At 43.8% G+C, this 60,948-nt stretch overlaps 3 protein-coding genes across 6 annotated transcripts; 1 reads left to right on the top strand and 2 right to left on the bottom strand.

Annotated features, from left to right (window-relative positions):
* Positions 1–267: 267 nt before the first annotated feature.
* si:dkey-94l16.4 (transcription factor 20) lies at positions 268–8,169 on the bottom strand. The gene is made up of 6 exons (XM_012814657.3): positions 7,351–8,169; positions 3,410–6,088; positions 3,024–3,117; positions 2,168–2,217; positions 1,755–1,828; positions 268–1,411 (listed from the first exon to the last, which is right to left on the bottom strand). Exons 2-5 carry the CDS (start codon positions 6,080–6,082, stop codon positions 1,784–1,786), a joined length of 2,862 nt encoding a protein of 953 aa, XP_012670111.2. The 5' UTR covers positions 6,083–6,088; positions 7,351–8,169; the 3' UTR covers positions 268–1,411; positions 1,755–1,783.
* A 1,087-nt stretch (positions 8,170–9,256) lies between these two features.
* Positions 9,257–50,358, bottom strand: LOC105888873 (myosin phosphatase Rho interacting protein). Of its 4 annotated transcripts, XM_031561324.2 has the most exons (25): positions 49,391–50,358; positions 43,658–43,735; positions 43,193–43,258; positions 37,280–37,431; positions 36,788–36,872; positions 35,590–35,758; positions 34,744–35,215; positions 32,061–32,190; positions 29,418–29,516; positions 27,347–27,403; positions 26,580–26,648; positions 26,361–26,450; positions 25,699–25,808; positions 24,659–25,235; positions 24,055–24,192; positions 18,917–21,568; positions 15,596–15,743; positions 15,012–15,129; positions 14,137–14,296; positions 13,476–13,583; positions 13,301–13,387; positions 12,948–13,110; positions 12,431–12,516; positions 11,772–11,840; positions 9,257–10,276 (listed from the first exon to the last, which is right to left on the bottom strand). In XM_031561324.2, exons 1-24 carry the CDS (start codon positions 49,511–49,513, stop codon positions 11,808–11,810), a joined length of 5,970 nt encoding a protein of 1,989 aa, XP_031417184.1. In that variant the 5' UTR covers positions 49,514–50,358; the 3' UTR covers positions 9,257–10,276; positions 11,772–11,807. The 4 variants fall into 4 exon arrangements, with proteins under 4 accessions (XP_031417184.1, XP_031417183.1, XP_031417185.1 ...); XM_031561323.2 differs by lacking the exon at positions 11,772–11,840; XM_031561325.2 differs by lacking the exon at positions 11,772–11,840 and having other exon boundaries at positions 21,509–21,568; positions 49,391–50,345.
* Positions 50,359–51,030: 672 nt separating this feature from the next.
* dhrs7cb (dehydrogenase/reductase (SDR family) member 7Cb) lies at positions 51,031–57,165 on the top strand. Its single transcript, XM_012814679.3, has 7 exons — positions 51,031–51,177; positions 52,175–52,367; positions 53,116–53,228; positions 54,228–54,438; positions 54,852–54,944; positions 55,390–55,575; positions 56,296–57,165. Exons 2-7 carry the CDS (start codon positions 52,214–52,216, stop codon positions 56,505–56,507), a joined length of 969 nt encoding a protein of 322 aa, XP_012670133.2. The 5' UTR covers positions 51,031–51,177; positions 52,175–52,213; the 3' UTR covers positions 56,508–57,165.
* The last annotated feature ends 3,783 nt before the right edge of the window (positions 57,166–60,948 follow it).

Raw genomic sequence — 60,948 nt, 5'->3', positions numbered from 1 at the left:
GATCAGCACAATATGTCCTGTGCTTCTAACATGAAGTGTGTTTTTGAGCTTTTACTCTTGTTTGTTCTACAGATTTGTAAAAGCCAAAAGGGTACACATCCAACTACTCAACTAATCTGAAGTGGATGATATGCAGTAAACTATAACTTGATATACGTTTCAGTCAGGAGCATCTCCGTTGTCCTTCAATGCTACAATGCAGTGATACATTCTTTATCTTTAAGTAGATCTATTTGATATAGAATTGTAGTGCTCTTTCAGAATTAAGTTTGGGGCATTTGTTTTATGGGGACAGTAATTCTTTTCTAATTAATTTTCCGAAAATTAAACAAAAAACAAACATGACAAAAACACATGGATAAATTAAGTGCCAAAGTGCACTCTGAAATTCTCATTTTTGAAGAGAATATCCAGAGAGGATACATTCAATGAATGACTTTAAAACACAGGCACCGTTCCCTCATGGATCACTACAAACCAAGAGAGAGAGATTATGAGTGCAGTCTTTTATGATAGTCAAGATCACTCTTAGAGCTACTTAGAGCTATACGCAGATGACAGCTGGCTCGGTGATGGATTTGGCGCTAATCCAGAGAATAAGCGCCAAATCCATTCGAGAGTCTTCTGCTATCTGGGGGTCTCCGTTCTGACTGAGAACAAAGAAAATTCATTTCTTTTCAATTTCTTTTTTTATGTAGATCAAAAATGTCCATGTCAGTAAGACCGTAAATGGTAATGAGATAAAACATCTGTGATTAAACAGATGTCAAGAGGGAGGATATTGAACTTAAAGTGATCCGACAACCCTGTCTATGCCCTACGGTTAACTCCCCCTTCATACTTCTTTGGGCCAACACTTGCCTCGTTTTTGGGGAGCAGGAATCATGCCTCATCTATTAAATTAACACACAATGTATCCAACCACATTGTTTCAAAAATGACTGCAATATAATTCTTAGATTGAAACAAAATATAAATAAGACTAGTCATTCTGTACAAAAGAGAATTACAATAATAATATTATCCACTTAGGATAATTGAACTAACTGCTGAGAATTTCTTCTCAAACATATATATATATATATTTATATATATTAAAAACATTATTCTGTGCCATTTCATTTCATTCCTCTTTCCTGCTTTGGGCCCCTTAGTTTGTATTGATCCACTCCACTTTTATCCAGACCTGTAAGCGCTACGGACGCCCTGGCGTTCATGCAAGCCTTGAAACTCCTTGTTGGAGCACACTGATGTGAGGATTGCCTTCACTAGCGACATGTTGTGTTAAGGTTAGAGGGTGATTGCATTCCATAGAGGCCTTTTCTGTCAATCAGGAGACGCGTTTGCCGGTTTCACTGAGCTCGGTAGACCCACTGGACCACCAAGGTGGAGTGGCAGAGATGTCAGTCATCTGAAACAAATGTATAGGACAGATTTCATGGTCAAATCTAAACAATCTCAGAGTTGTGGCAGTAATTATTACACAAAAGTGCTCTTAACTGGTTCTGTGAGAATACTCCTGGCATTTTCTTTGAATCTGAACTTTAATAGTGTTGATACAGATAAAGAATAACTGACAAAATGGTTCCGTTCCTCTTCCCTCCCTAATACTGCTCCTCTCTCTACCCCTTTATCCTCTCTTCTTCACCACTCTCTTTTTATCTCTCCATCTCCCCATTTACCACTGTAAAATCTGTTCACTGGTGGTTAACTGGTCACCGACGCAAAAAAAGAAAGGAGAAAAAACAACCAACCTTGTACAAATGCTGCTTCCTGGTTGTCGTCATCTGGCACTATTTTTATTTGTAGAGCCTTTGATTGATTTATTCTGATGAAAAAAATGAGAACACGCTGGATCAGGAACCATTACATAAATGAAACGATCACTATATCCAACCAAAACCTGCATCAAGGTTCTAGAGTTGGTCTTTGACCGTAGGGGACAGAGAACAGAGCTTTGAAAGGGATGTGTTTAACAGAGGGCAACTAGCTAGTGTCAGCAGTGTCGTGTTCTTCACACAATAATATGTTAGTGAATGGAATTTGCCTAACAGATCATGTGAACATGACATATGAAAGAAATGAAATATGAAAATGAAATTGGATGTTAACTTTGATATTGCACAATTAATTATATGTTTGCATGGCCTACTGAAAAACCGAATACCTTATGCTTGGTGCATTTCATCGAGAAGTTATCTTCATTGAGTACACAGTCTGCAAGCACAAACAAGAAGAAACCACTCATGTAACAGTCTTCAGCAGTTTAAGTAACAGCAGTTTAAGTTCTCATATCACAGTCTGTAAGTATGGTGGGGTTGTGGTAAACTATCATGGGGATTAGTGACATTCCACAGACCATACATATGCTTTGGTTGACAAAGCCACTCCTATGTGATTTTTACACCGATGTTAGGGTTCATTTGGTTATGTAGGATTCTGTTTTCATAAACCGTTAAAAAAAAAAAAAAAAAAAAAAAAAAAGTCACGTCAGGTCAGGACAGAACAAATTGGAATTGGCTCCCAGATATGCAGCATGACCAAATCTTTTTACATGGCTTAGAGGCAAAATTAAAATAAGTGCAACTCCAAGGAGCCAACTGACACTAATTACCCTAGATTTTAACAGCGCATTGCGGGTCCAGAAAATAGTTTTTACAGAGCTATTTGAAGTTAATTTGCATGTGAAAGTCTATCTTTTATATATTGGGATGGATGGCTTCACAAACCCTCTTATTCTACAACAGCAGAACCTTGCTTGTTTTAATTGAACATTCAATGAACATTCCTGTTTCCTCAAGCTAGAACATGTTTTGTCTGCAAAAGAAAAGGGGAGTAGGCAACAGGTCTGTTGTGCAAACAGGCATATATCCATCTGTCTGCAAGAAGCATGCCCCGATTTTAAAGCAATAGTTCAGCGCTTTAACCCTCACCATACTAAAATCACTCAGGCTACAGTCCCACCATACCAAAGATTCCAATCAAACTTGCCAAATAGATACTTGGTTAAGCCAGACACTCACCAGACTGTACAGCACAAATGTAGTGATATTTGTTGGGGCATTCTTTGAAAAAGCATCCCAATGTGGCACCCACTTTGTGGCACGTGGAACACATCTGTAAGACAGAAAATGAGGAAAAAAAATGCCTTCTTTTCAGACTACTTCTCAAAATGTAGACCAATATACCTTGCCTTTTCTCAAATAACTTTGTGTACACCTTTTTCACTTCTCTCCTTTTACCCACCTCAGCAAAAATGTGTAAATGTTCCTCTTTTTAATCAAGGGACTCACTGAAGGGCACTTATGTGGATTATGTAGAAGTAGGAGGGAGTCCAAATGTAGCACGCAAAGTATCCTATGAATACAGATTATGTACTACACCACGCACACCCTGTCTAGTCTCTTACCGTTTCTTGGGCCATCTTGACTGCTTTCTCCAACCCATATAGCTTCCCCTTCACCAGGAAGACACCTGCCGACCATATGCCGCAGTCCTCGTGCAGCCAGTACTCGTTCGACTCCAGCGGCACCACGGGGGGGCTGTACCAGTTATCGTCGCCGCCGTCCATCCTGGACCTCTTGGCTGCCGGGCTGTGTGACAGCTCGCTGTCGCTGGTCCACCTTGGGTAGGCCCCCACAGTCGTCTCTGGGGGCCTCCTCTGACGGGCTCTTCGAGCCCAGCTGCCGGGGGTAGCAGTGGCACACTTCCTTCCCTTTGTGCTGAAAGAGGAGTCAGAATCGCTCTGGTTCTCCTCCTCGCCTTTCAGGCCTGGGATGCTAGCAGAGGGCTTAGTCTCTGGTTTGGAGCCGTCCGCATAGTAGGGCCCGTGGAGGTCACCCAGGTCCGGCGCGTTTGCCGAGCGGCCACACAGGCAGCAGACCAGAGCAGCCCGCTGTGTGCCCTCCGTAGGCACGCGACTGTACTGCAAGAACGGCGTGAACGGGACGACACCAGGCATGAACCCTGAGGAGGGCTGATGCGGTCCTTTCCTAGACGCTGATTTGACCTCTTCTGAGTAGTTGACGACTGTACACGTGGCGTACTCCTTGTCCTCCATGTGCACGAAAGGAGAGAAGCTCTCCCCCCGCGAATCCCTTTTCTCCTCCTTGTAGTTGAGATACCTCAGCTTGATCTCGGGCTCTTTGGGAGAGAACATGGTGGACTGGCCTACATTGAGTTTCTTGCGTTTCTTTTTAGGCGCGTGGGCTTTCTTGGTGGGGGGCGAGCTTTTGCTCTGCGTGCTGGCCGGACATTTGCGCTTCACGTGACTTTTTTTCTTGTGCGATTTGGATGGGGGCGACTGACTCGGCCCACAACGATCGTTGGAGGATTTACAGTTCGAAGCGCTTGGCCCTTTTCCCGATTTCTTGGTTGGGGTGGGTGATGTGTTGTTTGTCGTTTCATCAGATGTGCCCTCCTGAAGATATTTGGAAAGACTCTGTGTATGTTCTGAATCTGAGGTAGATCCTTCTTTAAAACAGCTGCTACTATCTACATCCTTCTCCTTTTGGACTGGTGCCTGCAAAGAAGCGCTAGTCTCGGAAGTCCTGGTCTCTTGCTCAGAAGTGCATACGTTCTCACGTGGCTCTTGGTCATCACTACCAGTTAAAACCTGGCCATCACTACCAGTTAAAACCTGTCCATCAACCCGGACATCTTTCCTCTCAGACACCTCCACTTTCGAGCGGTGGGATTTCTTAGTCGAACGAGTGCTACTGGCTTTGGCTCTGGATGGGATGATGTTCTGAACAATGGCTTCTAACCTTATTCCCCTGCCAGAACGTGGGGGAAGTATTTTCCTCTCTGGTGTTCCATCCTTTGTCGGTGTGCTGCCATTTAACTGGCGACTGGCGGTCAACTCTGGCTTGTCCATCATACCTAGCGCTTTATCCTGGGACAGGTCCGGACACTGCTCTATCAGTACATGGCATGTGTGTAGATCATTAGCTGCCAGCGGTTGGCAGCTCAATTCTGATATGTTTTCAGTGTTTGAATTACCCGGTAAACATTCCGTCTCACCAGCACAAGCTGATTCGGCAGGTGGAAGACTACAAAAACCCACTTCAGTGTCTTTTCTAACCAAGCCTTCAGGACAATTCTCCCCGCTTGGAGAACTTGCGGTCTGTGGCAGTACGAAAACATCCTCCATCTCGTTCTGTGGGGTAGCAGGGGGCGACACCGGGTCCTCTAGAGGGCTGATATATTCCCTATTGAGCGAGCTACAGACGTTTATAGAAGTCCCTGTGTCGTGCATAAGCGGCTGCTCAGTCCTGGAGATCAAAAAGAGCACTTTAGAGTCCCTCTCTGTCTGCACTTCACCCGGGTTTGTGAAGAGATCGCCTGAGGCGTTCTCGCCACACGCTCCAGTGTCCCACAAGGCACAGTCTCCATTCTGCAAACAGCCGTTCTCTTCCTGCGAGAGCTTGCAAACAATGGGGCTGCCTTGCTGGAGGGGCGTCAGGATTTCCACTGCTGCGTCCCCGGCGTCTTGAATGCCATTGAGGTCTACGGCGTGCTTGAGGAAACAAACCCCAGTGGCGACATTCTGCACCACCTGAGCGGGCAGGACGAATTCAAACGACTCGTGCGGTGTCACCCCGACGGGTGCAGACACCGTCTGAAGACAGTGGGGATCCATCTCCAAGCAGAGCTGCGCCCCGTCCGCCTCAGACACCAATGGGAGGGCCTCATAGCCCGACGCATGCTGGGAAAGTTTCTTGCTGAGGGACGACATGTCGTAGAGCGGGCAATGTGGCGTGAGGGCGCTGTTGGAGGAAAAGACGTGAGACCGGCTTACGTACGAGAGGGTGACGGTGGTGTTGGAGAAGGCATTGTCGGGTTGGATCTGATCGCCAGGCACCGGAGAGTGGTCACAGGTATTCTCGGGGAAAGTCACCGCTTCGCTAGTCCCAGCTCCCACATACCAACCCGGTGACTGTACATGTAGACTCTCCACTGCATTGGCTTTTAGCAGGCAATCTTCACCCTTTCTGCTCAGATCAAAGACAATGGGCAGGGTGCAGGAGGAAGAGAGGTCTTGAGGTTGCAATCCATCCCCACTGTTGTCTGGTTGGTCCATTATCACCTACAAAACAGAATGAAGTTGGGTTACAGTTCAGCAAATGAATAAAATACTAAAAAATAAAAAAACACAGGTGGACAAAATTCTTTGCAGCAATTTTCATAACCCTCTACAACACTATATAAAGCTGAGAACCATCATTAGCTAAAATGTATTAGATAGGTGGGAGGACGCAAACGTTGCAAGGCTTATAAAAGGTAATGGACCAAATTAACCTATGCCTAGTGATTTACACTTGCCGCTCCAGTTTATCTAGTTTATTTAAAGGATTGCGACACAGAATAAGTTAAGTCATCAGTGCCCGCCATGAGTAACACCGTGATCTACAGAAAAGCAGGTACATAAAAGTTGAATAAGCTACTAAAGTTACCTTACCTTCGTTCAGACACTTAATGTTAAACTGATAATGACGTGGACACAACTTATCTACTGGGACACATTGAAAGTTTGGCCGCGTACAGTTAGGCTACAGAACTGTCACTGCAAAATAAGTTTACTAGCTAGCTAGCATTAGTCAAAAGTGGCTAGCTACCACCATCCCACCAAGTTAACCACGTTAACGCTAACTTGTTAAGTAAGCCGAGTGGTGGACTGGCCATTACCTATTTGAAAGTATGACAGCTGAAGTTTGCCTTATTTTCATACCTTGCATGCAATAACTAACGACATCACCTGTGACTAGCTAGCGAATAGCTAACCCTCGTTAGCATACATCTGTTGAGATATGCAACGTTAACATTAGGATAGCTCCGAACAGTTACCGCTAACATTCACAGACATGAATACAACCAGTAAATAATAAACACTTATTTATGTTTCTTGTTCGGCACTTATTGTCTTTTACTCTAGATAGGGCTCATTAATGACTTAATTAATTATAGTACTGTAAACAAATATTAGCTAGCATCGCGAGCTTACGTGTTTTCCTCTTGACAAGTAACAACTAGACCGTCTGCACCAGCTAACATTAGCTGGCTAACTTGGACAGTACAGTGAGCTATCCTGCTAACTAACTTAGACAGCTACAGTTGGTCTTAAAAGCAAAGACTTCAAATTGCTATGACAGGCCAATTTCGAACTGATGCGTCATTGTCATAACAATGTGTGTGGGGAAGCTTTAGCTACATGTTTCAGGAGGATGACATCAGCAATCATAATTTTGGCTGCTGAGGTTTCATGTCTTTATTCCTGGCTAGGCCCTGCGTAGGTTAAACAAAAGACAGCAATGCGTTGCCAAAGATGGCTAGCGTTAGCTAGTAACTTACCAAAATTGAATCTAGAATGGCGATCACTTAGTTGTTTTTATAACACCAGTCCGACCACGCCGTATGGGACCCCATCTTACGCCCAGCCAAACACATAGGGGGGCTGAAAACTATGTCCTGAACTTTGCGTAAGGAAACAGATGAAAGGTCTCCACACTTTTTCTGGTATCCGAACGTGCTGCACTTCAAGAACGGCTCTGTCAGCTGGTAGCATCACTGAGGCATTATGGGAAATGTCAGAATGTCTTTTGTGTGTGTGTGTCCATGTTCGTCCACTTTATACTTTCATAAAGGAAGATTTTCTAACATTGTAGCAAAGAAGGAGGTTGAAGTGGAAGGAAAATGCTCGGCTGTATTATTCAGTTGTGTCACATTGTAGGAGTTGCTTTTTACAAAACTTTTCTTTTAGATGTTTCCTTGTATTGCTCCCATGTCAGGACAGAACCATAAGGTGTGGTAGCAGGTAAGCAATTAATACCACTATTAATAACACACTCGTATAGCTCTGAACATTAATTGGTGAATAGAGGTATTCATACCTTGTCAACCATGCACAAAATGAGTAAGTAACTTTTCTTGGGGAAAAAAAAGAAAATATGTTACTTACTCTCACTTTTGACATTATTTTGATTAGTGGTAGGCTACTACACACACACACACACAGGACTAATGCAAATTCTGCTAAAAGCGCACCATATCATTACTTCTACAGGTAATATTCTGCCCAGGCTATTCTGAGGTCTCAAGAGCATTGTTGGCAGTGCATTCACAATACCTCCTGTGGATTATATCATGTACACCAGGCACTAGGGGTGGGAATCTCTTGGCACCTCACGATTCGATTCGATTCCGATTCAGAGGTCAACGATTCGATTCTAAACCGATTCTCGATTCTAAACCGATTATCGATTCTAAACCGATAAAACGATTATCGATGCATCTCGATTTTTAAAACATTTGAGTTTGCTACTCAGAGTCTCAAATCACTTCCTACTTTGTGTTTGATAATTAAAGAAAATCAACAGATCTATTTTTTTATTAGAGAAAAAGTGTGTCCTTGTCACAATTATGACTTTCTATGAACAATGCAATAATCGATGCAGCTTGCATTTCTTGAATGTGTAAAAAAAATAATAAAAATAAATAAAAAATAAAAAAATATTATTATTTTTTATTTATTTAAAAAAAAAAATCGATTATGAACTTTTCTGAATCGAGACAGAATCGTTCTAGAGAGAATCGAGAGAAATCGAAAAATCGATTTTTTCCCCCACCCCTACCAGGCACAGTATTCTCTTTCTTTCTCGGTCACTCACACACACACCGGTTACAGCTAACATATTGGATGTTTCAAGTGTGGCACATTGAACACTTTAGTTGTATAGCACCATGTTGGTGGGATATGCTTCTCATTTGTCATAACTGCGCCGCTCTACATGAAAAGGTGCTTGAGGGCATGTATGCTAGGAAGCGAATGGAACTTAACGGGTGCAAGTGCAACTGATAAATACATTTGTGGTTTATAACAGTCACTTCAAAATGGGACCAAGGAGCTATAATATTGAGTGATTTTTTTCCTCCCATTTATTGAGCTGGACTGACTGTTGACACACATAGACTTTTGACAGGCATATAGAGGTATTTTGACTTACCCTTACTGACCACAGGTAAAGGTATAGCCTAGCCACCAATGTTTGCAGAAGTCTGAGCTGCTGTGACTGACAGGATGATCATGTCCTGGTTGGCTGGCTCTTACATCTTCCCATTATCCAGTCAAGAGGCAAAAAGAAGTCTTACTATATTACTATAATGGGTTAATAAATGTAGCATTGATAATATATTTGCACATATTCTTTCCAGCTCATATACAAATGCCCTGCCTTGCAAAACACAGAGAATCAAAAAGCAGGGTGCAAAAATATTTATTGCTAATAAACCTGTTGTCAGTTGGTGAATATTTGCTGTATATTTACAATAACAGAGAAATGGAAATGTGAGACAAAACTCTTTTTGACAATTAAATAAATATAAAGGGGTCTGCCACTGAACAACACTGCAAACATAATCAACTTTGATGGAGGAAACAGAAAAATAACTCCCACTCAGAGTAGACCAACATGATTATGGAGATAAAAATGATATACATATATTGCATATACATATATCTATCCCCAACCTAAACCTTCCAGGTGTATTGAGTTGATAACATCAATGGTTCCTTTCAAGTGGTCAGATAGCTCACAAAGATTAATATGGAATATTATGCTACTAAGCAGGTTTCAACTTTTCTCTTAACGATACAGCCATTCTCCCTCCTCCTCAAGAGCAACACAGCATAGCCAGCTCTGTGCGTTATAAGGGGTTTTGAGTCTTCGAAATGTGCATACTCACAGCACCTAGGATATAGTGCGTACATAGACCTGGCAACATTCTAATGTTGGTTCCACATACACATCATTTATCGTGTGGTGTGTTGTTGATCATCCAGTACACATTTATGTATTCCTTTGACTATTCACACATAACTAAGAGGTTAAAACAGTAGCTTACACAAACATATTTAGTGTATGTGATAGATGCTTAAAAAATAATAAACAGTATTTACATTAAGACATGGCAATGGAGATAAAAAATGTCACAGTAACAGAAGTGCATGAAATGCATACTCTATAGACATAAAATTCAAACGTCATACCACGTTATAATATAGGACTCATTGTGACCAGTGTGTTTCTAAATGGTTAATTACTGGGCTAAAATATAGTGTGTGGGGAAGTGGGTGGGTAGGAGTGATGGGGTGTGTCGGGGAGGCAGCCTCTTATCATGCAGCATAGGAAGGGTCAATGCTTCAATGTCAGAACTCCTTGGTGTCCTTGTTATCAAACAAGTGGAGTCTCTGCTCAGCAGTCAGTCCCTCCTTCAGACTCTGGTAGAGAGAGAGAGAGAGAGAGAGAGAGAGAGAGAGAGAGAGAGAGAGAGAAAGAAAGAAAGAAAGAAAGAAAGAAAGAAAGAGAGAGAGAGGGGGGGGGGGGGGGGCACGAGAGAGAAGAGAAATGAATGACCGTCAACATTTGTTTATGATTCAGGTGAGCGTGCAAGACGGCAATAAAGAAATCCTGATGAGGTGTTGCCTGAATGTGAAATATGCTGAAGCAGGCAATGGAGGTACATGGAGGCTCTGGATCAGACTCAGATGGTGCTTCTTTCAAATGTCCTTTCTACTAATGGAACTGCACTAACATGAATCATACCCTAAAGAATAATGATTATAATATCTTACATGGTAGTATACAACCATATTGAAATAATATATTTATGCCTGGCAACCACAGTACATTAACAGCTATATTTTTGTATGTATTTTATATTCACAAAAGCAGTTGTAGCTCAAACTACTAAGTTATTAACTTGTATTATTAACCACTAGCTAGTACCACCAGGGGGAGCTCTAGGGAAGATACTCTGGACAACATTGCACTGTTTAAAAGGGGAAAATATTGTGTAGAAATAAAATATTGACCCCTATTTCATTTCAGAAAGTGAACCAAGTTTTATACATTTAAATGAATGTAATCTAAAGTCTATTTTATCTGTTATGTTGATGTAGGCCAAATCAGCTACTATATTACCTAGTCTACTTACAGAAGGCCTCCATTGCAGCACATTTGGCTATCCTGTAGTTGCTAGCAAGTGTGGTAGTGGTGTCAGAGCACGTTAGTGGTTTAAAATATTTACATTCACCCCTATAAACATCTACAAATCCAAACTGACCTGTGACAACCTGCATAGTACCTTAAAGTTTCTATGAAATATAAACCACAGTTTTATTTCCAGTGTGAAATGTTCACCCATGCAATTTGTACCTCTAACTGCAGCACCAGACATGTGAAACATGATACCAAATCAAAAATACTCAAAAACAAATGTGAATGCATTTCTCGTGTCTTATTCAGAATTCCATCTCAAATTCCAAGTCATCAAATAATAATAAAAAAAACAACAACATTCTCTTGGTTAAAAAAATCTGCAAAACATTAGTGAGGGTTGAATAATCAGTCAGTTCAAAGGATTAAACATATGGACTAGAGTGAGTGCAGCCATCTTCTGTTCATCCAGACAAAGAAAGTTTAAGAGGAGGTGTACAGGACACTCGTTTGGTTTGGCAAGGCAAACTGAAAAAGAACATCATGTCTGTCATCATGCCTGCAGGCCAAGCAGTGTAGTATAATGGAATTGTGGAACAATGAGTTAATGCCCATGACTAATCCTTTGAAGTGTACAATGGGATGCATTAAAAATAACTGTCTAGGAACTCCCCACCCCACCCCTCCCAAATCCCACTTCCTCCCCAGGTGGAAGAGAGAGCAGGGTAGTGCATTGGGTGGTGGGTAATAACGTCGGTCTGTTCCTGAGGGATTTACCTAAAGGAGGAAGTCAATAGGGTCCTCAGGCAGCCCTTAGCTGTCCCAGGGCATGTCACGAGTCACAGACTGAGGACAGAGGGAGTGGGAGGAGAGATGGAGAAATAATGCAAACACGCCCATACATACACACACACACACACACACACACACACACAAAACACCCCACAAGGTGCATTACACAGGGGGAGAAAGTGGGGGCATAAATAGCTTAGAGTGCAATACATTACCAAGCTCCTACAAAAAATTGTATATAGAGTTATGTGGCATTGGACCCTGTTTTTTTTTGTTAAACTGGCATTGGATTCTGAATACATGTCTATCATCAAGCCTCTAAAAACAGAAGTGAACTTTGGCTGAACTAAATTTGTAAGAAAAAATGAATAACTTCACACTGAGGGAAGAGAAGGTGAGGCTTGTTGTTGTTGTTATAATTACAGTGTATCCCTCTACTCTCAAATACCCCAAATAACAAAGGAACCATACCACTGTTCACCTCAGGGTGGCAGTGTTGTCCAACTGAAACACCACCCCTCTATTCAATGTTTCACCTCCCACAAGATTATACAAAAACAAACAGTCAAACAAGTCTAATCAACTGACTGCTAAGATCAGGACAGTGTGACATTAGGTGTGGTGTTGACCTAGTGTTAACTCACCTTTGACCTCAAAGTGCGCTCAGAGCGTTTGGCTGCTGCCGCTGCCATTTTGAGGATGTCAGGATTGCTTTTGGACTTCATGATATCTGAAAAACAAAAACAAAAAACGCACAATTTGTTTCAGTAGAACATGAAACACACATCTTCTGTTACACACAATCACAACACATCTCCATCCTGGAGTTAAGCCAGAATTAAAACGGATTAAGAGAGACTCCCAGCTACAATACCAAAGCTCAGCTATGAGTGAGAGTTACAAGGCTGGGTAGAAGCTAGTTCGCTCCCTTACTGCAGAGTCTTAAAGACTGTAAATGCCTCACTGCATCGATGACTGAAGATGATGATGTGACCATTTAAAACCGTACATGACTGAGCAAAACCTTCCCATGTGAAATAAGAAACTGGAACAAGATATCAGGATGACGGTTCAAGGTCCGCTTTAGTCAACAGTCAGCCTTCTACGTATCCCTTTCATATGAAAATAGGAAGACTGGCGGAGGTCAGACAGTGGTCGTACCGTAGCCGCTGCGTTCCATTTCCTCTGGCGTGGGCTCACCCAGGGCCTCGTGGGCCAGCTGCAGCTGGTCCCGCAGTCGGCCCAGGTCCCGCTCCGCCTTGGCCCTCACGATGCTCAGCTCCGTGTAGATGTCTTTGTACTTGTCCCCAGCGTATTTCTTGTCCTAAAAAACAAGCAAACATCTGTCTCTTTAGTGTTTATCCAAAAACACAATGATTAGTTGTGCTCATGATACATGGACTCTTGTACTAGACACACAAGTCCAACACTAAACTCACCCCCGTTGTGGAAAAATACATCAAAAAATATATTAACCCTTCTTGTCGAATCTTTAATCTGGCTCATCTACTTACTCTTTGGGCAGCCTGGAGCTCATCTTTCAGAGAATTAATTTCCTGCTTCAGGTACTGAACCTCTGACTCCTTGACCCTCAACATGACCTGTGGTTTCAAAGCATATGAATTAGAGGTCGAGGACAGAAAAAAAATGAACATCTTGAGCGTCTCACAGACAGCAAACTCCACTTACCTCTAGCTCATACAACTCCTTCCCCTGAATTACTGTGCATGTATCGCCATCCTCACTAGTCATAGACCGCATTTTTGTGATCTCGGCAGCAAGACGATTGTTCAGTTCCTTGAGGAAGGGGGAAAGTAAAAACGTATGGTCAGACTACAATCCTGTGAAGTTAATATCAATATACTGTGTATATAAGGGGAACAATTAGGGCACTGTTGTGCTTTATTAGGCATATCAGGTACACATTAGTGTGACTTTCCACTCAGCATCTTTTCCAGGAAATTAGAACACCACTTCATTCCCTCTTGACCTGCTGTCCCCAATTTGGGATCATAAGTCCCGGTGGGTAAGACTTAAATCTACTGAAACGAATTCTGCTGACAGTCTACATGAATGCAAATGGCCTGATCGACCCTGTTTCTGTGTGCTGTGCTGTGCTGTGCTGTGCTGTGCTGTGCTGTGCTGTGCTGTGCTGTGCTGTGCTGTGCTGTGCTGTGCTGTGCTGTGCTGTGCTGTGCTGTGCTGTGCTGTGCTGTGCTGTGCTGTGCTGTGCTGTGCTGTGCTGTGCTGTGCTGTGCTGTGCTGTGCTGTGCTGTGCTGTGCTGTGCTGTGCTGTGCTGTGCTGTGCTGTGCTGCACGTGTACGTGTGTGGCGTGGGGGCACCAGGCACCTGGTTGTGCGCGTTGAGCTCCTGGTTCTCCCTCTGGCACTGCCGGAGGGCCTGTCGCTCCGCCTCCAAGGCCTGGGCCAGGTGGGCGTTCTCCAGGCACTTCTGCGAGTACTGCTCGGACAGCACCTCGATCTCCCTCGTGAAGGAACACAGCTCCTCCCTGACAACAAGAGAAGCAGGTTTAGTTAAGAGAAGGCCTCGGCACCAAACATGGTACACACACACACCCAGAAGACGAGAGAACAGAACAGACCCTTCTCATTCAGGAGGATTTTGTGTACTGACGTAGCTTCCAATCTACAGGGAAGGGCTGTGTCTAGACAGAGCAGCGGCCAAGATGGTGTTTTTTTTCATCCAAGGGCAGATTACCAGCACGTAGGCAAAACAAAAGCCAGCCTAAATAGTTGGTAATTCAAGGTTTGGCAAGGTCACCGGTATCTTAGCTCTTTTGTCGCCGCGGGGACAGTTTGGCAGCCAGAGTGTGGTCACACAACTCAGCTTTGCTCCAAGTTGGTCTTAAGTCTCCCATTCAGTGTTTTCAGTATGTGGGGAAAAAGTCCATTGCTCAACATCGCAAACAGGCTCATTAAAAAGAATGATCCCAGTTATTACACCGGGAGAGAGCCACACCAATGGGGTCATGCAGGGACATCTATAGTCACTTACTGAAGCGGTGCTAAGGTTGTTTGAGGCCGTGTAGACATTTATGGAAGTGGGGGAAGATGAAGGCTGTGGATTTTTGTCATTGTTATTACGTCACACTGAGAAACGTGCGTTAGTGAAGCGGAGACTGTTGTTCTTTACTCTCTACTGGGTCTGCTCTCGTGTGCTGCTGTGTCTAAATGTGACCCTGGGTCGCCGATGGCTTTGCTTACTCGTGCAGCCTGCGGATCTCATCGATGTCAGCGTTTTCATCGTTGCTGTTGGCTTTGCGGGCCTTATCCAGCTCTCGCTCCAGCTCATTTCGGTGTGCATTCTTCATAGCTTCAATTGCTGTGAAAAAAAATGAGAAGGAGCCGAAAAAGGGGGTAAATGTACTGTCTCAGGACATTTTCCAATAAAAAGCATTTGAGACTAATGATTTTAGGCATCACATCTTTATACAAGGGGGTACATTTACTGTCTCATGACATTTTCCAATAAAAAGCATATGAGACTAATGATTTTAGGCATCACATCTTTATACATTCAAATTAATTAATCAAAAGCAGCAGACTCAAGCTTAGACAGCTGAATTAGTAACGGTTTCATCAGCCACTTGCTCAACTTTTCCTCCGTGCTAAAATCTGACCAGTGTTCCTCTCTAATTCTCCATATTGCCACCGTGCCAACATGAAAGGGGGCAATTTCGCTGACAAATTCCATTCAGACTCAATGGTGGGTTTGGCAGCAAAGACTGGCACAGTGTAAATTCCAGCCCAAAGCTGGGTTAGGGAGGGACGGCAGGCAGGCAACTGACCAGCGATGGTGGCCGCCGTCTCCTCGTCCAAGAGCCTCTCCTTCTCGTCATGCAGCTTCTCCAGTTCCCGCTGGTGCTTCTTCTGCAGTTCATCGATCACCTTCTGGTGCGACTCCTCCATGGCGGAAAAGCCCCGCTCACACGTAGCCTGTAAGGATGAAGGAGGAGGGAGGCATTGGGGAGGGGGGGTCGGGGGTGAGGGAATCAGTGTTAAGTCACAAAGCCACAGACATGTGTTCACCCTGGTTTCGGTCATTTTGACACAGACCACGAACACACACACACACACTCACACAAACAAACACACACACATATACATACGGACACGGTTAGCATTGTGTACGAGTTGCCTCCACACAAAGCTAACAAAGTTGGGAGACACACTGAACATGAAAGGGAAGACACACATAGGCGGTCGGAGATGCATCAGTGCTTGTCATCTGGTATTCAAACGCCGCTGTTGAATACCAGATTTATTTTTTTCCTCTAATGTTCCTGTGTTTTTTTTCATTTTTTTTTATCTGCAAATCTAATCTGCAGGCTGGAAATAAAGAGCTTAGCCCTACCAAACACAAAAGAGGCTTAATCTTCAAAACTAGACGATAACTGACGACAAAGACACCCATCGTAAGGCTTGGTTAGGGTGTGTGTGTGTGTGTGTGTGTACTCTCCATCAAAACCACTTTGGAAAGAGCCACTGGTCGACACTAGCACAATTACAGTGCATGTTTCCACACGAGGGGGTTTGAATGGCCTGCTGGCTACAGCCGACCCCGGTCCACTTCCTCCCTTCTATTCAACGGTGCTAATCTCTCCGGGCGGTCAGCGGTGCCGGCCTTTTCGCTCTCGGCCCGCTTTAGGTGCAGCACTGAAAAAGCTACTCTCAGAGAGCTGGCGGTAGGGTAGGGAGGGAGGGGTACGTTTTCGGCAGTGTGAAGCAGTTTGAAGCACTTCTCAGCACACCCAAAACACACTGCAAGCCAGCTCACGCTGTGGCCACGAGGTTACATCCTGTCCCCTGTGTGCACATCCACAGCCGCACCTGCACACTGCGGAAAATCCCATTTCCTCTTCATGGGGGGGGGGGGGGGGGCAAGGCCACTGATGTGATGCCCATCACATACTACATGCTAACTTCTATTTATCATCTAGTGTTTTCTATAAGGGTGCCTGGCACAAGGACAATGTGTATGTTCAGTTTATAGTGCGAAAGACAATCAGCCGACGTCAGAGCCCTTTGACTTCTCACTCTGGACTTTGTTTTGGGGACATTCCACAGCAAACTCACTTTGCCCAATTTGAATGAAGTAAAAAGGCTTTATGTCTGGTTTGGGTGTGGTTCCAGTCACACAAAAGTCCACAAAAGAGTGAAATTACTCGAAATATCCAGGGAGTGACAATAAACTACTTTCCATGTGGCCAGCTACTGAAACAGGAAAAAATAGCGATAACAAAGGGTGGTAACAATAGACAAGGAACGCGCTCCTATTCCATCAAAATTGGGCTCTGAAAGTAGCATACAGGACCACAGCAGTATTTCAAAGAATCACATCCTGTTTTGGTCCATCCAAGAAACTTTGGAAAGAACAACAATAGTGTGTCACACACACTGCAATCATCTAAACTACGACGACAATAAATCTACTCGCCTCACTCAAGGTTAGATTATGTCAGAGACTTAGTTTTTAAATGGCACAATATATGTATACTTTCAGGCAGCCGAGTAATCTAATAGAGTGTAACCACCATAAATGCATTATTGCATGTCTAATATTAAATTCACTATGTGCAGTACGTACAATATGAACCATCTAAATGTCCTTACAGATATTACAACTCATTCTTGTGTATCTACCTTTCCTGACAATGATAAAATGTATAAAACTGTATCCAGTAACATATAAAAAAACATGCACGAGAAATAACTAACTAGCTTGACTTAAAGGCTACATTAACAAAAGGCACCATTTCGCCATTTTTGCATTGTTCAACTTGAACAGTTCCAATGTGACCAAAGTTACCTAATGCAACAAGCATTTTGCAAAGCATTAAAATAAGCAGCTTTGTTTGACGCCGGAGCTGATAATTGACTGTTACTCAGTTAGTCAAAGGGGAAAGGTTATGCTGTGTTTGCACAGTAGAGATCAATGCACTGACACCAAAGTCATCCAGATAAACCGAGTACACTTGCAACCACAGGTCTGCAAGAACATGAGATCCTACAGGAAGACTGTACAGTTTACAAACATATTTCATCTTACGCCAAGTTAAGTCACGCTAAATCAGTGGTTCCCAAAGTGCGGGGCAGGCCCCCCAGAGGGTGGCGGAGTTACAGCAAGGGGGTATGGGCTGAGGGTGTAAAAAACGGAACAAGGAACCTAAACAACCAACTACAGGTCAAATTTTGTATGACAACAGCATAGTAGCCTATAACTTACCTACTTGGTGGTGAGTTTATAGCCTATTCTGCACTTTAATAATAGGGCCTAACCTTTAGCCAATATGTTAGAGGAGATAGCTAGCCAAATTAGTAATACAATGGACATTGTACTGATTGATTACCCAGTGATACGTTTAAACAAGAGCTTTGAACAAATACACATTTTAAATGTTTAACTGATATATGTAAGTATAACTAATCGATTAAATGCAATTGAAAATGTTTAACTGTTCAAATGTTTAAGGCCAAAAACAATGTTTAAGAACATTGTACAACAGCTGTAATGTGTGTCTAAATCCTTCACCATAGTGGTGGTGGTGAGTGGGGCAATTGTTTTTCATTGTCAAAGGGGGGCCTGCCATGAAAAGTTTGGGAACCACTGAGCTAAATGATGGGTTGTGTGCATACGTTTGGAAATATAGTTACAGCCCTTTGGTGGCCTTTTCAAAAGGTTCAGCTGAGTGACTTTGAAAATCATTGCATATCACTGCAAAGGCTCAGAGTTTAGCCATGAGGTGTTAAAAGTTGAGGAACGCATTTCTACAGATCATCCCCTATGAATAATGACCAATATCTTAGAACATTTTAAGCTATGGACAAGGATTCCCTTCTTTATATTTTAGCAAGTCTACAATTTCTGTTATCAAAATGGGTTCCTCAGTTGTACATAAAAAAAAAAAAGAATAAAAAAGAAAAACAATGCTCACATGCACATTTGAGGTTAACGAACATGCAGTACCGAAATTAAATTAATTCAGGGAAATGCAGAAAGGAAATGTTAGTAGGGAAAAGCAGTGGGATGGGGGTCGACTGGAGGATTGCCACAAGGAGATACAAGGCGTCACGGACGGAGGACAGTAGAGGACAAGGAACACCTTGACCTTCAGGTTTTCCAGGTCTTTCTCGAATTTCAGGCGCAGTGACGCCTCCACATCGCGGTCGCGGGCTTTCATCCCCTCGGTCATGATCGCCACCTGGGCGACCAACTCTTGGATACGCTCCTTAAGTGAGCCGGATTGGTCCTGGCCTTCTTTGAAGCCCACAGCACTCTTTAGATCCTCCATCTCTTGCTTGAACTGCTCCACCAGGGAGCTTCGCTCCTGCTCATGCTTTCTCTTCAAGTTCTCCATGCAGATGGTCAAGGAGTCGATCTCCTTCACGTTCTCCTCAGACCTAAGCCGGAGAGTTTCTCCCATCTTGGCCATGTCCTGCCTCAGCTTGCACATCTCCTGTTCATTGGTGTCCTTCAGCTGACGGAGTTCTCTCTTATGCTTGGCCTCCATGTCCTGCAGCTGGATTGCCTTATCCATGGAGTCAATGGGCTCCCCTTCAATCTGTATGTGTGTGACTGGGCTCATGTCTTTGCTTGAGGGGCTCTGAAGAACCGCCAACTGGTTTTGCAAGTCATCCAACTTGGATGACAGATCCTTGTTCTGCCCTCTTAGTTTGACACAATTTACACAGTCACCTTTGATGAGATCTGATGACTGTAATTCTTGAAACACTCTCTCCTGATAGCATTTCTGCTTGCATTCCAAATAAGAGCAATGTGCTTCCAAAACTGCCTCTTGGACATATTGCGACCACTGCCGTTTTGGACATGTATAATTGGATAACATTGCAAGCAAGGTCTGGAGGTGTTCATTCGGAGACGTCTTCAAAGTCGAAACTATTTGGTTCATACACAGCAGTTTCTCTTGTAAATTATAAATGAGATCATTGATGATCAACGTGCAAGTCTTTGTGTCTGTAAGGTCTTTAATTACTTGCCTTGTATCCACAATGTCTGCATCCACATTTTCAGTTTGGATTTGCATGTCCACATTTCTTTTGGTATTCAGTCCGTTCATAACCAGCAACACCATTTTCTCTAGTAGCATCTGCTCTGTCACAGCTCTTGCTTTCCTACATTCATGCTCACCCTCTTCATTCACTTGACTAATGTCCGCACCACTTAAAAGTCTACTATAAAACTCTCCCTCCTGCAGCAACCTCTTACCTGTCTGACTATCTTCCACGTGCTCATCTAAAGGACAAAGGCCACACATTACTCTCAATGTGCTCCTAAAATCACCCTCCATTTTCTCCACATCTACCTCTCCCAACATCTCAACTAATACACCAATGGCTTCTGACTTCATTTTGAATTCCTCAATCACTTTCTCAACTCCTGACTTTTCCACAGTAAGCCCTTCACTTCCCTGCTCCATGCTATTGCACACATCCCCTTCCTTGTCAATCAAACCTAACATCACCTCTACACCAGTCATTTCTACATTCGCTTCTAGAACTCCATCAACTACTTTCTGTTTGCTACTAAGTAATCTTTCAATTTCTCGATTCTTCCGTTGAAGTTCCAGGTTCTGAGCTTGAAGTTCTTGGCAGGCTTTTTCAGCGACAGAAAGCCTCTGCTCTCTCTCGGTGAGTTTTGCCTGAGCAACCTCCAGCTGAAGTTTGAGCTCCTCCTTCTCCAGCTGTAAATCGCCACCGTGACTTTCCCGGTCGCCCATCTGAAATCCCAAACCTCTTAGGGTGGCTTCCTTCAACTGAAGCCGCTTTTCAGTATCTTTCAGATTGTTCCCCAGTGCTTCTAATTTAACAAGTGCGTCCTGTAGTTTCTGAGACTTAAGATTCAGCTCCCTCTCATAAAAGGCACGGTCAACCGAACGGTCTACACTTCCTACTTGCTTGATCTTGGTTTTATTTAAGGCATCAGGTTGCTCCTGCCTACCGTGTGTCCTCAACTCCGTCTTTAACCTGTCAATTTCCCGGTCTGCCTCTCTCAACTGGTTGACTATCTCTTGATACCGCTGATTAAGCGCCTCATTCTCTGTTGTTAGCAACTCAACCCTCTGGGAAAGACCTCTGTTTGTGCTTTCTGTTAAGTCCTCAATTTGACACGCCGGCCCACAGGGGCTCTTTAAACTTTCCAACTTCTGTCGCTGAACCCTTCCGAGGATATCCTCCATGGTGATCAGTCGTGCCTCGTAGTTGCGGATGCTGTCACCAGCCTTAGCCAAGCTCATCCTCATGGTCTCATTCTCTACTTCTTGCTGCTGCTTTAGGTTTTCCAAAAGGTTTTGACAACTATTTACGTCTCCAGACATACCCAGTTCATTTCTTTCCTGTCTATCCAAGGCGCTCTCATTACTAAATCTGCTATGAGTGAGTAGCAGGGACACTAAGCCCTTTAGAGTTAGAGGCTTGCCTGATATTAATTTCTCTAGCTCCTCAATCATGCCCTCACTATCCTGAACCGTGAAGCTGACTGTTTTATTAAGAATGGGTTCAGTGGGGTGGCTCTCCAAGGTGTCAGGCTTTTGGTGCTCAGGGGTGCAAGGCTCCTTGACGGACAGGTGTGAGAGTGAAAGGCCAAGCTGTGCTTGCATGTTGCGTTTTTTCAGTTCTTGCAGTTGCAGGAGCTCTTTGGTTTCCTGATACTTCCGCGTTAATGTCTGAGCTTGAGAACTAACCAGTTCAGGCCTCTTCGTCTGGGGCTCAAGTTCGCCCTCAAGACCCAATGGGGAATCCAGCTTAGGAAAGGGGACCAGACAGTTGGTTAACATTCAGCAGGGGTGAAAAAAGGCTAAATTACTCTACAGACTACTATTGCCATTTCATTTTCATTTCCCACTATTTTCTTTCTAGATTAAGGGCAAATTAACATGAATTAACTGTGATACATTGTCCAACCTAAAATGGTATGAATACCACACAGGTTAAAAAGAGAGAATGAATGCATCCAGATTCTTGGATTAAATGATGCAAAATTAGAGCACTAGAGAAGGGAAACTTAATGGCCGAGGTTAGTAAATCACATCAGAGCATGCAAATAAATGGTTAAGAGTTATTTCATGGTGTAAGTAATGCAAAAATTAGTGCTAGCTAAGTTCATTTTTAGATGGTAGGCATACCGCATCATACGCATGGTGGTCTGATCTCCCCATGGCTTTTGAAGAAAAAGCAATTTTATATGTCCAGTATTCACTGTCTGCAGTAGGTCAATATTTTCTTAAAAATGATTCCCACTCAGGAGGTTCAAGGGAGCAAACAGTATCTTTAAAAAAATATTCCCTTGTAATCTACACAAAATGCTGCCTTGCATTTGTAGAAAACAACATTCGATATAATCATTGTGAAATGTGCTCGTGTACAATATGGTACAGTGTCAGAGGCAACTTCAGTATCAGGTCATTGCCAGATTCACCATGCCCTGGCATAGTATCGCAGAATTCAGCGTACAGACCTCACAATACAACCAAACTGTCTTTTTTACCCTCTTATTTGTGAATGCTACTGTGCTCAGTTTTAAACTGTGATGCAGTCCAACTTGCCCAAAAGACAATAAATGCATAGAAACATTTAAGCCAAAAGGCGATGATATGGCATCCAAAATAAACACACACACACACACACACACACACACACACACACACACACACAAACTCAACACAAAGTGTTCTCTCACACATACATACAAAGATACAGAAATCGACAAACACCAGTGACAAACTGGACGTCATCCACATGTTCAGTATGGTATGCTTCCCCAGGTTAAAAGAAGAATGGATGTAGAGGTTAAACTTGAATGAAATGACATGCATGCAAACAACGGTACAGCACACCTATATATCATTTCAACATCTGGATTTCAATTAGTTTCTGATCATTTTGGGCGCACTGCACAGCTTCCTTGAGATATACACAATACCCTTGATACCAGTCTTGCTATAGCCTATTTCATTACTAAGAAAAGGCTTGCAAATGAAACACATATTACACATTACTGCAGATGTCGTATCATCAAGCGTCTTTGGTTACTTAGAAAAGCGCTATATAAGTCTAAGGTATTATTATTATGTAACTTGATGTTATCTGGAAGCCACTAACCAGATCTAACTGATACTTAGAAGGGAACACTAATACACACGGTCCCAAGAAGAAAATACAGAACATAAAGAAAAATCCACCCGTATGGATTCTATCACTGGAAATGGCAACTTCTTTTCATTACAGAATGATAATTTTCCAGGTCCAAGAAACATAACCTCTGACCTCTTCTGTGGCAACCGGGACTGTAACTTCAGGAAACTATAGTAGGGGCTTTTTGTAAACAAACATTCCCAATGCATGTAACAGCCAGTGGGTGAGGCTGAGCTCATGCAAATACCAAGCACCATGACTGCTCAGATAAACAATCCTAACAGCAGTCTCCAAAGCCCTGGAATGCACACAGCCATTTTCACACTCATGTACATAGGCACATAAAGACACAATGTTAATGAAGTAAGCCATTACATAAAATATCTTCTGCCAACCCTCAGTCGATAGCCTTACGTGCACTGGTATTAATAACAATACTTCAACTGTAGAAAATTCTCTCTATTGCTTTTTTTTTTTTAAACATTAGCAACACAACAGTTAGATGAGATACTATGTTTCTAACTGTAATATACTTTTCCCAACGACTCATCAAGGGTTTGAGTATACCACAAGGTTACTGTGCACTCGCCTCTGTTCAAACCGCTTCTACACAACAATCTGCAACTAATAAATGCACCGGGGTCGAGTGTTAATTGAATGTAAATCGTATGCATTTTAGAGCTTGCAATGAAGTCATGACACAGGTTCCAATTTCTAAAACATGGCAAGAGTTGAGGAAATGAGCAGAAGCCAAAAAAAGGGGAGAGAACAAGAATCGCAATCTTTTCTTTCGACATGCAAACGCACTCATGCAAGGTGCTGTTTCACAGCTTAGATGATGAGATGTCAGCTGGTTGTTGTTTGGAATGGTTTTCTGTTTCATGTTACCTTATTCAAAAACATGCAAAGACTATTAGACAGAATCCAGCACTAGCATACATAAATACATACATACATACATACGTATATATATACACACACACACACACACACACACACACACACACACACACACACACACATATATACAGAAAGCAACACTACTTTCTAGCATGAGACTACAATGATGGGCTAATGCTGCAGTCTGCATGCTCACCTGCGAGATGTATCCGATGCGGATGTGTTGCTCTCGCTCCAGTGCAGTGCGCAGCTGCTCCTCCAGCTCGTGCTTGTTCTGGTTGGACTCGGCTAGCTGCTGGTGACATGTCTCCAGCTGCTGCTTCAGGTCTTCTACCTGAAGGGGGAAACAAGGACCCACAACCAGGTGTCAGAACCACTGACCAACGAATCCCTACATCTGCAGTATCATTGCACTGAATTTACCACTGAAGGACCCAACTGGACCTAACTGAGGTGCTGTCAAGAGTATCCATGCAAAACTATTCCTGAAAATGCCACTAATATCCTTTACAAAAACATTACCCATGACTTCAGAACAACTCAGAATCTTTAAATATCGTGTCACTTTCATATAATGAATATGCATAGCTGATATGATATACCGGTGAATACATTTTCTAATTAAACTAAAGCTGTCCATGCATCTAATTCATTTGACCTATCTGTCCATCCTTGGGGTTAGATTCATTCAGCAGCTGATGTGATATAAAGTCACTTTCTCCAAGATCAAAATGTTTTTCCCCACTGAAACTCAACCAATCCGTTCTTCTATCCATATTCCATTTCATCCAAGCGCTCACCCCTTTCTTGTAGCTCTCCAGCAGCTTCTCCAGCTCGGCCGTCTCCCTCGTCTGCAGCGCCGTAGCCAGCGGCACCCTCTTCTCTTCGCGGAGAGGCGTCTTCTCCACCTGCTGCCAGTGTTGCTCGATCTCGTCCTCCACCTTCTTCTGCCTCTCCGGGGACGGAGGCTGCGGCTGATTCGGCTGATTCGGCGGAGACCCCTCCCTCCCCGGCTGGCCCTCGGCGCTCTCAAAGTCCATCCCGCCGGGGGAGTCCTGTGGCGAGCCGCCGCTCGCCACCGAGCCGTAGCGGCGGCGGCGCTCTTCCCGCCGGCGGCCGCGCTCCGAGTCGCTGAGCTCGGCCTGCAGGGCCTCGGCCTCGTTGGCCCGCTGCTGCGCCAGCGCCTGGGCGATGGGCCGGAACTCGGCCCAGTCGAAGGTCTTGGAGCGGCCCTCGCGCCGCCGCTCCCGCGCCCGGCTCTTCTTGGGGCCCGGCTCGCGCTCCACCGACGACGCCTCGGAGGACAGCGAGTCCTGGGTGACGTCAGGCCTGGCCAGGCCCTCCAGGGGTGCGCCGGAGTTGTGGTCGTCAGTGAGGCTGAAAACCGTACACACATAGCCATTGCCATCATTGACTAAAAGGAGTAGTGTAAGTAAGGTAAAGTATGTGTTTTGAGACAAACAATTGCTTCTTTGAGGTTTACACTTTCACTTAACAAGTGTGGCAAACTTATGGAAAGAATTAGCTTTGGTTGAAAATGCATTCATAAAACATGGGTTTAAATAACATTCTTAGCCATGTTGGCATCACCCTAGCAAACATGTCTTGGCTGACCAACTAAATCTGAGGGTATTCTATTCTGTCCAAGTCTTCTCTTCAACATTTACTCAAGAAAATGGTAGAATTACTGTAAGAGGACAGAACAAGTAATGGTCGAATGGGTGGAAAAGCTGAAGATGAATCTGCAGTGTAACCAGTGCCAAGAGGAGAGTTCGCCTGAAGATGAAGCTGCAGTGTAATCAGTGTATGGTAAACCGTGCCAAGAGGAGAGTGCGCTGACCTGGCCACATCCGGTGCGGTAGAGGGCCGCACGTTCCTCATCACTGCCTGGATCCAGTTGCGCCGAATTCCCGCAGTCATGGCCGACAGGGTGTGCGCTCCCTCCTGCGTCTGAAAAAACAACCACCAGCCACGGTTCATTTCCACCGATATTTTCACACAGGAAAGATGAGAGGAGCAAACAAAATAACTGCCTGAAATCAATTACACGTTACACAATGAATGGTGCCGACATTCTTCACTTTTGCATGTACCCGATTGCCAAATACTGAAGACTGTTGTCTGCATGTGTAAAAGTCTAACACCAATAGAACATGTATGAATACAGATACAAAAAAATACCACCTTACCAAAACAGAACTACTATAACAGGATTGGCAGGGATAATTTCTTTATTTACAGTTATCACAGAAAAAGTACAAATCTTAAAGTATACAGTCAAGCTGAAATTCCATTCTCACGTCCAAGCCTAACAGTGTAACCATAACTTCTAGGGGAACATATGCTATGCATTCACTCGGTCAGTGATATGCGAGCGCAAAATGACTTAATGACCCCCCCACCCCTCCCAAAAAAGAAAAGTGTCCTTGCCAGAGAGGTAGCCACTGCAATGGATTCCAATGAGGCTGAGGATAGTTTGTATAAGCATTAAAGTTAACTTACATGGATTTGGAAGCCATAGTTTCGTTGAGCTTGGTATTCTGTAACATTATAACAAGTACTGAGGTCTATTTCTCCATCTAAGTCTGCGGCCTGGGGGAAGATTGAAGAGACAAATGTCCTGTCAGCAGAACCGTTTTTTGAAAAAGTCTTGTAAACCAGAATTTTAAACAGAAGTCCTGAAAAACATGCATTACATACAACACATTTTCAGGAACTCACCTCCTCTGCAATTGAATCCTTATAGTATCGTAGACTATGGTCGGTCAGCACAAACCAATACTTCTTCCACTGTGAAGAGTGATCATAAAAACAAAAATGACAATGTTGCTTCAAGTAGAGACTGAATGACTTGTGTCTGCAGAGAGGAGTGCTCCAGTCTGTTAAGGCTAAAGTTCTGAGGTGTGGGACATTTATGTGCCTCTTTCAAAGCACGGAGAGATAAAAAAAAAAGTTAAAATAAAATGAAAACAAAAAAGTAGTGCCCTTATCCTTTTAAGTTTCACCCATTGAAGCCTTGCTATCAAAGTGGAAGAGCGCCCTTTGAAGGCCTCTGCCCCGTGCCTTGAGGGTGCCAGCGGGTGGGGGGGGATGGTATGGCCGACTGTTTGACCAGATAACTTGGCTTTGATGAATTTATCATGGCTAAAAGATGTGGCTAAGTGGCTAGAGGGGGCGAAAAGTTAGCTTGCGCAAAGAGAGTCGAGGCCTGCAGAGAGATAACTCCTGCAAGGAGAGGTGTCCTTATCGTCATGGTGACCTTGATCAATACTTCTTGCAGACAGAGAGCTGATAGCAGAATCTGCGCTAGAGGGTTATTGATTGTGGAAATCTAGCCCTTTCTACATTTGTCGCTTTCAACTGGTAACTGAGGTTCATAAAAATTGACTCCTCACGTATTTCTGAGTCTAAAGTTAGCTTTTAACTCAATGCAATGGATCATAAATATGTAAACAGGAATCATTTGCCCGAACAAAAGCAGTACCCACCTGTCCCTGTTCATCAAGCTTAACCATCCAACCTTTCTTGAAGTTCAGCAGGTCAGGCTGTTAAAGAGAAAGCAACATTCCAAAGGTCACACAGATATCAGGAACATCAGGGCTGGTATTCTCAATGCTTATAGGGAGGAGTGCTAACCTGGGTCTTCATATCTCAAGCAAACGCAAAATCTCCCCCAAAATCAGCACCCCTCCACTACTAAGACAATATTTACAGTTTCCAAACGAATGCAACCATTGGGAAAAGTCGATGCAGTTTAGTGAACCCACACAGTTAAACATCATGCAGAAAAAAGCTGACTGTTGAAGCTGACTGACAGTGACCCATGTGTAGCTATGGCCAAGTCCATGTTTATGGTCCACACTATCTGCAGAACTGACGACAGCAGTGTCCAGAACTTAAAGAACAAGACACAGTAACTGACAGATGTGGTAACCATAGAGACGCCGGTGCATCGTACGCATTTCAACCAACACAAAAGTCTCTTTTTCAGCGCTTTGACGACATTCACCAAACTTTTGAAATTCTCGAACATCTCACACTTGAATTTCAGAAATTTAGATGACTTCTTTTTGGTGGAAACAATTTGGGTGGAATCAAAGTTGGCAATTGGCCTAAATGCCAAGTCAAGAAAGAGCAGAAACACAAACAAACGCATTTCACATGCTGGCTGTCGGGGCGAATCTGACAGCCTGCAGAGGAAATGCTGGTGAGAAGTTTCTCTGCTGTGCTTAACGCCGTGGAAAAAACACGACAGGGATTTGTGCACGGTGCTCAGGGGAAGCAGTTGAGTGTGAACGACACACACACACACACACACACACACACAGTGTGTAACTCTAAACGCCAGCCACCCTAATCATCAACAGCAGAATCAATTATGTTCACACACACACACGCAACCACTCAAACACACACTAATGGTTTTGAAAACAAGCATGTGCTCATATCCTAATTCATGGGAACAAAAACACCATGGGACAGCCACATATCCACACACATAGCATAGTTAGGTTAACATAAACACACACACACACACACACACACACACACACACACACACACACACACACACACACACACACACACACACACAGACAGACAGTCATGTAGGCAAAACAGCTGAAGGCGGCTGGAAGTCAACGCGTGAGCACACAGGGAGGACGTGGAGATGGAGATGACCTGGGCAGGAGGAGGAGAGGGGAGCACGCTACGCCCAGCGGCACCACGCACAGGAGTTTTAGGATGTCCGCGTTCTCACAAACACAACACAACACAACACAATACAAGCCACAAAGAGACAAGATGGCAACCAGCATTAATCTTCAGGGAGGAACCAGTGAGATGATCATTTAGACACAGTTTCCACAAATACAGAACTTCCTTTTGTCATCAGTGAAATTAGAGTAGAAGTTACATGCAAGACTAAAACAAAAATCACAATGGACTTGATGATGTCGTGATGAAGATACTGTTAATGGACAAGAAGGAAGCATTAAATGATCCACACGAGGTTAGTACATTTTAAGACTTTAAATAAACCCATTCTCTCTCTGCTATTATTCACACACGCACGCACACACAGAGTGTGTAACTCTAAACGCCAGCCGGTCCTCTCCGAACAGGATGGCCAGGCTCAAGGCCTGCAGCGGGTGCTTGACCTTCGGACATGAGAGAACAAGGGAGGCATTGAGCAGCGCTGGCTTCCATCGCTCGGTCCCCCCCGCCCCTCACACCCTCGACAAACAATATTCCACCAGCTGATTACAATGCGCCTTTCTCCGGAGGAGAGAGAGAGAGAGGGGAAGATAATAACTAATTGAAACCAGACAAATGCCCTCTCTCGATAGCTCTCTCCATCATCTCTGCTTTGAAATTTGCTGTGAGAACATTGGAGAGGTTGGATGATATAGATACACACATGATATGGAGGTAGAGGCACAAAGGAGAGAGAGAGACACACACATAGGAAAGATAAAGAAAGGAAGAGAGAGATTGAATGAAAGAAAGCAATACAGCTAGACAAAGAAAAGAGAAAAAGATGACAAAATGTGCGCTTACGGTCATGACGGACTCAGTGGTCCTGCGGTCCAGTGACTTGGCCCGCCTCAGTGGTGGTAGGGCCGTGTGTTGGAAGTCCAGCGGCTGAGATTTCTGATCCTGACAGACAGATAGACAAACAAACAAACACACACATCTTTCAATTACTTAGGTTAAAACAAATATCCAAGTTTATTGATTTGCATTTGCATACTTTACATACTGATGCAGCGCAAGATTTATACACAGCATCTTTGCCACATAATGGCCACACAAACACACACAGATCGTGGTGACATGAGACACGATATTGCAGTTCACACAACCTTTTAACCTTTGTGGTAACAACCATCCCAACTTTTAGACAAGGTGACATGTCGAGGTCTGGACCAAGAAGGAATCATTGTGTGTCCAAGGTTTGGTCAGAAAACCACAATACTGTCCAACTGTCTACATTGTTTTTTTTGTATGAGCATATAGCATGTACAGATAGAGTCTCGATACCAGACTGAAACACAAAATTAAACCAGATAAAATAACTCCTAGTGATGGCCAATCATTTTAAACATGTGGCTTCTGCCTCAACCACAACATGCATCCAGGCCTCGGGGAGGGAAGTCAAAAAGGGCCTTTTCCTTTGTCAGGAAAGGGTTTCATGCGCGCTTCAGATAATAGATAATATCACAACAGAATGTCAGTGGAAACAAGATCCTCATCGCTCACATTGTGCTGAGCGGCGAGCAACCTCCCACTGAACCACAATAAGTGAAAACAGAGATAACGCAGACACAGCCCTTTTCACATTCATATGACAGTGTGTGTGTGTGTGTGGGGGGGGGGAGGGAACTACGCCAGGTATCCAACTAAACATGTTAAGTCGGACTGAGAGTAATCCTGCATAAATCAACACAAATCATTTCTACATTATTAACTATTATTTCTACATGTTCATTATTTACATCATTCAGCATTTAATGGAGCTGAGAGAAACGGAGATAAGCAAAAAGGGGGGTGAAAGCTGGAAAGGAAAAATCATTGGGGGAACGCCTGTGCGTGATGCAGAGTGGAAATTAATTCAGCGCAAGCCTCTGACCTAGGTTTCAAAACCAAACCAGAAAAAGAGAACTTCAGAAAGCAGAGAGAATAGGGCTTGCCCCGTAGCGATCGCTACATTAAACATGTAGCCTAAAACAACAGCTTGAAATGGGCCACAGCTTAATTTATTGCGGATATTGTTACTCTGCTTCAATTAGAATGGAGTCACACTGACCCCTGATACATAACCTTGACTAAATAGGCCAGAGCAGACAAAAGGAAGGAAGAGCTGCAATTAAAGCCAAATCATCAGCACTTTGTGTGTGTGTGTGTGTGTGTGTGTGTGTGTGTAATAACGCAGAATTAAAACAATAGGTTTATTCCATCATTGTTGACTTTTTTGTCTATTTCCAAAATGAGAGACAATGTTTCTGAGGTCATAGAATGAATGAGAGTGAGGTCATCTTTGGTTGCCATGTCTCCACTCTCTCCCACAGCATTCCATGGAGGGGAGTTTGTACAGCAACAGAGTAAAGACCAGCAGATGGACAGGAAGCACCAGTGGTCTGGTGTCGGAGAGATGGGATAATAAATGCCGTGTAACCCTAAGATTGGTATTAGTCTCGGCAGAGCCCAGCCAAGACACCAGCCCAAGCCTAACTCAGTTTGGCTCAGGTGATGGCTTATACATAAACAATATTTTTGGCATGTTGGGGGAAAAACAGGGATGATTGAAATGAAATTGTTTGGTCTAAAGATAGTAGAAAGGAGTTCTTCCTGTATCAGAACTAGGCAACAGTGTTGACCCAGTATGCTCCAGGAAGGTGGGTTAAGGTGAATGCAACAGGCAACAGTGTTGACCCACTAAAGTGAATGCGGGTATATGTCCAATACAGTCAAGTCTATGCTGGACTGGTTGCTAGACTTGTGGAACCCTCTCATCAATTATGGTCTACCATGCAGGTCTCATACAATATCGGAGCCAAATTGGCAGGTCAAAGTTTGTCAGCTAACTAGTAAAAATACTATTTTTAAGACTGTAAGTTTTAGAAAAAAGGCAGTTTAACACTTAGCCAAAATGTTTTTAACCACAAAGCTAAAACTAACAAGGCTAATCTTACAGTTTTAAAATTGTATTTATTTCCCAGTATCAACAGACATCCTTTTGCTGTTGGGCTATAGGTACCCTAAGTTGGATACCAGACACAAACCCTGGTTTGGTCCATTTGTAACCCTCTAGACTTTTAAAAGCTGCCGGTAAGAACAGAGAGGTGGTTAAACAAATAGTCAGCCTATATTACCTGGGTAACTTCACTGGAGGTCAAAGGATGCCAGGAAGGTTGTGGGGACCAGATATTTATCTTATTTGTTTTTTCAAATTTAAAATGGGCAGTATATTCAGAGGCTTTAGGCTATCAGCGTTGTGGCAGGCTACCGATCAAACAGGTATAGTCAGGTAGAAGCATGTGTGGAAAGGTATGGCGCTATCTACGGGTATTAGCAGGTGTGTAGAGGTATATGACGCTATCTACAGGTATAGTCAGGTATAAGCAGGTGTGTGCTGGTACGGACAGGCATTATGCAAGAGCTGTGCAGGTGTATGTGGGGCAGGCGGGGCCGGCTCCGTACCTCTCGGTGGAAGCGTCTGATCTCGCTGCGTCCCTGTCGGGCGGCGCTGCGGCCCGTCTCCTCCACCTCCATGCGCTCCGTGTTCTCCAGCTCCAGCGCCTCCAGCTTCTCGATGACGTTGGAGCGCCCGCTGCAGAGAGGAGGAGGAGGGAGGAGAGGGGGAGAAGAGGAGGGAGGAGAGGGGGAGTTAGTGGGAGACGGTCAACGTTCAGCTCCTTGGACATTCCCATCATCTCTTGCAGCATTGGTGCATCACTGCTATAGAGATGCTGACAGCAGGATACTGTGCTACACGTCTAGGAATGTTAAAATGTTAAGTACTTAAAATGCATTGTTTAAATGTAAAGCTTTTAGATTCTGGAAAAAAGTTTACACTACAAAGCTGGCACCAATTCGATTTTTGACAGAGAATGGGGGTTAACATTAAACACTACCCCACAGTATATCTGTGGATCTATTTATATAGCATGCTAGCACACATGAGTAAATGTATGGAGACATAGAAATGAATATGACAGAAGTCACTTAGGAATTCGCGGCCCTGGAGTAAGTAACAAAACAAATGGATAGACGATTCAAAACGAGCCTGGAAGGACAATCATTTATCTTTGGAAAAAAAAGAGAGGGATGAGATCTGTGATGTGATTGGCTGGTGGTTCAACTGAACTCCTGGTCATGCAGTCTCAACATTCACCTGCTGTGCTCCTGATTCCATATCCAGAGCCCAGTGACAAACAGTGTTTGGTTCAGATCCATTACCAAGCCAACCACACTAACAGGCAGGCTCCAACAAGCAGCAACACTATTCCCCGAGCAAACAGTCACATGCTCTATATACGCTTTGAGTTTCTGAACCCGATTCACCCTGCAACCACAACACATCGAATTATTCTCAGTATACTCCCTTGGCGAGGGCTGCGTCAGGTTTGGAAGCAGCACGTAATTGCTTTGCAGTGATTAGGGGCCAAAATGCTGTTTTTACACCAAACACATAGCGTCTGCTCGTGTCCATGGTCTGCTTTGTGCGGATTCTTAAGCTGTAATAGCTGAGGTATTCCAGCCATCCCATAAAAGCAAAGGGGTGTTCAAGAACAGAGCCAGTTTGACGCATTTTCAGACAATGCTCTCTTTTCTTTTCTTTTTTTTCCCCTCTTTGAAGAAAAGCATAAGGAATTTGGTTTACCGAGAGCCAGTTGGAAATATTAAAATTACCCCCCCTTTTTTTTATCTTGACCTTATTTGGGTGGTGGGGGGGAGGGAGGCGGACAAGACTGCCGGTCCTCCTTAAAAGGCAATGAGACAGCAACCCAGTGAGGTATTTGGGTCATATGACCACTCGTCGTCTTATTGGCTGCCGGCCCTTGAGTGGCACAGCTCCCATAAACCCAAATTAAACCAAATGGAAGTTCTCTCTCGTTCTCTGTGTGTGATAGGCAGTCTCTCAGGTGGTCTGAAAAGCTGCGTGGAGTTAGAGATGTTGGGGACTGTTGGAGAAGGGAGAATGAGGGATATAATATTAGGAGGTTTTGGCGATAAGGAAAGGAGGAGGACAAGGAGGGAGGAGGAGGGTATGCTGTTGCTTAAAGTGTCTAAGAAAAAAGATAGACCATCACCCTCTTTGTTTGAAATGCCCCACTCTGGAGGCTTCTGACCTTTGACCTTAGGGAGAGGAGGAAACCCTGGGAGCCTGGGCCAAGCGCCGACTACAAAGAGTGTTTACAGAGACGCGTGTTTATCTTCAACATGGGCCCACGACGCAACGAAAGAAAGACAGGGAAAAAAAAGAAAACAAAAAAGCGAAGCCGCGATCAAGCGATGGGTCTGACGGTGGAATAAGCGACGCATGCAAAAAGGGGCTTTCTCGCTGCTGCGCAAGAGACATATTTTTTGCACTCTTGATGTTGGCCTAATAAGGTAGAATCGGTGTAGCCTCTCGAGTGGGTACTATCCTCTGTGAGCCTCATTGGCGCTGTCTGATCATTCCTAGAAAAAGGCCCTCATAGAGCTCCACTCGCCTCACTGCATGCCTTTAAAAGGAGAAGTGAAGAGAGAGAGAAAGATAGAGAGAGAAGGATGGCAAGAGAAGGAGAGCGAGAGGATGAGAGGCAAGAAGACAGACCAGTACGGATGGAGAGAGATTGGATGTGCTGAAATATAGACAGATAAAAAGTGTGGAGATGATGGAGAGAAAGAGGAAAAATATGCAGAGAGGGGAAAAACACAGAGGGATGTGGGTGGAGGGAGGGGGCAGGGATGGAAAGACAAACACAGAGCCATGGAGAGAACAGCACAAGCAGGATAGACCCTCTGACCTCTCCGGGCTCAGGAACAGAGAGAACGATATGTGGAGATATGAACACAGAAAGAGATGAACACAGAGAGAGAGAGACTGTTGGATAGCGTGAGTGGTGGATAGAGACAGGGAAAGAGAGAGAGATAATATAGAAGGAAAGAGATGAGAGAGAGAGCAAGAGAGATGATCGAGAGAGGGAGAAAAATAGGACAAAGATGAGAGCAAGAGAGATGAGGAGATGAGGGACAGAGGGAAAGATACAGGATACCAACAATTGGGAAGACTGCCCCAATGTTCTGAGCAGAGGACAGAGAAAGAATAAGGACAGTGAAGCAAAGATACAGTAAAAGTTCAACAGACAAGAGTTGTTTTGGGGACCCCCCCTCTCACCTCCTCTCCGGGCTGAGGGGTGTCTCCTGTCCCTCGGGGCTGTGCGCCCTGCTCCTTTTCTCCGCCTTGCGCGCCTCCGCCTCGAGGCGACGCGAGCGCGGCGTGTCGTGGACCCCGCGGCCGTGGTGGTGATTGTGATGGTGGACACCTGCGGCGGGGTGGCTGTCGCTGCTGGCCGCCGTGCTGCCGCTGGCGTCCGAGTCCAGCGAGCTCATGGAGCCGCTGATGTGCGAGCCGTTGGACAGCAGGCTGCTGCCCGAGGGGAAGGGGTCGCTGGGCGCCGGGGAGAGGCAGCGTGGTACTCCGCCGCCACACGCCTCGCCGCCGAAGCTGTGGCGGCTGGACGAGCTGCCCGTCGGCGACAGGAGCTCGTGGGAGGGCACTGCTGCCGCGCAGATAAAGGGGCTCCGGTCCACCTCGTCACCGTTCACCGAGCCCTGGTCCGAGTTATGGCTGACAAACGAGCCCTCACCTGCAGGGGGACACATCACCATTCTTCAATCAGCAATTAAGAACACAATCAGGATAAAACCTGATTTACTATCAACAATCTACTTCCATTCCATCATGGTTCTATTTGCCATTGTTGATGTTACAACCTCTCTCCTATATCGATAAATATCGATATCCTTCATCCATACATCAATCTACTGCACTGACATATATTAGGTGATTTTTTAAACAGGTTATCCACCTTCCAGAGTTTGGTAATAGGAAATCTTCTACATGATACAGCTGTAGCAGACCGTCCAAAGTAGTACAGGCAGGCCAACCTGTCCTGCATGCACATGCCTGTCTGGCACAAACCTACACCCTCCAGCACACACCTGCCTGCAGAGTCCTTACCTGCGGTGGGCGACCCGAGGGGCGCCATGTCGGGGGAGGACCACACCTGGCCCACGTCTGCCTCTCGGCTCTGCAGTTCCTCCTGCCAGATGATGGAGCTGGAGTCCGGAACCTTCTCCGCCTCGGGGATCCCCGAGCCCGTCACGGCCACTTTGGCTGGACCCGGTTCCTGAGGACGACCGCAAGGCCAACAACGTTACCTCCAGGCTAAAGCTATTAAATGTTGCTAACTAAAGAGGGGTAGACGGTGCAGTCAATTGTATCCAAAAGCACTGTTTGCCTTCACCATGGTGCCAAACATTCCAGGCAAACTCCTTTTAAAAGAGCACTTTCATTTAATGCATTGTGTGCACGGTGGCTCAGTTGCTTGCACTGCTGCCTCACAGCAAGAAGGTCATGGGTTCGATTCCCGCATGGGGCGCTGTTGGCTCTGGGGGGCAGGTCCTCCCCAGAGTGCACAGTGCTCAGGTGGGCTATCTCCCGGGCCTTTCTGTGTGGAGTTTGCATGTTCTCCCCGTGTTCACAGGGGGTTTCCTCCACTAAGAACCCCAACAGTAAAAACATGCAAAATAACAGAACTCATGTCTATCCCTGACCAAAGATGGACAGTTCACTTCACTTGGTCCCCGGGCGCTGCAAAGCTGCCCACTGCTCCTGGGAGGTCCTTGAGGAAGGACGGTCCAGGATGGGAAAAAGCAGAAAATAAATTCACCGCGACCTCAGGCCTACCTGCGTGTGTGTGTGTGTGTCCTGTGTCGCCTCCATATATGCACGTGTGTGTTCCAGTGTGTCGTGTGTGCCATTAAAAACCTGACAAAGGTCTTAATTATATTATTATTATATTGATACCATCAAACGTGACAAGGCTGTTAAAAATACTCTACGGCATGAACACAGCTATTCAACCAACATACAATCATGATAGGGAATTGTCAGCGCTAGCACTCATTAGTTAGAGCACCAGATGTGGCTTTGCGTAGTAGCTTCAATGTCAAACTCTTATCTCAACACAAACTATTTGAAATATTCACCGCCCCACACACACAGCCGTGAACAGCTCTCAGTGGGCACAGCTTGTGTTTGACTGCAACACCAAAGAGCGTATGCGTGTGTGTGTGTGTGTGTGTGTGACACCAAAGAGTGTGTGTGTGTGTGTGTGTGTTAGCAGCTGGAATGGCAGCTGCGGGCCGCCTCTAACCTGGGATGTGGCGGGCTCCACCTTGCGTTTCTTTTTCTGGTTTTGCTTGTTGGTTCTTGGGTACACCACCAGCTGTTCGGTCCATCTGTTGGGACACAGTAAGGGCAAGACTGAGGCGAGATCTTACCAATGCCTGCCTTTTAACCGGTCGTAGGTATGACTCACAACCTGTGGTGACTTTTATTCTGAACATCAATTTATTTGTAAAATAAAATATATTAACAAAACGCTATGCTTGCCCATACAGTGCTCAAAATTGATTTAAACAGGATGAGTAGATGGTATTTCAGTTTTATATTCATTCAGAAGATGCTTATGTAATCAACACCAATTTCCTTGCTCATGTTACAAATAGGGTAGCTTGTGGGATAGCTAATTGTTCAGGTTTACAGATAATGCCCTCATTTCCTCCCTAAATCCCAGACATCGACATTTCAGACACTTAGGTGAGCTATCCAATAAAGTACAGGCAAAGTGAGCTAATGTCCGCACCCATTGATAATCTCCTTGTTGTCTCCCCGGATGAAGTACTCCTGCTCCGGCGTCATGATGCATAAGGCGTTCTTCTGGCCGGTCTTGGGCTCGGCATCGATCACATCAGAGCAGAGGTTCATGTTGACCGTACCTTGAGGCAGTGTGCTGGGCTGCAAAAGGTCAGCGGCAAAAAAAAGCTATTAGTCTGCCACTGGATTAATAGAGCCCCATTAGCAACGGAGACATGATATAGTTAGGTCATAGCTTGACAATGCTAGGCTTTGGAAAAGGCTTTGTGTGTGATTGGTCTTTGGCTGCCTGGCTCAAGTTAATTGGCTTATTAAAGGAACTGACCGGCTCGAGAGCAAAGTTGTGCGATTTCTCAGCGCTTTCTCGACAGAAAGGTTACTCGCAGAAAAACAGACAACACACAAGGGCGGGCGTCTGGCGAGGTCTTGGGCTGACCACGGCGTTTAGAAGGCAATCATAAAGCTCTGTTGTGGCATGTCCAGAACTGGTGATCTATAAACCTGTTGCCCTTTGAAAAGGTCATGTCAAAAAAATAAAAACATAAAAATAAATAAATGAGCGGACTGGAAACTCCAAGCAAACAAACACTGGGCCATGTGACAAACAGCAGACTTCCTTTCTAATGGAGGAAATTCACAAATCAATCCATTATATCCAGTTTCATTAAAAAAAATAATTAGGAGTGCTGTGATGACCATGTCTACCATGTGTGTATGTACACACATATATGTGTGTGTGTGTGTGTGTGTATGCACGCTTCACAAGGAGACTTGAAATGACACATACAATCTTATCTGCCCTTACTGTAAGGTCACTCCGCGGTTATCAAAAATTTGCCATGGCAACAGGCGAAATCCTTTTGGTTCCAGGGCTTGCCGGCTGAATGGAGGAGGTGACAGCATAGAAAGCCAGGACTAAGCCTCTTTTGTGAGAGGGGGTAGGGGGTGGGCAGCATGTCTGTATGTGTGTATGGGGGAGAGGGAAAGTATGTGTACGTGTGTGTGTGTGTGTGTGTGTGTGTGTGTGTGAGAGAGCATGTCTATGTAGGGGTGGGTTTAGAGGTTGGGCCGGCGTGGCCGTGCTTTTGCGCACTAACGCAAGGGGAGCGCTTGAATGTGTGCGGGAGAGAGAGCTTTCCACATTCCTCCGCCACAAAGAAGAAAAAAAAAGAAAAAAGAAAGAAAAGAAACCCCTCTCAGAACGGCACATGTAAAATAACAAATACTGCTCGGGGGCATCCGACTCCCGACCATCAGGCTCCCACGACCCGTGAACCAGATCAGAAAAACCAGCGAGGCATCCCGCTGACGCTCCACTTTCTTGACTTTTTCCTCGCTCATAAAGCTATGAATCAAAGCCAAGCAATCGGGCACAGCCATTAGTCAATGCTGATGTCACTCGTGCCATTGGAGTCAGTATTATCCATGACCATGCCATCGTGCCAACACATGAAAGAGTATGCCCATCAGGACCCTAGAGTGTTTTCTTTCTCTCCTTTTCTTTCTCTTTCTCATCTGCTATCAGGCTTCTGCTGGCTGCAGATGTAAAACAGGTGCCGTTCCCACCCCCCACCCCCCCTGATTCCTTTTATGGCCATTTTAAGTGATCCTGCTTTATTAAAAGCTGCCAGTAAACCCCAGAGACGTCCAAATATGGCAATTACAGTGTGTCACAGTTATAAACTGCAGCAGGACTCTTTCTGTTGCGCGAAACGGAGAAAGAAAGAGGGCTGCTGGGAAGAGGAACAGAAAGGCAGGATGGGTAATCAGACACCAGGGGGTTGGGGGGGGGGTGTAGTGGGCAACAAAGAGTTTCACATCACTCTGTATTGAGAAGCCCGACAACATGAAACCGGTCTGGGTAACGGAGAGAGGCGTCTTCTTTGCCAGAATAACATCAGGCGTCTGCTGCCGAGCTCTGTGTAAGCGGCCTCACTGTGTGTGTGTGTGAGAGAGAGAGAGATAAAGAGAAAGAGAAAGAAAAAGAGAAGAGATATAGGATAGAGAGAGAGAGAGAGGAGAGGAGAGGAGAGAGAGAACAGTGTTGTCAGGCTTTACCTGATCTTACTTCAGAGCGAGCAGATAACACGAGTGAATCGGTCCCTCGTAACAATCTCCCAGACCACATATGGGCATGTGGTCGACCACATACCAAAGTTCTGCTCCGATTTAAAGAGCTCTTTGGACTTTCTACACGGGGAGCCAATCCAAGAGCTCACAGATAAGACCTACAGATATGCACATGCACACACAGGTGGGCACTAATCAATTCGGCTCTGAGAAAAACAATGGTTAAGATGAGCTTATAGTTTACCATTACTTAAGCATACCCATCAAAAGCCGCAACCAGGGTGTCATAAGACTGTGGGGTGCTTTTTTGAGTTTTCCCACAGAACCTGAGCCTGTGATCTCCCCCAGGTAGAGTGAGAGAGCGAAAGAGAGAGAGAGAGAGAGAGAGAGAGAGAGAGAGAGTCGGCCAGAGTGGGTGCACAGAACGTGCACTGGCAACCATACAAAAGGTTCCCTTCTGCCAAGTCTGCCATTCATACGTTTCAGATTATCATGGATCTAATTTCCCAACATGGGATCGAAGCATATATCTCTGCACTGCCCGAGACCGCTCTTGTCTTTCACGAAAAGTGTTTTCTATTTTTATGCTGATGGAAGATATTGAACGTCGTCATGGAAATAAGAGTACATCTAGTTGCAAATTGGAAAGATACGGAGCCATAGAAAACACAAATGTATACAACTGCAGGGCAGTTCACAACTTTATTGCCTCATCACTGTGTCATTGTTGAGTAATTTAGAGTTTCCTCTCCCAGATAAGAAGGTGGGGAAAAACTAGTTCGACATGACAAAAGGTCACCCAGTCTTTCTTGAAAAGGTGAAGAGAGCTCTTTGGCTGTCTTTACAACTGTATGATTTAATATGTTTTCATTTTCCTCATATCGATAATTCCAGGCCAGCCGTCTGTACCGCTCTCCCGTAGAGGAAGTGAGCAGGTCGTCTATGACATTAAAGGTGCAGTCCGCCATTCTATTCCCATACAGTTTGTGTCAAATTCAGCGAATTGCTCCTCACGGTCCTCTAGCTGTCCGTTCAGTGTTTGCACTAAAGAAAAAAACTCCTCTCAGCTTTGTTGATGTCAAACAAACATAATGTCTCAGACTGAACCATAAACAATCCCAGCCAATCAGTGACGGAGCTTCAGAAGCATGGAAGGGAGGGGTGTAATTCGATTGGCTGTAAAGCTCAACTTTTTGCAAAACCAAAACCCAATTGTCTTTAACTGCCTGTACACATGACAGCACATCATCTAAGTATAACTTTTTGAGGCTGCATGTGTGCAGCGCGGACAGCAATGATGATTTTCTCCAGAGCTGCGATGAAGTACAAAGGCGTCATGAACATGAGGCTGCCCAAATCAATTGTGGATCAGAAAGTGCACACTGAATTGAAAACCCTGTTATGAGAAACCATTTAACTAAGATTGAGTTAAAAAAAAAAAAAAAAAAAAAAAAAATGCCAGTGGCAAGACGAGTCAGATGCCACGTCACCCGATACATATTATAGGCCATACATCTGCCTCAACATGCAGTGGCCTCGATCAAAAAATGCAGGGTGGGGGAAGGAGAGGGACTGGTTCCTCCAGCATCTCCGCTCCCACGTTGGCAGTTCCAACACCTGGAAAACTTCACCCACCTCAGGGAAGCTTCTAGAAGCCGCCTCGGCTTCGCCCCGAGCCTGCCTAAACATCTTCTGTGTGATCAGGAGCAGAAGCTGTTTTCCTTCATGCCACACAGAAGTCCTGGCTGCCCTTCTGTCTTCCACACAGTTTGATTATTTGTTATCTTTTGGTGTTCTTTCTACATCCCTTGTTCTATCCCAGGTCTGGGTTCTGAAATAGGTATTGTGGTTAGGGGGGTAAGGGGTTGGAATGTAAACCTTTTGGACATATTTGACATTTTCATGTGGTTTTGGAGGGGCTTAGACTCTCTCACTATAGCACCGTCACTGACAGCGGCTGCTGAAGTTTCACCAAATATGGGCATTTTGAAGGAATGCTGCTCCGCTCTCGAGCTCTGTGTTTCGGAGCATCTCCCATCGACAGCGGAAGCAAAGGGGCTAAGAAGCGACGCATGTCTCACGCGGCAACATTTTCAGCTAGCCCTGGGTAATTAACTTCAGCCAAATGCTTTTTTTGGTGGGCCGGGGGGTTCGGGGGGCTGTCAGAAGCCGATGGGAAGCTTTGTTTTCACACGCACGAATTAAGACATTTTTCTCCTCTCTCGGAGCAGTTATTTCATTTCCTATGAAATTATAGTGCCGACATAATTCATGCTTGAGTGTTTAGATTTGGTCAGAATGGAAACCCAACAATTTCTCAATTGAACAGCTATGCGACGTCTTTCAGGCCAAGTGCTGCTCGTTGATGTCAAGTGATCCCCCCTCTCACCCCCTCTACAGAAATCAAAAGATTCTCACTGCCAACTCAGAATAAAGCAAATCAATCCCGAATCTAAGGAAAATCTACTTAGTTGCTTTGATACCTGTTCTTGCTTGGGAGTCATGCGTGTTGCCGTCTATTCAATTCTCCTACTGGCATCAGTTAAAACCGTCCCACTCTAATCTCATAAAGCAGAACAGTGCCACATCTATTACCACTGCCCCAAACAACTCCGTGCGAGGACTTCGAAGAGTCTCCGAACCACAGGCACATAGCTTCCTCCCATTCATTAGTAGCACTCTCTGCTCCACAAAACACCTCTGAACACGAAAGCTGCCTCGCCTCACCTCTCCCACTCCAGGTCATTCTGTAATCTTTTGCGACGCTCGAAATACAGCCAGCTCTCGTGAGCCTGGCGCAACCCGTAAAACGATGTTTCAATTTTCACCCTATTTTCCCTGACCCAGTTTCCAGGCCTCCCAGAAGAGACTTCCCTTTAGCAGATGAAAAGGAGTCGTGAAAGACAATGAGGTCTGACAGCATTCTCATGGCTCAACAATGGGAGGAAAAGCCGTATTGCTCTGAAGTGGTGACGGCTAAGCGCGAGCTCCAGCCACATGCTGGAAAACACCTCAATCTACACGTGGCCCTCGCTTTACCTCCCTGGAGATCGCCTGACACCCAAAAAACCATAACAAACACAAAAGAAAGGTCTCTTTTCTGAGGACAGACTCTCTCTGGTGTCTTGCGTGCAGCAATGTGCCTGTTTTTAAGATGCTGCTGACTGGCCGGGGGTGAAGTTTGCATTAAGACACTAATAAGGTGACGGGAGTGCAGGGGAGGGAGAGGAGAGGGCATGTTTGTATGGATGCTTCTGCGCCGTGGGGGCCTCTCGAGAAAGCTCTCCATCTTCCTGACAGGCAGTCAGTATGTGGGCCTCACTGTTTACATACAAACGGCCTAATCTCCAGGCCGATCAGGCGGCTAATTTGGTCGCCCGTGTCGCATTCCAGCCAGACGAACGGCCCAGGCCGAAAGCCTATTAACTCTGCCGCGTTGGTGACGTCCTTCTTGCCGCCTACGCGTTGCTGTCTCTCTCTCGCGCTCCTCTCCTCTCCCCCCATTACATTTCTCTGAACCCTTTTGTGGCTTTGAAGTGACTTACTATTGGGGTGGAGCAACTTGAATGTCATGTGTGGATTCCCCCCCCCACCCCACCCCAAACTAGAGGCATTTGAAGTGGCCAGTCCAGGTTCAGGCTAGTTTTGTGCTTTGTTATGTAAACACAAATCAAGCAGCTTTAGCCCAACTCTTAAAATTGAACTTGAACTTATTCTAGCAGTCTGTCTCGGTTGATAAAAATATACAAATAGTCTGTAAGGAGTAGCCAAGGACATTAAACAAAAATACCCACGGAGAATGAAACCCACGGAGAATGAAAACGTCTCTTACCGATTCGTCCAATGCAAAGCGTAGGCAGCCATGTTCGTAGAGCACAAAGAACCGTCGTTGCCATTTCTGCAATCAAATGAGAAGAGTTCAAGCCTAATTAAATCAGACTAGAACATTCCTTAGCCTAAAAGTGTCGACCTCTGAGCTAAACAAGCTTAACGTGTGGTTGACCCATTCTTTCAAATAAACGTTATCTGTTACAAGCAAAATCCACTATAGGGTTTGGGTGTTATTATCAGCTACTTTACATTTGATTAGACAAGATGATTCCCCCAAATCCCTTCCCAAACTAAATCGCATCATCATAAGCCTGGGCACTATCAATAGAGGGCAACTTAACACGATACATTCTGACCATGTAAAACTCCTACAGACAGTACAATACATCAAGCGTATAGAAAATGTGTGAAGCTTATTTCCCCCATTTAATACACATACTCTCATGACCCCCCACCCCCATCTTACCCGAGATCTTTGCATAGGATTGTCAAAGTCGGTCCCCTCTGGAGCCAAACACAGCCAGCCTCCATAAATAGGTTTGGCCTGGAAAAAAAGAAGCAGCAAGAGACAGACAGTAAATTAGGCAACGATTAAAACTATGCACCAACTTTGTGAGAGATGCACTTTGGCATCCAGATGTCAAAAGGCATTTCTCTCTCCCCATAAGGTTGGGTGTTCAGTTTAGTTTCCACGGTAATATTTGGTCTGCTTTGGTCTCTGTGTATACTGATAAACACAGACTTTATTTGGTGAGGAACACAGCCGGAGTCAACACTATTTCATTTAAACAGAAATACACTCACAGACATGTTTAGGTGACTTCACTCACGATGACGAGGCCAAAACTTTTTTCGATTTTTTAAATTGTTAACAGGAAAAATGAAAAGGCCCATACTGCGCCTTGAAGGGAGCAGGCAGGTTTTCGCCCACCATTAGCTCTTCATAAAAGCTTACGATGCTCTAAATGTATGGCTCTGGCCTGCAGCCGTCACTGAACCGGGAAAGACTATTTCGCCTGAGGATCCCAAACAAGCGGCCACCTGCCATCAAGACAGGTAATTTACAACCACAGGACCACAATCTGAGTGACAGTTCTTAATTTTCCTCCTGCTGCAGCTAGTCCATCAAGAACTGATTTATTTCTCAATGCTGCATAAAAATTAAAAAACATCCTCAGCAAAGGAGTGGGGGGAGTAAAGGAAAGCCTTGCATGAGATCTTTAAGGGAGAGAGAACAGCGTGGCCTGCAAAATATTAACCTTAACGACAAGTGTTATTGCACAGTGGTTCAATGGTTCATCTCGCAAAGTTTTAGTGTTAGTCATTTGACTGTTGGGAAAGGGAATATCTCAACAAGAAACGTCCGAAATAAAATAACTGCTTACTGCCGATCAGCAACTTGTGGAAAACTTAAATGTAAAACTGGATAGCGCCAGTGATCAACCTCCAGTTTGTGATTGTGTGCACACCTGACAAGCCTCTGATATTTAAAATAGCTCACAGATTTTGCCCGATTAACTAATTTTCTCCAGGCCTCTTCCTATAAAAATAAAGAAAAGAAAAAAACAGCTAGAGAAAAACAAAACAAAAACACATCTGGTCCCATAGCATGCGGTGCTGGGGAGCAGCGGAGCCAGGAGAGGTCCGCCACGCCCTGTTCTTCCTCCACACATTGAAGACCAGCTTCCTCTCTGCCAGAACTCCTGTAACCCCGTGGCCCTCCAGTCGGCATCGGGTTTAACTTCCAATTTCCTCCCGGGCCGAGGCTCATGGGAGGAGGGGGGGGAGAGAGTAGGGGGTGAGGGGGATGGAGGATTGAAAGAAAGGGGGCGCAGGCCGGTCCCTGCGGACCGCTTTATCCCAGCATCCACCTCACCTCTGGATGCACTCACAAGGCCTCCGTTAGCGCACAGCAACCTCCCCCTCCCCCCTTTCCCCAAATGTCCCATGTCCCACGTCCTGACCCCCTCCCCATCCCTGCCAAAGTCAGAGCAGAAGCTTCAGAAGTGGGAGTGACCTCTGAGAAACTCTTGCTCCGGTTTCCCAACCCACACTTCCTTTCACAAGCCCCCCACCCCCCTTACACACGCACGTCCACACACACGCACACACACACGCACACACACACACACACACACACACACACACACACAAACACACAAACTCTCTCAGCTGACTCCCATCTTCTCCTGCCTCCAACCACTCCGAGAGCATAGACATAGTAGTTACAGAAGATAGAATGACAGGGACTAGGCTATCTGGTCTTAATTACTAAATAGGCTGCCTTTGAGGACCAAACGGCTCAAGTTCAAAACAACAAAATAAGATGTTCAAAACAAAGTCACTCTGCAAGCACTCTAGCCCATAACACTGAGGTAGGGTTGGAGTTTTTTTTTTACTTTGCCAAACCGCAACTCCATATGAGCAACATGCTGTAGGATCCTCTATCTAAACAGTGGTAGTCTGCCTTTACTGATGCCCATTGATATAGGACTTCCAAAAACATCACAGCAAAATAGGATGCAATATGAAGACCTAACTACTTGCCTAATGTTTTAAAAATGTGTTCTTTCAAATGGCATCAATATCACAGAATAGTGATTGACTACACTGCCATTTGATTGTGCATTCCTTCATCACTGAGTATTATGTAAGTGCCTGTGTATGCATCTGATCCCTAATGGGCATCATCCCATTATTCGATCCAGTCTTGAAACGATGGTCAATACCGTCCTCCTAATTAAGCCTGACAGAGAACAGCAGGTGCCATCCATCAAGCAAGTTTTCACTCATTGGGAAAAAAAAGTGGTCAGTATCAGACCTATGACATGATCTGATCAGCAGCTCCTTTGCACTTGCTACCATTCTGGCTAACGGTTAGGTTTTTCGTTCTTACTGTAGCACATTAGACTATGCTTGAGTTTCTGCTTAGATGCATGAACTGAAGTCAAAACTAAGATGATTCCATCCACCATAATGTTACTGAGTGCTGCTGTAATCTTAATGGACATTGATGAAAATAGAAGCATCCTCAAAGTTTTCCTCTACGGGATAATTGTAGTGTTGATGTATTAGTGTATAGTGTTTTTCAATCGATCACTTTCCAGCAATGCATTTTTGGGATCTCGATTACAGAAACTGAATTTTCTTTTTTTGATGACTCTTATGCAAACCAAAGAGTGCAGCTTGTGCCGTCACCGTTTCAGAGCCTTGAAGTGACCCTTTGCTTAGTCCCAGGGGGATTATCCGGTAATGCAATCCATTAGGATGACTCAGGAGGTAGCACAGGGAAAGGGTTAAGTGGTGCTAATCACACACAGTACACCAACTATGCACGTGTACGGGAAGAGGCTGACGTTGCTTTTCAGACCTTAAGCCACGTTAAAAAAAGCCATCTGGTCCAATTGCATGGGACCACATAAGAAACTATAGCTGCTGTTGGGCCTGGGAAATCTCCCCCCATTCACAACTTGTATGTGTTTTTGGAGAGAGGATGGGGTTAATGTTCGTCATCGTGATCATTAAATCGGACCCCCTGTGAGGGTTGATCTTTCAGATGAGGTTTTCCGAGGCTTTCGACCTCTGAAAGTGTTTCTTCAAGGCAGAGGTACAGTGTAGGATTATGTACAGATAAACAGAGAACACGATGACAGCAGATGCAGAAGTCCAGAGCGTGAAACGTCCTCAGCGCACTTCTTCTCCCCTCTCATCTGTCTAATGATACGGCCAACGCCTTATACGAAGCTGTCAGTAGCTTGACCCATCGCAACAGGTAGTGCGCTTCAGACGACTTTGAAGTGCTGTCTGGACAATATCCTGGATTTGTTGCAATACTGAAGAGCTTTAGCCAATGGCAAAGCAAAAGAATTAAAGTCTCTAGAGGTCCAGACACAATTACCACAGTGCGCTTAGTCAACGTAGTGTTTTAGGATGCCAACTAAGGGCAATGTCACCTAGACTTAAGCATTTGAAAGCAAGCAAGAAATATACGATTGGCAAAACAGTACAGCCATTATGTGCGTTAGCTCAGTGTCATTAAAATTAGAGCACCTTTCTTGAAGAAAGCTGTAAAAAAGAAATTTAATGAAAGTAGCTGAAGGTTAATTGTAACTTTTAACAACAAGTTGAACCTCATCCAAGGAATCGGAGGGATACTTGAGAGTACAAGCAGAACAACTCAGCACATCATGACTGAGCACGATTTAACTTTTAACCTTTATTTGTAAATTAGGAAAACAGGAAACTGCTCTATTTACATCCTCTATTCCAAAAGGCTAATTTAGCCAAATATGTCAGGGGTGACTACTAGAACTGAAAAAAAAAAAAAAAATGTATGCCGATATTTTTCGGCACAATATTATATCAATACAGTGGCACCAAGTCTTGTAATATAAATTCATGAAATATTATGATTTTATTTTATTTTGATGATTTTATTTTATTATGAGATTATTTTGATACATACGTCTACTCTGAAAACATTGCTATCAAGTCCACAAGATGGCACAAGGCCTTGTTCTTCTCTCGCGCCACCCTCTTCTTCTCTTGTGTAAATTTGAAAAGAAGTCGAGTGCAAATGTACTGCGTCACAATGGCTGCAGAGACTCCCAGTATACGAAACGTAATATATGTGAGAAATAAATCGCAATGCATCACAGAATCGAAATTATATCGTATTGTGGCGCAAATGTCATAATGGTATCGTATCGTGGCCTCTGTAGCAACTCCCACCCCTAGTGATTACATCTTTACTTCAGCCAGATTATTAGGCAAATAAAATGCTACTGTGCCTCACCAATCTGTATGGCAGTTCATTTGATTAATTAGGCTAAATATTAGGCTAGATACTGCCATTTTGATTCATTCCATGGATATATTTTATGGTTTTGGATTCTACTGGCTCAATAGATAAACACTGCATAGATAACTGGTGCAGACACCTTATACAAGTTTCTTCCAAAGGAAATCCTCTGTTTCGGACACGCCGCCCAACTAAACTCCTAGAATTTAACAGATGAGGGGTTGTGTCTACAACTGAATGCACAATTAAGTCCACTGTTGCCTTGAAAACTCAGACAAATCATTCTGACTTGTGAACGGCACAGTTTATCATTGCAAGCACAGATGGATGACTCGGCTCAAGACCATTATCCTGCTGTAGTCGAACAGGCAAGAGCCGCCAACTAGTGAATAATTAAAGTCGGCGGGGCAAACAGCCATAGCGTTGCTGGGAACCTTCTGTATACCTTCAGGTGGAAGCACAACTGCTCTCACAAACAAGCTTCCCCGCCAAAACATCTGCACTTGGTGTTTAAAGGCAGGGAGTGTAAATGTCACTCTCATGGCTCCAGTTGTTAAGTAAGTTTGCCACGGGCTGTCAACTGACAAAAAGGGGAAAAAATGCTGAGTGGAGACTACTGTTGGTTTTGAAGTACTGAGGTCCCCCCATATCTATAGAAACATTCCACTCACTTTTCTACAAAGCATAGGAGATAGATTGCGTCTGCTTGAGATAGATTGCAAGCTGTCTTTAGACAGTGAAAACATCAGCAAAGATTTGTAACTTAGGAACACACTAGATAGCAGCTCTTCAAAGGCTGCCTGTGTGTGTGATTAAATCCTTGTTTTTAAAACAAAACAATAACTTTATGATTACCTATTAGCCCCATCACCTTTCCCTTGTACTCTCAGCACTCAGATCTACCAGAACTTCATTTATCTCAGTCTAAATAGTCCTTGTTCTAGTTATTAACTCTGATTTAAACTATAAGAGTGTATTATTACTTCATATCTGACGGACACCATGAAGGTATAAACCACAGCCGAAGAGACAACAATTTTGCTGGCCATAACCGACTGTTATAGAATCATACTTAATGACAACCAATCATCTTATAACACCGAGATCACTTAGAAGTCTAGCTCTCAAAAACTTGAGGTTGCCTGGAACTTTAAGGTGCAGTGCTGTGGTAAAAATACCGACACTTACGCTTGCATACTGAGAAATATGATCACTTTTAACATAAAATACACAGCTTGTCAAACTAACATCTGTCAGCCTATAATGGTTACAAAATTTCACAAAATGGGGTGACAACTATGTTCATGCTGTTACAATGTTGCATTCTCTAGAATGCTTGGAATTTAAGAGAAGCTTTAACATGATAATATTCGTGGACCACAATAACAAATGATTTACCTGGTTCAGATCTTGGTCGGTCAACAGATGTAGCTCCCGAGGTTTGAAGCAGTTTTGACATTTACTTTTATTGAAAATGTTCGCTTGGAATTTCCTACAGGGATTCTCTTTAGCGGTGGACATCGTAGTTTTCCTTTTTGTCCGATGACTCGATATTTGACTGTTCCAATAGCCTAGATTGAATCACTCCGTTAATATCTTGTAGATAACTAGGCTATTTATCCCATTCGAATGAAGGACTCTCTGATCCCATGCATGATCCAAACCACGGGGTTAGTGTGATCTTCTGCTTCTTTAAAACGTTATTGTTGTGAGATTGCGCTTCGGAATGTATGAATGATTTAGCTATATTTCCCAGTAATCGATAGCTAGCTCGCAAGCTAGCTACCTTGTCTGTTATATGCTGCTTAGTCCATGGCCTGTCCCCACAAAGCCAGAAGGGAGCGATTAACAAGCCAGTTTGTAATCAATACTGTTACCAAGCAAGCAGTAAACAAAGCAATTCCCAATTCCTTAACATGTAATATCAAGCTCTGCAATTTCAGTGTCCATGGGAAAAATAAAGGAATCCAATTTCTAAAAACACATAATTGAGGTGGGGTTCCGTCAATTCCAATGGTAGCAATTGCTCATTACGAAGTTTACCACCGCTTCTTCATGAGCTAGCAAGTTAGCTCGCTAAAGAAATTTCTGCTGGTTGTTTTGCAAGGTTGTGAGGCTCCCAAATCCCGGTCCTCGTTTCATTTTACCTCCCGTCGCAAAAACATAATACACACCATGCAGTCCAACAGAACGAGTCTATCAAATAAGTATGTATCATTCTTTTTTTCTACAGCTAACTAGCGACGTTCCATAGTAGCCTGTATTTTCTCCCCTTTTTTCGGGCTAGTTCTTTCCCAATGGAGGGAGGTCGAGAGCACACAGATTTGCGGCTGAAATTTCATTGTATCTCGCGAGACTGCTCCCGAACGCCATCTTGCAAATAATGATATGGGTTATGGGAGGGGGAGTATCATTGCAGAGCTCGGGTTAAATCATAGGCCTATATTTAATACTGTCAGTGCCTTTAGATGTTTTTTTTTTTAATTGTTTCTTATATGTTAGAACGAATACAACGTATATATATTTTAATATAGAGGGGAGAGCCTAGGTAAGGGCTATTTTTTCTGGGAGGATATGTTTGGCCTGACGTTGTCATGTAGAACACCATCAAAGCGCAATTCAATTGTTGTCAGTGGAGTTAGCAATGTGTTATGGGCGCTTATGCAACTTGTCATTCAGGTTCATCCTATACATGGCATGTGTGTAAATTGCATGTCTTACCAACTAAATAGCCTGGCATAGCCTAATAGATTTATGAAAACAAATAGATTATAATCGATCCTAATTTCTCAAATGTTTATTATTATTATAATTATTATTATTGTTGTTGTGGTAGCTTCACACAATTTGATCTACTTAACATACTTTGCTTTTGTCAATTCCTCAATGCAATGTTTGTTTCTCCAGTCGGCTACAAAGACTTTTTTGCAAAGTGTTTAAGGTCATGCACACAAATGCTATCACTGACAGTGGTCATGCCCAGGATACTATTCATACAACATACATGAAAATAACTGAGTCAGCTACAGTCTATTAAAAGAACCAGGGCTGCCATCAGTTGCTGCAACTGCCCCGCACAGAGGGGTCTGTGAATGGAGGAGGAAGCAGGCATCAAGCGGGTTACCTAATCGAAGGCAGGAAAACAACAGCCTTTTCCAGTGGAGGATTAACTCCTTACGTACACAGTAAGTGAACTGAGTATAATCCAGCTAACAAGTGAATATGCGGTGGCTGTGCAATGGTCATTAATCATGCTGTAGCCTTCTTTGCTCACTCTTGGTCTGCCAGGAATGTGCTTAACAAACATGCGTTTCAATCTGTTTTCTTCTTGAGCGCTTAAAAGTATCACCTACAGTTATTTTCAGCTCCTGTTTTCTAATGTGTAAGTAGACGTAGACTTGTCTCTGTCCTTGTTTGCTCTCCTTGAATATCCAGTGACAGTATCCTGGAGGTGACATACTGGACGACATTTTAAGTTATGGCTTAGTCTAGGCCGACATATATTTAGACTCTGTCCTCAGACACACTGTATGCTAACAGTGAAACAGTTGCTACCAGAAGGACAAATGTCGCTCTACATAGACAGGGGAAAACCTGCAGGGTAGTCACAGAATTCTACTCAGTACTGTTTATTTAACTTAAAGTATGACAATCTCAACATTGTATATATAGAAACTGATCCCCAACAATGATTTTGTATATAAGTTATTCAAAACCTCTTTAAGGGTTCTATGTAAAAAGTGGATTCTATTAATAATGAAATTAACGTCTCCCTAACCGAGTGGAAAAATGGTTGGGGGGAAAGGTGGAAAAATAGAGCACAACTCCTGAATGCATGATCTACATTATATGCTTTTTCCAGTGTGTCTGAGAGATCTGTTTGTAATATACACACACTTATTTATGTCACAACCACCCCTCAAAATGCCAAACAGCTGTTTACACAAAGAGTGGAACATGACCCGCTTATTATGTCTAATTATGTCATCATCTTTTTGGAGTTAGTTTTCAGGGAAGTTCTTCTTCTGTTTTTCTGTCATTTGGTCAGTCACTAATTACAATACCACATACACTCCAGAGCTTCTGAACCATACAAGAGGTTGGTTTCCTTTGCAGTTAACAGCGTATCACCCACAAAGACCAAGTTTGTTTCTCTTTCTCTTTGTGTGTTTGTGTGTCCAGGTCATTTCCCTTCCTCCTGCTCAAACTTGTCTTTCGGAGATGGGTGTTCCATCGGTGATGGTGCTGCCACTGTTGGTGGTAGTGATGGCTGGGATCTATTATGTGTACAATGAGGTCATCCGGTTCATGTCCAAGTCTGTGGTGCGGAACAAAGTGCTCGTGATAACAGATGCTGTGTCAGGGATGGGAAGCGGTAATACTCAGATTTATTTCAGACTCAGATTTATTACAGATTCATTTCTGCTGCTATATTGACGCATCAATGTAATTCGTTTTATATGCTCATGGATCATGCTTTTTATGAAAGTAATTGATTGATATGAGCTCTCATGCAGTTTACTGCATCCATAATTTGTGCTGATGGCTTTTAAATTGTGAATCCAACTCAGTCTCTGCAAAAAGTGCTCTGATTTTGAAATACTGAGCCTAATGGTTTAGTGCACAACGATTCAATTGTAGCACTTTCACCAGGGAAAACATTATCGTCTGGAGTGCAATGCACACATGAAAACAATGCAAATGTCATTGTACGTGGTGACGCCCTCAGGACTCAACACTGCAGAGCAGCATTCCTGTCAATCTTCCTTTACTGTTTTTTCTTTTGTTCTATTATTTATTGCTACAGGATTCACATGAAGATTGAAAGATAAAGAAAGAGTTTTTCCACACGTAGAACCAGGTCATATCTCAGCACTTCAGTTTGGGCAATAACAATGATTTCTGTCATTCATTCAAGGATTTTGTTAGATTTTTTTTTTTTACAGTGATCCAGACAGAATGGATGCAGTTTTCCAAATCATTATCACCCCTTCCTCAACACCTGCTACTATGCTATGTTGTAACTCTGTATAAAACAAGAACATTAAGCTAGTCATTTTCAAATGTAAATGTTACTAGTGTGAACAACCACTACATTATATTTTTCCTCCTATGTGTTTCAGAATGTGCCAGAATTCTCCATAAAGGTGGGGCAAGGCTGGTCCTATGTGGGCCAAGCTGGGATAAGCTGGAGTCTCTGTATGATTCCCTGTGTAATGGTGCAGACCCCACTGAGGTAAGGGAACTTATGCATTGGGAAATAGTTGGAGATAGTAGGACTAGTCGGAATAGAGGAGAAAAGCGTAGTGGCTCCTATATGTTGGAAACAGAACTTCTTAGTTTTAGAGATGAAAATATGCATAGTGCTGGCTATATTTCCACAGCTTTGTTAAAAAACAGAAGTGCCTGCCAAATGGTGACAGTGTGTTTTAACAGTGTGGTTTGGATAACCTCAAAGCACTTTACCTGAGACAGACGCCATGTCTGTCCTACACAGCATCAGACAGGATATCCTGTGCATGCGACACACAGCCACTATGTCTGGACCATCTGAGGCTTCATCACGACCCTGATGATCCCCTGCATTCGTTTAGTCTCTCGTCTCTGGGATCTCAAAGCCCCTCTCTCTGTCATCTCTGTGTCACTGTTAATGCTTCCTCCTCCCTGGTCAACAATGGCAGGATATCCTTTCTGACAACTCTCTGTCCACTGGTACCTTTCAGATACACAGGGAGCCACCAGTGATCATGGATTTGAGATAATTCTTTGCAGGGAGAAATTAGAAAAACTACATTTCTAAATGTCTCTCATTCATGGAATATAGACAATCAAGTGCATATTGGTTTAAGGTCCAAAGTGTGAACTGATACACCAATGTATGAGGGTACTCGATGAATATAACATACTGTATGTATGATAGCATCAATATGACAGCTATTCAGGTTTTGATATAATTGGTTATTAGATCTATTTCAGCTTGTTGACCGTTTTGTGTATAACTTCAGAGTGTTGCCTTTGCAGTTACAATAACTTTACGAGACAGATTATGATTCATAGAGTTTTTAATTTGAATTTGAATTTTTTTCAACAACTTACCATGAAACACACTTTGTTCTTACATTTGCCTACACACTGTTTAGTCCTGCAGTGCATATACAGGCTCCATTTCCATGTGTGATGACAGCATCTGGTTTCCATCCCTGGGATGTGCACTATCTTGTGTTTCCTGCTACAGACCTTCACGCCCAAACTGGTGCTGCTGGACTTCAGCGATATGGACAGCATGGAAGACGTGGCTGCCGAGGTGGTGGAGTGCTATGGCTGCGTGGACGTCCTGATCTTCAACAGCAGCATGAAGATCAAAGCCCCCGCTCAGAACCTGTCCCTGGAGATGGACAGGAACATCATGGACATGAACTACTTTGGACCCATTACTCTGGCAAAAGGTGGAGCAAACATATGAGCTAATGCTGATTAAAAACATTAGGGTTGTTGTGGCTGAAACGTAAGGAGTGGTGTTCAGAATTCCCTCAGTGTTAGGTAGGATCTGTAGGAATGAGAAATGAAAAAGAAAAGAAAAAGAAAAACAAGTCACAGTTTTCAAACAAAGTCAACTAAATAATTGAAACATCAACTCAACACCCTCACTTTACTAACACATCATTATCTTTAGAAGAAATGGGGTTTACTACTGGACCTGCTTTTCCTCTGTACTCTAACCATGACATAGAACATATGCATTGGTTACATTCTAAACAGAAATGCTTGAGTAACATCCAGGTATGTCTAAGTAGGTGTTACGGACAGCGGAAGAATGTGTCTTCGCCTTTTAAATGTTTTGTGGCCTCACTCATTACAGGTGTGCTGCCATCGATGCTCTCGAGAAGGACGGGCCACTTCCTCTTGGTGAACAGCATTCAAGGCAGAATGGCGGTTCCATTCCGCACGTCCTGTAAGCTTGTTGGTCAACTCAGACCTAATACTTATGACTAGTCGTGATACCATAATATTCTGAAAAAGTGTGTGAAACCCTTAAAGAATCTCGTGAATTTATCATGTATTGCACATATAAAGGATATAATCTAATTTGTGCTCACTCTGAATGGTGATATATTTCACAGAGAGAATGCTGCTAGCTCATAACCAATGCAAGCTGTAATCTGAATTATATCTCACTTATAAATTTGACAATGTAGTATTTTAGTTCCCTTTAAATACATCTTTTTGCCTACGTTCACCTAACTTGATATTTATAGTAACATTTGTCATAGTCTTCTAAATATTTTTTACACCCTGCTATTACTAATCTCCACGCCCTGGCTGTCAAGCTGTGATATATGAACAGCTGAGTCACACATATGTTATTGACTGCTACCCTGGCGCGTTTTACATTCAAGATGCTGCCTCCAAGCACGCCGTCCAGGCCTTCTTCGACTGCCTACGGGCGGAGGTGGAGGAGTTAGGCATATCCGTCAGCACCATCAGTCACACCTTCATCAAAATTGCACCCTCCTCTTCCTCGCCCTCACCCTCTCCAGCCTCCTCCTCCTCCTCCTCCAAGATTTCCAATTCCCTGCTGGCCTGTGAGTAATAACCTTCCCCCTCTGAGCCAGCCTGTGGTTGTCTGTCAGGCACATCATCAGTTCAGCCACTTTATTTATGCAGTTTCAGGGAGGTCACCCTCCCATGTGCTGTTATAATGAAAACAATACTAACCCATCATGGTTAGCATGTAAAACACCAGGAATGGCTGCCCAGTCGGCTTTTTTTTACCCGACATGACGTGAAGCATTTACTTTGTCATCCTGAGGTGTTTTGTAACAGTGTATAATTGGGGTTTGTTTTTGAGGGAAATAATTAGTTAGCAACCGTGTGACTCGGTAAGAGAAGAAATGAATAGCTGTGGTATTAAGATGAGACAACATTCACAAGGGAGGTGCCCGAGTCTATTTGGAAGGGCAAAGCATGCTAGTAGGTAATAGACTACTTATTGATTCAAGTCTCGCCTTGTTCAGTCTGGCTGCATGTGTAGACAGGGGTTGTTCATTCAGTGATGAATTCATACAGCTAGAAATGAATATGAAACAGAAAAACCTTACAGAGTGCGAAATTGCTCTTTCACATTTACACACTAAACCACTGACATTATAGTTAAAATCATAATAATTTATGAAAACATCATATGATCATATTTGTATGTTTGTGGTGATGAATGTGTAAAACCTCAATAAAAACACTGACATCATATCATGATCAATCACATTAATCACTTGATTCTTTCATTTGCTGCCTGTTGTTGCCAGACATTTTCAGAAAGCTAAATCATGGCGTGACCCCTGAGCACCTGGCCAATGAGATCGTGCAGACGGTGAACTGGAAGCGAAGGGAGACGCTGCTGGCCCACCCCATCCCTCAGCTGGCCCTCTACATTCGCTGCCTCCTCCCCAGCGCCTTCTTCTCCGTGGTTGCCGCCGGAGTGAAGGATGGAACCATGGCAGAACAACTGATGAAGTAATGAAGTGATAGAATGGGTAAAGAACAAGCAAAAGTCATGTAGCAGAGTACTAAATAGTAGACAGCAGTTGAGGGAAATACGCGAATAAAAAAATGAACAAATCTCATTGGTTTATGTTCTTCTACTTATAACTGGGGAATATTTGCTGTATTTTCTATATGCACAGGCTAAAGGTTACCAAAAACAACCCATGACACATTACATATTTTAACAGACACTGTGCTAGACTATCACTGATACCTAGCACTAAACTGAAAAGTAGAATGAAGGTTAATTTATTTCGTTTTATACCGAAGTCCTTATAATGTCTGTGTTTAAAACTGAGCTCTGCTGTGTACTTGATTTGTGTCGATGTCCTGTAGATGGCGCCAGATTCTTTCTTATGGCTGTTGACGAACTTGCTGAATCACTGCTCACAGTTTATGTAGATATATAAAACAGTATCGTAATGCTCTGATAATCAGCCTGGCTATCTGTGATCAAAATGCTTTCCTCGAAGTTAATTAATGTTGAACTATTTGGTGCCTCGTGACATAAAATATTTCTTAAGTGACCATTAATAAGTGTAATGTGCCGTGGATTTATAAATAAAATACAGTGCTTTAAGGGATGTTGTTCTGTTCCAAAAGGAATGGGATTAAAATGCTTTTGCCTATGACTTTGTCTACACGCATGTGACTGGGCTACACACGTGTGTGAGAGGGGCATACAAATGGGACTAAATCAATTGTTCTTAATTATTGAGATGTCTTAAGAGGATAGGCCGACTCTCGTGAACAGAGGAACCACGAAATCCCCACCCGGACAAAAGCCGTACAGAAAGAAAATAAATGTTTGATGCCGCGCAGAATTTGATGCACAATCAGTTGGAATATAATTATGCTGACAGTAAATTATTTTTGAAAAGAATGTCATCGATCAAATGACATTCAAAACAAAAACACAATGCAGAACGCGGAGAACTGGGCGTTCCTCAAACCTTGCCCCAAATCTACTTCATTGACATTCCGAGGATATCAGAAAACCCACCGCACGTATTTTAAGTAGCCAAACTGTGGTGAGCGGTAGCTTAGTCTCGCTGCTCATGTCGTTTCTGTGGTGTAACATCTTGAAGCCCGTCACTCACCGCGCAGTGTGATCCTAATGAACACAGGCTGCTGTGTTCTTATGTAAATTCCGCACTGAGATGGATCGGCAGCCCCAAGTTGAAGTCCAGCTGGCCTTCGAGGGTCTTTATCTGGCAGGTCATTTACCCCTCTGGGATTTGACCCTTTTCTTTTTTTCTCCTTTGTACGAAAATGGGATCGGATTCTGACAGCCGCATGAATAAAGCCAATTTGCCGATATCTGGGAACAGAAATTTACATTTGACTCAACCATGTTTGAGGAAGGTGTGTTCGCGGTCTTCTATCTTCTTCACTCCCTGTATTTCAGTTTGATATAAGACAACCTATAGCACCTACACAAACATTCGATGAATTTTGAGTTGAACATCAATCAACAGAGAACTTCACGCACACCATGAATGGAATAATTTCTCACGCCACGTTGATTTCTGAAAATGATTCAGAAATATGAGTCTCAATATCTATATGCAGGTTTTAATTGTCATGCTTTGATATACCAACTTCCTTTGATACCCAAAACACTCGTGGACTGAGGTCCTTCAGATAAGGACAATGCTAGTGTGCATAAAGGCGTGGTTCAAACAGCACCATCTTTTGTCAGACAATAAGAAGTTCTTTGCAGAACCATTTGGCTCATAAACTACGTCCAAAAAAGTTCTACAACCTTTTTTCCCCTCCAAGACCATATGATTGTCTGAAAGCTAAGGGACGGGATGACAAATTCAAAGAGTACCTAGGTGGGATATTTTTCGCCACAAATGGGCCTGGAAGTGAGGGGGGTGAATGACTCTTATTAATATTTAAAAGGCAGTCTTATTGATGGAGCTGTGATTTACGGGGGTTATGGTAGGTGCACGGTAATGATCGCCCCCGCACAGTGCTCAGAGCACACACAAAAAAGCTGCTAAAAGCTCTCCATCAACTACAGTCGCTATCCTGACACCTGCCTCACTTTATCCATGTTTCATGGGAAGTGTTACACACCCTTGTTCAGGCTGTCCGCCCAAAGGATATGCTTTATTTCCATCAGTTTTTCAATAAGATGAGCGTTTTATTGGAGTCATTTTACTGTAAATTGTTATTCTGTATTTCTTTTCAGTTCCTGTTTCATTTAAAAACAAAGCCTATAGTCATATAGTCATACATACATTCATACAGTCATGTATTTCTCTAATGCATGGAAAAGTTGATAACATGTAGCCAGATCAGATATTATTCTCTTGAAACAAGGAAAATAAAAAATACCCAAATATGTAGTCCTTGGATCTTACATTACCACGAACAATGACATGACAAAGTGACGCAAGACATGGAAACGTTGCCATTGTCCGATTTTAAAGGATTGCTTTTCTTTTTCCAGATTAGATTTTAATCTGGAGATCTGAGAGTGCAGTAATCTTTGATTAAACCTCACTACTTGCGAGCGAGCCTTCCTTACAAGAATTCTTAGTGGAACGACAAGGGCTTTCAAGGTTTTTCATTTTCTCTCCAAAGCAAGAGTTAAGTGCTGCCGCGAACCGGAGAACGGAGATTAGGGAAAACGGAGTTTCTCCCTAATCCCCGGGGCCACCGTCTATTCAATGCAAAATGTGGACCGTGGACGTGTGTCCCATGTACTGTAACATGTGAGCTCCAATTCATGTGAGAACCGTGCGTTATTTGTCATATGTGCTCAGTGAACGCGCTCTGAGCTACAAGAATTACAGAACAGATGTTACATTGTCATACTCATTAGTGACCAACATTAATGATAATCCCTTTAATTAGTGGAATTAATTATCACAAATGACAACAGCACACGTGAACGAAATGGACACAATTAAAAAGTGCATTAGACAGCATCTTTTATGCATGATTAGTGCCAGATTTCTTAATTTCAGAACCTCTGTCTTTTGATTAAATCAGTTTAAAGTCAAACCATGACGTTCATTTTATACGTTACATGTTTTGTTGATGTGCCAGTCTCAGTTAAAAAAACTAAATCAAACTCAGATATTACTTCTTCAATAGTGAAGAAACAGGCTGCCTTTTCATTTCTCCAAGTAACAAATCATAAGCAGAAGCCAATAAATGTTAGTGACTGATTGTTGATGCAAAAAAGTTAGTGTAGGATTGTTGATGCATACTTTAAAACATACTATTTCTAGTATCAACATATAGACTCTCAAATTCCCATTTTGTAGTTCCCACAAGCAGACAAAATTATTTACAGTACACATATCGTCTGGAGTCTCAATGTTGTGTTCTGAATTTCTGCAACATTAGCCAACATAAAACTCTATGTTGTTGAGACTGGCTGATGATGAGAGAATGGTCAAAGCTATTTGTTTGCAAAACTCCTGTTCCAAAGTCATCATCCCATAAAATGCTTTCACTTTTTGTTCTTTCTTCTTCACCTACAAATTTCCCTAAGGCACACCAGACAAATCTTACACAATCAGTATGAAAATGATCTACCGGTATACCCATTCATCTTTGTTTTGGCTTACTGCACAGTGAGGGATTTATTTTATTAAAGGGATGCTTTGCAACGGTCATATTTTAAAACGCTCAGGGGATTCCCAGGTACAACCAAACAAGGCATTTACTTTCAGAGGATTCAGATTAAAATCATGCTGCCTAATACTCCAGGATTTGGGATTTAGGATTGGACATTTGGGCCAACAAGGGCTCCTGCAGTTATTGAAACTGATACAGATATCACCAGCTCAGAACAGCGTGGGCCATCACCACACGGATAGTTTGACTACTCCAGCTAGTAGCTCATGACAAAGTGAGGGAGAAGTGATTAGAGCAACCTTCTCTGGCCCACAGCTAAAGTCTCCTCCTGAGCGCAAAATGTAAGGACCACCACAGAGAGCTTTAATGGTCTTCTGTCTTATTGCATCCCATTGTAAGGATTTAAATAGACCTGGATCCCACACTCCTGAATGTTAGGCAGAGGGAAGGAGTAAATGGAGCAACCTGCTTGAGCCTACAGCTAAAGTTAGCATTCGGATGCTGTTAAAATAGGTATATAGATAGCCTTGGAAAATGACTGTGAGCCATACTCCCATGTATCACTTGATGACACTGTCATTGCTACTCAGTAGCCTGGATACCAGACCGAACTTAGCCCCGCCCACACATTTTTTGGTTGGGAAGTTCGGTCTGGCATTACTCCATGGAGGAGAAATTATCTGCGGACAGACATTGCCGTACCAATCAAATTGTCAAGGCGGGCTTTATACGATGATGGACAGATGATCAACCGTAACGTAATCAACCACGTCACCAAAGAGCTTTTGGGGTGAATTCGTTTTCAACAAACATGG

Source organism: Clupea harengus, chromosome 23, assembly GCF_900700415.2.
Source record: "Clupea harengus chromosome 23, Ch_v2.0.2, whole genome shotgun sequence".
Taxonomy (NCBI): domain Eukaryota; kingdom Metazoa; phylum Chordata; class Actinopteri; order Clupeiformes; family Clupeidae; genus Clupea; species Clupea harengus.
This window is presented reverse-complemented; position numbering and strand designations above follow the sequence as displayed.

What these genes read in the sequence shown, in the direction of transcription:
- si:dkey-94l16.4 (XM_012814657.3), bottom strand. Translation starts at nt 6,082, where the DNA reads ATGGACCAACCAGACAACAGTGGGGATGGATTGCAACCTCAAGACCTC. An exon ending in TCAAGATGGCCCAAGAAACG is followed by an intron (nt 3,118 to 3,409) that starts GTAAGAGACTAG and finishes TCTGTCTTACAG; the next exon opens with ATGTGTTCCACGTGCCACAA. An exon ending in TGAAATGCACCAAGCATAAG is followed by an intron (nt 1,829 to 2,167) that starts GTATTCGGTTTT and finishes TTTTTTCATCAG; the next exon opens with AATAAATCAATCAAAGGCTC.
- LOC105888873 (XM_031561323.2), bottom strand. Translation starts at nt 49,513, where the DNA reads ATGTCCACCGCTAAAGAGAATCCCTGTAGGAAATTCCAAGCGAACATT. An exon ending in ATCCTATGCAAAGATCTCGG is followed by an intron (nt 43,259 to 43,657) that starts GTAAGATGGGGG and finishes ATTTGATTGCAG; the next exon opens with AAATGGCAACGACGGTTCTT. An exon ending in AATGGAACGCAGCGGCTACG is followed by an intron (nt 12,517 to 12,947) that starts GTACGACCACTG and finishes TTTGTTTTTCAG; the next exon opens with ATATCATGAAGTCCAAAAGC.
- dhrs7cb (XM_012814679.3), top strand. Translation starts at nt 52,214, where the DNA reads ATGGGTGTTCCATCGGTGATGGTGCTGCCACTGTTGGTGGTAGTGATG. An exon ending in TGTGTCAGGGATGGGAAGCG is followed by an intron (nt 52,368 to 53,115) that starts GTAATACTCAGA and finishes TATGTGTTTCAG; the next exon opens with AATGTGCCAGAATTCTCCAT. An exon ending in ATGGTGCAGACCCCACTGAG is followed by an intron (nt 53,229 to 54,227) that starts GTAAGGGAACTT and finishes TTCCTGCTACAG; the next exon opens with ACCTTCACGCCCAAACTGGT.